Source organism: Beta vulgaris, chromosome 5 (genome assembly GCF_026745355.1).
Source record: "Beta vulgaris subsp. vulgaris cultivar EL10 chromosome 5, EL10.2, whole genome shotgun sequence".
Lineage (NCBI taxonomy): Eukaryota > Viridiplantae > Streptophyta > Magnoliopsida > Caryophyllales > Amaranthaceae > Beta > Beta vulgaris.
The window spans coordinates 65,290,340-65,362,428 of NC_079206.1; the positions used below are offsets into that span (position 1 = coordinate 65,290,340).

Genomic DNA, 72,089 nt, shown 5'->3' on the forward strand with positions numbered 1-72,089 from the left:
ATTTTGTACCAAGCATATCTCGACCTAGTGGTTGAGATTGAGCTGCTATAGTGTTATAAACGATAAGTCACATATTCGAATCTCCCTCCCCTTCTTTGTATCTGGTCTAATACGGTTATTTTCGTAACAATAAGAAAGAGACGTGCATGATAATTCCAAAAGAAGAAGAAAAATGATTTTGCTTTAATGGTTGAATAAGTGAAAGGGTGTGTGTGTGTGAGGGGAATGGGGGAGAAGGTGTTCCATACTTGTGAATTGAGGTTTTCAAGGCCTTTCCTCTTTAGAAAAACCTGCCAAAAGACACGAGAATTTCATCATCCTACCTTGGCTGTTGGCTCCTTGGGCAGTTGAACATGCACTATTTTTGGGTCCAAACTTTTCATGCATTTTTTGGACCACCTCTCTTAATCTACTATTACTCTTAGTCCTATTATGGTCCATGACGACATAATATGTTAAGGTACGTCGACACTAATTCTGTGTGCACGCACGTGCGTGCGAAAACAAATAAAATGTCAATTGTGTTGTAATATACTAGAATTTTTTGCACGCGATGCGTGTTTGAATTTTTTTTCAAAACAGAAACTCGATTTTCTTCGACAAAAGAGTCTAAATTTGAACATTAGACATCTGAAGTATAATTGATTTTAGTTGCAAAATTTGATTGGTTTAGTTTCTGTCACTTAAGTCTCTCACCATTCTTTTTGTTTTTTTTTACTTTTCAAAGTTAAATTCTATGAACAAAATAGAAATTTTATTGAATTTATTTATGATTTCTAATATTATAGTTTTTTAGTTGATTTTTGAATTAAGTACAGTATTTCATAAATAATTGTAAAGAAAGTGGACACTTTGATTTTAAGTCAATTTTTTCAAAGGTTGTAGTTTGTAAGTGAATTTTTAAGTTTTTATAAAGTTTCCTCATTTTAGTGATTTGCATAACGTAAATTATGTAATTTTATGATTTTAGTTGACTTGTGAATGACTGTTCTAATTATATTTTTGATATCCCCTTTAATTTATAAGTGAATTTCTAATTTAAAATGGGAATGAGGGCAAAATAGACATTTCAAAAGAGGACACCATTGCTCCCCCTTCCCTTATACTCCCTCCGTCTTTTATTAGTTTACCCCTTTTGACTTTTGACACTATTCACATACATGACTTTGACTATCTTTTGTAATTTGTATTTAAGGAAAAATATAGTCATGTGAGATCTTGTTGGATTCGACTCAATGTGTATTATCCAAATATCAACTTTTTATAATTTTTGCTTATCGAAAATTAGAGATATTAAGGTTCAAATTAGTATCTCGGCAAATGTGCTCCAAAGAGAGGGGTAAACTAATAAAAAACGGAGGGAGTATAATAGAGATAGAGATACAATAGTAAATCAAATTTTAATTACCTTGCCTTATCTTGTTTCTTATTCACTGTTAGGTGGAGTAACATTATTTTGAACTTTGTGTGCATGCATGGAATTTTGTTCTAATTGTGGCATTTTCTTTCAACTGTTTTAGATGACTTTTTGTGTTTGATTTATGTAAGAGATTCAACTTACAAAAGTTTTATAATAAAATAATTTACAGAGAAAGATGGGGAAGTCCGAAAATTTGACTTGGGTAAATTCTCCAAGGCTATACATATATATCCATATATAATATATAAGGGGTTTAATGTTGAGAAGAAATTAGAGACTAGAGTTATAGCACTTCTGACTTAAAAGTGGCACCACAAAAATATATAAATAATTCTTTTGGTTTAAAAAGTTAGAGTCACATTATTTGTTAAATCTATTTTTAGTTCTCACATAAACTTTGTTTATGTAAGATCAAATGTGTAGGTTATTTAATTGAGAAAGGCGGACTTATGTGTGATTTTAGTTTGATAACTGATAAGACACTTCTTTCAATTGAATATAATTATAGAGGAGGGTTGGGGTTTGTTGGGCTTCTGGTTAAATGACCTTGTGCGTGGACCCAAAAAAAAAATGAATTTTTGTCCTACCATAACTCGTTCTTAACACAACGAGAATAGAGTTTACCAAACAATTTTTTTACAAATTTCATAATTACTGTCATGGTATCGAAGAAACAATCATATACAGTCATTTGATATGATTAATTATTATTTTCTTGGTTAGAAGACAGGGATACTAATAAATGTGTTTTTTTTAAAAAATATATATAGTATTAGTTTCTTTTAGGAGCTAAAGTATAATTCTAATGTTATATACTTTACAAGTACTTTGTTTTCCTCTCCATTTTTTTTTCTGTGGCTTGGGATATGCAGCTATGATAAATATCTAATTTTTTTTTTTGCATTTTTTTTTAAATATATAAAAATACCAATTGGTTTCATAAACACAATTTGTTAGTTGTATAAACACTACTTACAAGTTACATAACATGAACACTATTTTTAGTTGCATGAACACTATTTGTTGACATCACTTTTTTCGAGGTCAACCTTTTTGTTAGACTAACGTTATTTGTAAAAAATATTTATATTTCATGAACACAATTTGTTACTTACATAAACACTATTTGTAATTATACAAACACTAAATACTTATTTATTAGCATCACATTTTTCGAGATCATTTTTTCATTTGACTGACAACTTCATCTTTCTTATCTCGTGTAAATTGATAATTTTACCCCTGCTAAACGTTAATAAACATCTAGCAATTACTTATTATAGCTCTGGGATATGTACCAAACAAGAGTGCGAATGCATAATGCATTCACGTGCAACTATATCCGTTTCCCATGAAGGTGTACATAATATTCGTCAAGAGTATAACAAACTCCAACTAAAGTGAATTATTATATCGACCAATATATAAACTATAAAGAGTATTGAAATAAAGTGATAGAAGGTGCACTAAAAAAAGAATTTTATTATTGGTCGTATGTCACATTTTTGGCATGGGATATCTCATATCTTGCGAGTAAAATAAAAGGCATGGTGCTGTAGTTTTTTTAAAAAAAAGAAGTAAAAAAAAAAAACTGACAGAATAATGTTAAAGTTGCAAGGCATAGACATTGATCACTCAATTCTAAAACCATTGCCTAACAAAAGTCATGCCCCGAATAAAGATCTCCTTCTTCTAATGTCAAAATTTCAGGGTAGATATATTCATGCTTTTACCAAATTCCTGTTGAAGTAATATTTGTTTCATACTACTCCCTCTGTTCTTTTTTAATAGTTATGTCGATATATTATTTTTTATATTTCTAATTTTGTATTTGTAAAAATATAGAAAGTTGATATTTTAAAAGTACGACGAATCAACAAAAACTCACATGACTATACTTTTTCTTAACCATAAATAACAAATGATAGTCAAAGGAAAATTAGTGAATCTCTATTATATAAGCCAAGGGAGGAGGTGTGGTGTCTTCTTTTGAAGTGACTAAAATACCCTTAATGATCTAATTAATGGAATGAAAAAAATTACAAAAGCAAATTATTTAAAAATTCTCATTCCAACTTGCCATTTAAGACACGTTTAAAATGGTATATGCATCAAATACTTCAATCAAAAATTAAATGGACAAAATATATATACCTTATAAAAAAAGATGGCATACATAACGTGCACATGAAAAGTCTGAACATTCACTACCTTTGATACTCTTTAATTCAGTTAAACCAACTCATTATTTTTGTTCTTTCTGTTCAATATTCATTCACAAAAAATTAATGTTAACAATCACTCACAACCTTTTTTTTTATTTTTTTACATTAGCGAATTAATATATCTAAATTCACCTAATTGTTGAATTTTTCACATTTAAGTTTAATCATAAATAAAGTACGAATGGAGTATCTAATAGAATAACCAACTTTTGAAATTAACGCACGCAGCGCGTGCATATGAAGGCTAGTAGTATTAAAAGTGAAAGTGTAACTATTAAAAAGAAACGGAGGTAGTACTACTTATTAGTTTACACGTTCAAGGTGACACTTAACTCCAGTACTCCACTATGAGCAACCATGCAATAACTTATATTAATTACTGATATATATATACTCTTTGTTTTTCCGACCTCTTTTTAAACATATTCTCTTACTTTTAAAATTTTTAATTGGTTGCAATAAATTTAATTTCACACCTGTCAATGTATGATTTTAAAAGTTTGATCGATAATATCTTCAATTTAGCTATACATTAAGATACATTCAACAAGAACATATATTGATCTTATATTAGTAAATGAAATCGGTAAAGTTACTCCATCACAAATGCAAAAGTCGAAACATTACAACTTACATCTAACAAGGAACGGATTGGTAAAAATGTTGAAATCTAAGGTATGCCTCACTCTTATATACAGTTTCACCTTTTTCAGTTTTCATTCAAGTAACCTAAAGTGACTCATATCTTTTATTTTTAAGTTTTATCCAAGTAACTTCGGGTGACTCCTACATGCTCTATTTGGTTGGATGTAAAATATTTCCAATGTAAAATATTTTTTTATGTAAAATATTTTACAAATGGAAATTTCAATTGCAAAGCTAGCTTTGTTTGGTTCAATGTAAAAAAAAAACTATGAAAAAAACAAAAATGAAAATCGAAGAGAGAAAGTGGACAAGAGGAGAGTAAAAGGTTGCTAAAGAGGAGGTAGAAAAATGTGTGTGTTCCTTCCTTTTTAAAGAAAAATGATTTTGACCTATACATACAAGAGCTATTTTACTTTGATGCTAAACTTGTTTTACACCCCTTACCAAACCAAATAATGGAAAATAAGAGAAGAAAAAAAAAACTCATTATCATCATAAACATTTTTATCTTATTATTTAGGGTGATAATTTGGCTGTTATTCAATATACAAAAAAAATATTTGGAAGATTCCTTGGTCTATTAACACTTTCATTCTAGAAATCTAGATGCAGGTGAAGATTTGAAGTTGTTTGAAAATGTTCAGATTCGTCATGTTTTCGGGAGGCTAATGCTACTGCGGATTGGATGGTTCATCGCGATCACACGACGACTAATCTTACTTATTGGTTTGATGTTCTTGATTTCCCTTTCGCTGTAATCATCCGTAAGAATGTTTTAGGATGGTCCAATTCTTAAAATCCACCTTAATTGTTTCTTTCCTTTAAAAAAATAATAAACATTTTTACACCATACCAAACAGAAATATAATGCAACAACTTTCGTTCAAGGGAATGCAACAAAATTATATGTAATTTTTCTTGACATTGTTGTATAGTTCATTTTTCAGAATTTCAAGAGGGATCAAATTTTCCTCGTCGGTAATAGATAACTGTGCCAAAAAAAAGGAAAAAAGTCAGTGCAAGGCTGCAAGCCCATAATGTTTTCACTAATTTGGATCCTTTCTTGGGCCCATTTTTATTCTAAACACGCCACAAAGTCCAAATTACAGTCAGTACAATGTTCAAGAACGCAATCAAGGAGCACGCAGCCCAATTACATTTGATTCTCAAAGTTGTCTTTTCTTTGAGGCCAAATTATATGTATAATAACGTTTGGTAATGAATATCTAAAATCAGTAACAAAAATTATTAAAATAGACGGTCTAATTTGAATATGAAAGTAGACATAGTCACTAAATGGATTAAACTAGTCACCAAAAGAAACTAACCTAGTCACTATTGGGCTTATTCTCTTTTTATTATTTAGCTCACCATGCCTAATTTTAATTTAAAAGTAGGCGGTCTCTTACAAGACAAACTCTTTCCTCCTTAATTCTCTATGTACTATTCACTCTTAGTAATGGGGTTAGCCCTTGGGCTAACTTAATTTCCCGATCAAAAAAAAAAAAAATTCACTCTTAGTAATACTAATCAATTTTTTTAAATAGTTAGTTGGTGCACTCGCATATCGTGATTAGTTGGTATAATCTTGCCTGAAATGATATCCAAACTTTAGGATAAAATCTAGTCTATATCAATACGTTTAATCGCCTATTAAAAAAAAACAGATTCAACGTTTAAAAATGATTATTAGTTATGTTTATCTCTATTATATAAGGGAATGGGGGAGCAATGGTGTCCTCTTTTAAAATGCCTATTTTGTCCCCCCCTCCTTCCCTTTCTAAATTACAAAAAGAATATCAAAATCAAAATCGACACTCAAAGAAAACTACCGAAAATTAATTTACAACACTCACTCACAAATCACTTAAAAGAAAAAAAACTTTACAAATAACTCATACAATTGAGAAAATCACATTATAAAATCACGCAAATCACTCAAATAATCGGGAAACTTTATTAAAACTTAAAATTAACATACAAACTAAAACTAATAACCTAGAACGTCAATACATACAAAAACATTTACAAAAATTTACTTACAAATCACTATTCTCAAGAACCATTCACAATTAATGGTGGGTCATGATAAAAATAGAAGTGTATTTGTAGTGAAATCAGAATTTAGAAGTTAGACAAGGAAAAAAAATTAATTATTTTTATATAGTGTTTAGAATTTAAAAGTTAGTTACTGTACGTAATTCAAAAATAAACTAAAAAATTATAATATTAGAAATCATAAATAAATTCAATAAAATTTCTATTTTGTTCATAGAATTTAACTTTGAAAAGTAAAAAAAAAGACAAAAATAATGGTGAGAGACTTAAGTGACATAAACTAAACCAATCAAATTTTGCAACTAAAAACAATTATACTTCATATGTCTAGTGTTCAAATTTTGACTCTAATGGCGAAGAAAATCGAGTTTCTGTTTCGAAAAAATTCAAGCACGCATCGCGTGCAAAAAATTCTAGTATATATTGTGGCATGATGGACACCTTATCAATATCACAACTAGTTATTAGGCCCGGGCTATGCCCCGGGTAAGAAAAATGTTCATTTATTAATATTGTACTTTGATATGATAACACTAAATAAAACTTGGTCTAGTGGTTAAAACTTTAGTACATGAACTTGAGGTCATAGGATCAAAACTTATCCTATGCAATTTCTAATTTTTTTTATTAGTATAGATATAGATATGAGTATTCAAGGTTTAAATGCCTATTGCATAGCACTGAGTGACATATTCTTATCATATTTTATCTGATCGACTTGCACTCATGCACCCTTAAAGTTTACTCCTGCTTCTTCATGCTACAAGGGTCTGACCAAAATGTACCTTTTGCTTCCTCTTCTCCACCCTCCTCTATAGTTGAGTTTCCGCTTATATTACTCGAACTCTTTTTAATTTTTATTTTACCTTAAACAAGACTGTTTTGAAGATTTTGGTGCCCCTGAAAATTAGGCCCCTAACTTATAAAAAAATAAAGGTGGTAGGTCTGAATATTAAGATAGAAAGTTGATTATTCAAAGATTAATTACTAAAAAAAATTATTAAGGATGAAAAACTACGGTGATTTCCTCAAATACGAAGTACATTTTTTTTTAGAATAATACATCTTAGGCCCTTATATTTTTGAGGCCATGTACTGTTGGGCTCCTTGCACACCCTCCTCTATCCTGACCTCAAGTACCCTACCTGACGACTTTCGAGGCCTTTTCAAACACTGTCATGTAGTGGTGGATTAAAGATAGACAACAACCAAACTCTCCCTCACGAGACACCGCAGCACCACCCCTTGCCTCCCGACTGCCTCCACCTACCTCCCTATCTCGCCGCACTGCTGTCGCCGCACCCCAAAGTCTGGTGATCTGGTCATATGATTATGTTAGCTGAGCAAAGGAGTAGCTTATTTCTTCTTAAACTAACCAACGTAACGTTTCATAAGCCCACCTAAGTAAGTCCTATTATCATTAAGTTTCATGTTTATTTTCTAAGCCCATGTTATTCAAGTCATTGTGGCTAAACTATAAACATTATTTGGATTTATGGTAAAGTATTACCTTATTATAGATTTATCAAGTGGATTATATCTTTAAATCATAATTTGTATACTTCAAGGTTGTAGGGTGGATTATATAATTTTCAAACTTATAAAATATTTTCTCAAATAATCTTCTAATTAAAAGAGTAGTTTAAAGGCACTTAGAACTATGCAACTTTCATAAAAAAAGTATAGTTTTTAAATAACAATTTCTTATACTTCCTCCGTTTCGTTTTAAATGCAACAAAGAAATATTTTATATCTTACAAAAAATACCCCTTTGTTACATTCAAAACGAAACGGAGCAAGTATAAGCTTTATGACGTTTGAACAGTAATCAAGCATATTTAATTTAAAGTATATATTGTTATTTCGAAAGTGTAGGAGATACTCATTTTCAATAATTACTAATTTAATGTGCTTGTGTTAAGATTATAATAACTTGTTCCTCGGAGCTTAGGGAGTACGATTCTCAAGAGTAAGGAAATAAGGTTATTATACGACAAATTGAGATAACAACTACTGTTGGTACCCGCAATTTCCTTCAAATATATTTATGAAATATGAGTACACAATGAGTTAGTAAATATTTACCAAGATGATTATTCTCGAGTTGAAGGATCGTTATTCTGATTTATTAATTCATAAATATTTTTTATTAGTTTTATGAACTGCATGAACTGTCATGAGCTATTGTTTATGAAAAGATGATATATTATGAAATGATTCTACTACCTTATTTATTGAGGTAGAGCTGAGATGAATGAATGATGATTATCACATATGAATATTAAAAGTAATAAATCATGATAAAATAAAGTTTAAGAGCTGGTCTGGCGAGCTGATTGGCAGTCTTGCATGTACCGAGCTGTTTATCGGGGCATTGGCCTGATACTGTTTACTGGAGCACTAGCCGTTATTGGTGTAGGATAATGCCCGGAACACAGGTCCTTGCACAATAGTGCATACACATGACTGGGAGACGTCCTAGAGCTGATTGATTTGGCAGCAACTAGAGTAAAAATGGATAAAAGGATGAAAGGTTTATAAAGGAATGTTGTTTTATAAATGTTTGAATTATTCTTTCCCCCAATTTAAATTATTCAAAGAAAACAGTAAAATAAAATTAAAAGATGTAATATATTGATATTGATTGAGACCATATGATATCAATCACAACAACTATTCATTAAAGTGAAAGTATTGGGTCAGACCGTCTGACCAATACTTACTGTCAGACGGGCTGAGCCCAAAACTCAAACTCCAACTCAAACTCCGTACGCACCACTTTCTCTCTTCTCTTCTTCCTCTCCCCACTCTGTACTATTGTTGCCATTACCACTACAAGACCCTCTCGATTTCTTCTTCTCCTTCAATGGCTGCCACAACAATGAGGATGATCACATTGAAATCCTCCGACGGAGAGAAGTTCGAAGTCGAAGAATCCGTTGCTCTTGAATGTGAAACCATCAAACTGATGATCGAAGATGATTGCGCCGACACCGTGATTCCTCTCCCCTGCAAAGATCCTCTCGATATGGGTAACTTTTACTCCGCGGGACGGGACCCGATCTTCTATTCCCACCATGCTAATGTGGATAGAACATGGTCCATATGGAAGAGCTTGTCCATTAATAATAAGGATTTCACGGATAAAGATTTCTTGAACACCTATTTCTACTTCTATGATGAAAATGCTCAGCCTGTAAAAATCTATGTTAGAGATGTCTTGGATACCAAGAAAATGGGGTACGACTACCAGCCTCCCTCCCTTGGTTGAAGTCAAAGCCAACTCCTAAGCGTAAGCGTAAGCCAACTCCTAAGATAGTTGTTCTTCTACTGCTAACAGTTCTACTAATGAAGAACTCAAAAAATGGGATAGTGAGTTTTAATCAAAGGTTAGTGTTTTATTTTCTTTTCAGTTTGACTTTGTTTTCTTTCAGTTGGACTTTGTTTTCTTTCAGTTGGACTTTGTTTTCTTTCAGTTGGACTTTTTTTTTTTTCAGTTGGACCTTTGTTTTCTTTCAGTTGGACTTTCTTTTCTTTCAGTTAGACTTTCTTTTCTTTCAGTTGGACCAACTGAAAGAAATAATGGGCCAACTGAAAGAAATAATGGACTAACTGAAACAAAATAAAGACTACCTGAAGAAAAATGTAGACTACCTGAAAAAGAATAAAGACCAACTGAAACCCAAGTAAGTCTAACTGAAGCACAAAAACCCACTGAAAAACAAAGAAGACTAACTGAAAACAAAATGAAGACTACCTGAAAAAAAATTGGAACCACCTGAAAAAAAATGAAGACTACCTGAAAAAAAATTGGAACCACCTGAAAGTCGTCCGACCAAGATTATGGTCGGACGAGTCCGATACAATACGTTCTCAATCTAAAAAGTGGCATCAATGGAAAATTGACTCAACTACATACAACCAATATTGTATTAAAAATTTGTAAGCTTAGCAACCAATGTGAACGAGTTAATAAATATCGAGTTCTACTACTTTTTTTTTATTTTTTTATTTTTCCTTTTCATGATAAGACGTTCTACTTCTTATTTGCATCTCAAAATGGAGTTTGTGACTTTGACTATTCGAAAAAAGTTGGGATTTGTTTACACCGGAAGACTTTAGTTTCACTTGCGTTTACCAAAAGAATTATCAAGTTCACGAATTACTCATTCAGAGTTTCAAACGCATTAGTATCATATTATGTATTGGCGGCTTAAACATTCGTCATATTATGACTAATTAGTGTGAGGGTGACAACTAATTAGTTGAGGCTATACCAAAAATTCCGTAGATTTTTATGTACTTTTCGCGCACACCGTCACAATTCACACGGATAATAGTGATAGTGTGAACTGTGAGTGAGGCCCTGTTTTTTTTTAACTTATTTTGACTAAACTGAACTTATTTGATAGAACTGAATTGAATTTATTTTGGCTTAATTGAACTGAATTGTGTTGGACTGAACTGAACTTATTTCGACTGAACTGAATTGTATTACTCCCTCTGTCCCATAATATAGTGTTTACTTCTCATTTTTCACGGGGATTAAGGAAAATGGAAAGTGTGGTAGGATTTCCAAAAAATATATTTAATAAAGTGCTTTTTTGATACTTTTGTATTGGAACTAGTTATTTATTTTCCTTTTCCTTTAAATAAAATCAAAAGGCAATAAATGTTCCTTGGGATGGTGTAAAGCAATAAATGGGGTCACATGTTTTGAGAGAAAAGTAGGGGTATTTTGGAAAGTTTGTGTAGAAATTAAGGATAATTTAGTCCAAATAAATTGACAAAAAAGAAAATAGGCACAACATTTTGGGACACCAAAAAAGGAATGTAAGCACTATATTATGGGACGGAGGAAGTACCATAATATTGTCAATACTTACTATTATAATAATCGATAATAATCAACAAATATTAATATAATATTATCAATTCTTATTATTTTTATTTTCTTATTTTAATATCTTTTTTTTCCAATCAAAACAACTAATCAGAGTTTAATCTCCCCTAAAAAAAAACAAAGTTCAATCTCAAAACACAGTGCTTTGTCTCCTATAAGCCCGAGCCCAAAGTATCAAAAGCCAGATAGGAAACACCTTAAATCGTTGAATGTGGGAACACCAATTGGACCAAGACTGCAATACCAAATATGATAAAGGTCCAAAATAACAACTTGGGCTTTGAACCCACCAAACGTATGTAAGAATTTGGAAAGATCAGTCAGCTAAAATGTTAAGACAAAATCCTCATGCGATAAGTAACTAACTACTAAGCGGTTCCGACAGTCGTAAAACCAAAGTTTTCTTTTACGAACCTTTAAAGTTTAAAAGAGACCGTTTTCGGTTTTCATAATATTTTGTACTTTTTTTTTAAAAAAAAAAACTTAAATAGACATTATGTATATTAAATTTAGTATAGATCTAATACTAGCACGTGTAATAATAGATGTGAAGTGATAATTATGTAAAAAAAAAAAAAAAAACGAGTTCACACGGTTTTTTGCTCGTGATAATATGTAAGGTTGTAAGAATACATTGAATTAGTGGATAAATTATTGCAATATCTCGTGTGTTAGAGATTCGTGAAGACAATATCCAAAATCCAATTTAGGTTGGTAATTGAACATTAATTAGGCCAAATCACATGAGCTTAAGGCATCCTATGTGTGTCCACACATACTGGACACCAACACACGGTGAATACGTCTTAGCATGTAGCAAATAGCTCCCTACAGTTGTATTATCATGGACACTTATAATTTCAATTACCTACAAGCTTATTTTATAAACAGAGAACTTACATGAAATGAACACTTAATAAAAAAAAAATACAAATTACGAAGAAACAAAAAAATTACAAGCATTGTTTCATCCTTCAAACACAACAACTAATTAAAAAAAATCAGATTACAATAAACAATGTACACTATTTTTTCCTAGTCAAATAATTTCCAAAAATTACAATTTTCTTCAATATTCAAAATTTTCATAGTGGCGTTTTTCTTAACCCCCATCGTCTCCATACCCGATCCATATCCCTTCTCTATAATCTATACAACCTAAATTATACATATAAAATTATATGTAAAAATTTGTCCAACAAAAAAAAATAAAGTTGAATGATATAGAATATAGACACACACCTCTTCCATTATCTATCCACATTACATAATCTATCACATCATTCTATCTCATCCCCTCCAACACCACCCAAAAAAAAAAAAACACCAAAACTTCAAAAGAAAATTCTCCCTCCACCAAAATCCCCAAACTACCCTCAACCCTAAACCCACCCACCTCAAAATCCCAACCCCATTTTCGTCATTTCACCCCTCAAAAAACACTCCAAAACTTTTTAAAAAAACCTTCAAAAACAATGGCGCGCCAAATCTCTCTTTTTCCCTCCCGCGCCTCATTTCCCCCCTCTATTAAACACCACCTCCAAACAAACCCTTCTCTCTCTCTCTCCTCCCGCCACCACACTTCAACACTTTCTCTCTCTTAATCCCCGCCAATCAAAATGCGCCACCACATCGCCGCCGCATCATCAACCCCAACAACCCCAGCAACACCCTACTTAGATCCCTTCAAACGCGGCAAAAAACGCGGGAGTTACAACTGTGGTCGATGTGGCCTTCCCAAAAAAGGCCACGTATGCGACGGTTCAACCACCACCACCACAACCACCACCACAACCACCACTGATAGTACTAATACAACAACACCATGTACTCCTCGGCCACCCCCGCCTCGGCCGCAACGAGCTTTATCTTTCGACGATTTAGACGTCGGAGACTCGTCCGATGTAGAGACGGGGGATCAAGAAAGAGGGATGATGTCTGGTCAATTTGATTATTTTATGAATGGTGATGAGATTGTTTCGGGTGGATTACCAACTAATTGTATGTGGGAAGTGATTAAAAGGTTACCTCCTACATCACTTATGTTGGCTTCTGGTGTTTGTAAAGGGTGGAGAGATGTTGCTGTTCGGGTTTGGAAAGCTACTGAAGAGTTGCGGGTTCGGGTTCCTGTTAATGGATCGGTTGCATTTGTTGGGTCGATTTTGAAGAAATGTAGTGATTCTCTTGTTAGGATCTCTCTTCGGATGGAGAGGTTTGGTTCTGGATTTTTTTTTTAAGTTTTGATTTGTTTGATTTTGTTGGGTTAGGTTGGATTGGATCCAGGGTTTTGTGAATTTGATCTTGATTAAATTGAGTGGAAGTTTAAGATGATGATGATGATGATGATGTTTAAATCGGTGTTAGTTTGTGGTAGATGGGATATTGCCATGGTAAATGGTTGTGATTATTGGTTTGACTTTTGCTGATTTGTTAGGGTTTATGAAATTAAGTGTAAGAAGTTAATTTGATGCATCAGGGTGTTACAATGAGTGTGAATCAAGGTTTTTATGGGTGATGAGGTTATAGGATGTGATTGGATTTTGTGGGTAATGATTTTATTGAAGGATCTGTTTGTTTGGGTGATGATTTCTCAGATGGATTCTGATTTTGGTTTTCGATTGTTGTTGAAGTATTGTGGTGTAAGGTTTAGGGTTTTGAGGGATCTGATTTGGGTTTATTTGAGTGAAGATATAAGATCATGAATTTGGAGGTGTAAATGAGGGAAATTGGTTGTGATTTAGTAGAGGATGTTCTAAAAGAGTTGCAAGTTTATGACATAAAAGTATAATTTGATATTTAAGTGAAAAGAAGGGTAAGGGGAAAACTGAGCTAAAATGGTGGCTTTAGTTAGCAAGAAAACCCTAGACTTTCTTAGATTCGATAAAGTTTGGGTTCTTTGTTGATTTTTCTACAAGATTTGTCATTGTTAGAGAAAGAATTGTTATATGGTGATTAGATATAGGGTTTGGGGATCTCACATAATTAACAAAAAACAGGTGTTGATGAAATACTGAACATCATTGCATAGCTGAGCTAATTTGTTACAGCCTTACAGGATGTACACAATTTGCCATTGTGACAATGAAGATGTTAATGTAAATTGATCTTTGATCCGATACGTAATGATGGTTTGTTACCCCAAAATAGATATGATAGGTGGATTAATGGGACATAATACATTAGTTGATTGTGATTTAAAAGTTGAATAGTGAAATTTTCACTGACTTAAATTGGATAAGTATAAGTTGATTGGAATGAATAAAGAGTGCTTTGATCTTGCTAAAAATTCAGAATATATGAGATTTATATATGTAGTATGACATAGAACCTAGAGATCCCATTGATTCAAGTGTAATTTTAGGTACTAGGAGCCAGGAGGTGTTTTGCTAGTGCTGTGCCGATGCTGAGTACAATTTGGTGTATACTTGATTGAGCAGAACATGTAAAGCTATCTTTAATATCCCTAAAAGCTTAAATCAGCTCAAGTTTGTGCTAAATATTATTTAAAAGAGGAGTTAGAAGCAGCATTGTTGTGGTTGTAAATTATGGATTAATAGGAAATACTGGTTCTAAATTGTGTTATTCAGAACTTAATATTGTCTTACTGGCATTTATAGAGATGATTATATTAATTATTTTTTGTGATCTATTGCAGTGATGTAGACGCAACATTGCTGGCTTGCATTGCGTTCTCTTGCCCAAATCTGGAATCGATGGAGATCACTACCTTAGGCTCGTCAATTAACCGGATAACTGGGTATATATAGAATAAGTCCCTTTGATCTTTTCTCGTACTTTCTATTGGAAATCTGCTCCTTCTAGGGTTACACCTACTGTCATATATGCAATCATATTCCATTTAAACACATATGCGACTCAGACATGACTTGCTTATTTGATGGGCTTCTGATCTTGCTCTTGGTACCTTTGTGGCTATGGATGCTTGGATATGAACACTTAACCCTTAATTTAAGGACTTCGTGCAACATGTTTAATAGGATAAGGAACTCTAGATTAATTGAAGTGCTTGCTATTACACAAGAAGATCATGTAGTGCAGGGAACAATCTGTGTCACTCATTATAGCAAAGGACTTGTGCTTGATTGATTACTGTCTGTAGTGGTCTGAGCACCGCAAATGATAGTTGATAGCGTGGCTCTGGTGGAGGGATAGCTGTTAGTTGTTTATATACATTATTTCTTAATCTATTTATGTGATGATCAATATTTCATTTGCCAATTGGAATGATGTCTAGTAAACTCGGAGAAAAAGGGTGGGGGGGGGGGGGGGGAGAAGGGGGTTGTGTGCACTTTCTTATGTGATCACTATTGTATGTCTTGAATTGTTGTATGCGCCTTTTCTTAGCTCCATTTACACTGCGAGATGTAATCATGACCCAACTGACGCTGTTGTACTTGTACTATAGAGATGAGCTGGGTCGTTTTGTTGCTGATAGACGGTCTCTTACAAGTCTTAAGATGGAAGGGTGCTCTAATCTAGGATCAGTTGTTATGACTTCAAGTAGTCTCTCTACACTCTGGCTTTCTGATCTTCATTCGCTTTCTAAGACGGTGATTACTCTCTCCCTTCTGTTTCAGTTTGAGATGTCTGAGTTTCCTCCGCTTAAAATCTTCTTTTCTGGACCTCTTTGTGCTTATTTGTGTCCAAATTTTGTAGATTCTCAACTGCCCTAATTTGAAGGAGGTTTCTTTGAACTTTTCTCATCAAGAAAATGATATTACCGATGTCACAACCATGATGGATAACTTGGGAAAATATTGCCCAAAGTTGCAGAACATTCATGTTGCATCACCTAGATTGTCTCATGCTACTGTTCTTGCTCTGACAGCCGCAAATTTGAGGTTAGTACTACTCTCCAGTTCTTCTATTCTCATTATGAAAAATGGAAGCACTGTTGCACCTTTTGTTCCAACATACAATGAAAAATGTGATGAGGTTTGATGAGTTTTATGGGCTAATCACTAATGTTTCCTAATATTCAGGGGATTGAGAATGCTCTCACTAGTGTTGGGTTCTGGCATCACCGACGCTTCTGTTGCTGCCATTGCTTACAGTTTTTCAAAGTTAGAACTCCTTGACTTGAGTGGGTAATGGTTCAGCCCTTTGTTTTATTTTGTAGTTGCGGAGCCTATCGAAGTTGTCATTCACTAACAGCATTAGGTTTTTCTTTCTAGTTTGCTTGGTTTATTTGCATGAATCTTAGATCGTTTGTTGCTGATTCAGGTCTAGCATCACTGATAGTGGCATTGGAATAATATGTAACGTGTTCTCCCGAAGTCTATCAAGATTATTGTTAGCTCTTTGCCCTAATATTACTTCAAGTAATTTTCTATTCCCTGCTCGATTTTCAGTATATTACTATGAACATTTTGCTAGTTTTAGTTGTATCATATTAAAATCTGTTGAGTTTAAAAGGTATCTTATATTTCTTCTATGATCAGGTGGTATTCAATTTGCCACAGCGCAATTGCCTAGTCTTGAGCTAATGGACTGTGGTATGTCGATCTGTGATCCTAACATGGATGATGTTTCTGTGGATGAAAGCAATGATAATGAACCACAGAAAAGTAGCAAGCTGCATCATATATACCAGAAGCTTATAGTCAAGCATAGTCGACTGAAGAAACTTAGCTTGTGGGGTTGTTCTGGCTTAGATGTGAGTTCCTGGCCATGTAAAGATATATAGAGTAGGACTATTTGGAAGATTGGTTTCTACCGAGCATGTGAGGAAGGGTAATTTTGGTACATCCACTTGGTAGGAGTCTTGTACCAATTCCTCCTCTCAGCTCGATGGATAACAAGCTCTCCATTTAGCCTTTTTGTTTCATATATCGCCTTGTTTCTAATTTAGGCATTATAATGAAATGCAGGCTCTATACTTAAATTGTCCAGAGCTCAGTGACCTTAACCTTACCTCCTGTAGAAATTTGCATCCAGGTTTGTATTTTGGAATGCTTGATCAACAATGGTTGTGCTTTTGGTTCAGACCACAAGTTTTAAGGTTTCTAATGATGTTCCTTGCTTTATTCAGAGAGATTACTTCTTCAGTGTCCCAATTTGGAAAGTGTTCATGCTGCTGGCTGTGTAAATTCGCTGCATGAAGTTATTGAAACTCAGGTATATCATTGGTTCCCTTAGAAAATGTTTAATGATGAACATTTCCCTAAAAATGCTTATCTCAGTGCAATTCACTTTTCTGATTATGAAATTGAGCATGAAAGGTGTTCTTTGAAAAGGGTTCCTCTGAAATTATAAGTTTAGATAAATCAAATTTAGTTTCATATTATCCTAAGTTGTTGGTATATAGTTTTCACCTTTTGATGATTCTATAATGTTTTAATGTAATGACGCTGGTAGTATCTTTCCAAACAATAATAGTTAGCTAAGTTCATGCCATTCATAACAAGTTCGCTGTCTTTCAACCTCAAGGTCTTACTTCAATATGATATGAAACTTTGAAAGAAATGAATCTCATTTGGCATGTTGTTACCCAAATCAAGAAGTCGACACTGTTTGACATCTATGCTGAAATACTTGCAGATTGAAAATGCTCCACTAGAAAGCCAGTTACTAAGCAAGCGCATGGCTGATAGTTCCAAGAGAGTTAGAGTACCTCACATCCTCAGCCAACAGGTAATATCACACTTAAAACATTCTATGACCTATATGTCTCTGTGTTTCTATCTTCCAAATGACTGGTGCAAGTCCTTTTCTGTTCAATATTGCATTACTTGGCTCACTAATTTTTCGTGCAAAAGTTAACAAATTAGTCTTGTTTCTTTTCTGGGAGCAAAACCAGCAACAAATTAGTCTGCTCTTTGAGAGCAATCCTGAATTTAAATCAAGCTGTCTTGTAGACTCTTCAAGCTGATATGGGTTTTTGATTCCTGATTCCTGATTCCTGATTCCTGAATGCCAAATGATCTGGTAGTTACGGCTGTATGACTCCTACTCATGGTTCTGATCCTTGCTTTGTGCTTGGAGTAGACATGATTGATGAGAAGGGTTGTCTGATAGGCGAGATGACTTTTATTCGATAGCGCCTTTTGGTAACAAGACCTTCATTGGACAAGATTGATAAAATTATTTTGTATAAAGGAAAACATATGGTAAAATATCACATATGATTTTGGCTATGTTCTTTTCTATTTATTTCATGAATGTATTAAGTATTTTTGTTAAAATCATATTAGACCAGACTAAATCAACACACACCATAAAGTATTCGACTATATGAGACTGAACATAAAGATTGAAATCAGACGAGATAAATTTAGACCATATCAGACCAGAGAAAGATACTAGTATAATATAAACTGCAGCACCTTATCATAAAGAATTCAGATGAGAACACCATATAAGATGACCCGACTCGACCTACTATCGACCCTCTACCCAATTACCAGCGGAGCAAGTGAGCAACATACACCAGATGAGAACACCAGGTCTAGGTCTAGTTTTGAGTAAGCTAGTGTATGCTGCTCACTTGCTCCCCTGCTGTGAGCTACCTTTGTGTGATAAACTAGTTTTCTGTCACTATTTCTTTTTAGTGTGTGTGAATGTTGAGCTAAGCAAGTTTATATGATGGATTTATGCAGTCTTCTGATGATATTAAGGAATGCCAAGTTCGGAAGCGAAGATGTCTTGTATTTATGGAATGAATCCTCAAATTGTGATTTATGTACATCATTGAAAGCTCCTCCTTGTAATTCATCATGGGGTTACATTCACAAAACTGTCCTTTGTTCTAATTAGTAAATCCAGCATAGGAAGACATATAAATGAACATTGAACAATGTTGTTGAAAGTTACTCTGTAATTCATTCAAAATAAAAACAAAACTGTATTTTATACACTGTTTAGAATTAGTTTTTCTAGTTTGTCCTTCCACAATCTCTCTGATTTAATAGCTGAAAATCCAACGGCGTAAACACATGTTGTATCAATTGATTACTCCAATCAGGAGTTTTATTAGTATCTTAACACTGTCTATAATCTCATATTAATAGAGTGAAATGTACTTTATGCTTCATTTTAAGTATACACTATGCTTATGTGTTGATTCTTGTAACATTTTTTTCAGTTTTATAGACATTTATATTGAAAAAATTCGATATATGCACAACTTGAGTCTAATTTGGTCAAGCTAAACTTAAACCAAAATTATAAATGGCTTGAGCTGACATAATAGACACATTGTCTAAGATGACTCTATTTAAAATGCCTTGACTTAAACTCGATTAACACATTTACATTAACATCTCTATCTTCCATACTTGCAAGTTACAATGTAGTATGATACATTGATACCTTACATTGTATCTTGTGCTTTCTAGTATCATTTTTAGTTTGCTTTTCACCAACATTATGGCTAATGAATAAGCTATTACAAGAATTTTTCTACTAAGTGTTCATTTAGTTAACATGAATTTATTTGGGAAGCTATTTGGCTGACATGAAGTTGAGAAATGGGTGCAATGGGAATTCTTTGGGAAATTGAAATTCCCATTAAATGTGGGAATTTAATTATCCCCTCTCCTTGGTCAATCATAATTCATGGGAATTGCAAATTTCTTGATGTCAACCAAACAAATTTAGGCCATTTTCTAAGAATTACATAAGTGATAGCACCTAATTAGCTTGTCTCACCCTAACTATATATGTTTCTCAATTTAAGCTTACTAATATCACATAACTAGTCTCGCTCATTATTATACTACTTTCATCTGGAATTATTTTGGATGGAAATCACTCGATAATTTAATAAAACCTTCTCAACTCTAAATCATTTGGATTCAAGTCAAGAAGATCTAATCGGGAGTAAAGTTATCCAACAAGTGTTACTATGACCCTATTTTTTTGGACTTATTTTCAGTTAATTTCAGTTTAGTTCAATTAATTTAATTCTTGTTTAGTTAATTTAATTTTAGTTCAATTAATTTAATTTCAATTAGGTTAATTTAATTTCAATTAGGTTAATTTAATTTAAGTTCAATTAAGTTTAATTTAATAATAATAATAATACTAATAAATTTAATTTCAGTTAAGTTAATTTAGTTTCAGTTCTATTAATTTAATTTCAGTTCAGTTAATCTCATTGCAGTTAATTTAATTTCAGTTCAGTTAATATAATTTAATTTCAATTCAGCCAAACTAAATTCAAAAATATAGGACATATATTATTCTGAGTATCAACTCGAAACCTGATATGGCTATTGGAACGACCTCCTACCAGCTAGTACAAACACTTGTTAGCCAACTCTAATTATTGCATTGTCACAAATTTGATTCAAATCATACTATAACAAAATACATCAAGGATATATAAATAGCAACATGTTAACAAAATACATTAAGGATAGATGGATAGAATATTAATATACTTACGCCCTATTTTTACCTACTAATGCCCAATTATAGGAATAAGATATTAATAGAATGGTGACAAATGGTGTAGAAAAGAAAACCAAATACTTCGGTTTTGTAGCATACTATGATATTAGTACCATGCGTGTGATATCTCCAGAAGACAAGAAAAACAGTTAGTTTCAACGAAGAAGATACAATCATACAATGGAGATCTCATCATTCTCGCCCACATCACGCACTCACACCATCTTCCCTTCTTCACGAGGTTTTTTCTCTCTCTTTTAATCACCTCTTTTTTTCCTCGTTTTGCATGAATTTCATTCTTAGGAAACTTTCTACTTTTCTGCAAACATGTAGTGAATTAAAGTTTCTGTAATTTTAATGAGTAATTTATCTAATTGTTGATTATACATCTTGTTCTTCCACTTGGTTTTCAATTTGACATGAAACTTTTTTTTGTTGCGTTTTAATTTGTCATTGGTTGTTGTCTTGTTGAACTAAGATCAAAAAGGGAGGTGGGTTTCATTTGTATGAAATTTTTGAGCTTTCCTTGTAATTTTTTGGAATTAATGAGTTTAAGTAATGGAGCCTTTGGAAAATTAATGGGTTTGAACTTCTTTTAGTTTTGCTAGATTGTGTTTATTAGGTGTTTTCTTAGTGTGAATGTAATTAGCTTAAGATAATACCAATGTCTAAGTACCTATTTGGTAGCCGGTTTATAATCAATGGTAGAGTTTGTCTTGTAAGAGACTGCCTACTTTTAAATTAAAATTAGGCAATGGTATTTATAATTTTTGTTAATGGTATTAGTAATTTTGTTAGAAAAGTCGAATCATGAATGTCAAGTCTGGTAAATTAGTAATGCTTGTTCATCCCCAAAGACCTCTTTTTCTTCATAATTTAAATTACCATCCACTGATGGAAATTTATGGGAAAGAACAAATGTATTCAAGATAGAGTTCCATTACCATTGTATTGGCATGAAACTTTCTTCACATATCTACTTATGATTTTAGGGAGAAGCTAAATGCAGCCCTAAGGGTTCCATATAAGAAGCTAAAAATGGAAAAAATAAGCATTAACGGATCGTTTATTACATAGATTAATGCAAATTTTTGTCATAACTTAACAACTAATTTCCATTTAAAGCAATGTATTTATGTCTTATTATCATTACCATCGTTTATTACCGGCTACCAAATGCAATGTGGTGCTTGTGGTGATTGATGATAATGGAAATGCAATAATAATTCGACAAAGGTCGAGAGTTGTCTCATAGTGGAAAGCGGTGTGAGAGTAAGACTATTTGCATATAATCCCCTTTGTGGTCTCAAGGGTCTGTTTTTTTCAACTTATTTTTCCTTATCTTTTGTGGACTTTGCTGAACTTTTTTCAACTTATTTTTCCTTTACTTATCTTTTTAGAACTTTGCTGAACTTTTTAAATTTTTCAAAAGCTTATGAACTTTTCTTATTTCTTCTGAACTTTTCCTATTTTTTCTGTACTACTCTCTACTTCTTGTTAACTTTTACTTATTTTTCCTGAACTTTTCTTATTATTTTTGAACTTTTCAGAATTTTCATAACTTTTATTATCTTTGCTGAACTTCTCTAGAAAGTAAGTAAACATAAGTTGAAGAGAACAACGACCATTTGCATCATTTGTAGTCTGGGCCTTTGAGGCGCTGGGGTGATGATGTACATGTGTTCATCATATTAAAGTTGTTTATCGAGCTAGGTTTAGACTGCCGTGATACAGCCATACAGGTCGGTTTACCCTATTGATGAGAGTGTCGCTATATTGATTCTAAGAGGAAACCATTAATTCCCACAATTAGTATTTGGTAATCGTGTTTAGTTGAAAACCGTTTGAGTGAATTTATTGGCGTTGGGGTATGACTGAATGCATTACAAGTCAGGCTAGAGGTATGCATGCGTTTGTTGCTTGATTGTCGTCCTACAATTCTCACTGACCAGCGAGTCAAATTCTTTGCAGATGTCTTAAATATGTGACATGGTATTATAACTTATAAGTGGCAAGTGGCCTTGTTGCTGCCACGATCAGAGTGGCCTTGCTTTGAACCTATCACTATCCATTGAGATTTAACCCTATGTTGCTTGATTAGTCCTTCCCCTTAACCTCTAAAATTACCTATATAATGCTCATAAAGGCTTATGAGGAATCTGAAATGATTTTTGGGATAAGTATGGAAAGGCCAAGACTTTCATGGAAGATAGTATAAAGTAAGGTAGAGACTTTCATTGGAAGATAGTCTAGGCCTCTATGGCAAGCACATGGGACAAAGGCCAAAGCTCAAGCTATGAAAGCCAATATGAAGCTATGAATGGTAAAAGCTAGAGAAGGTATTCTAAGACAATGTAAAGGCTCCTGTCCACTTGGAATTCTTCCTGAGGTATCCTAAAACTGTTAGGAAGGTCCCTTAATAAAAATGTCGCCAGGTCCGAAAAAGTCTCCAAATAGCTGCATTTGAAGGCTATAATACATGTTTCTGGGACATTTTCATGACCGGAGAAAAACATTCTATGGATGCTTCACGAGGTCATAAATTATCTTGTTGAAGCATATTCATGACTAAGAACGGGTATATGGCGGTGTCGGAAGACCTTTGAAGCCAACTAGTTAAGGACGATATTGAGTGATTGATGCATTTTGTTGTGAAAATCAAGATATGATAGGAGGATGAAGACCCTGTTTGGCACTAGCGTTTGAGGTAGTAGGTAGAGGTTTAACAGGGTCAAAACGCTACTTAGGGCAAAAATAAGTGTTTGGTAAAGTAGCGGTTGTAGTAGAGGGTAGAGGTTTAGGTAGAGTTTGAGTAGCGGTAGATAAACGCTTCATATATTAATGTTCAGATGTTGTGCAGTAGCGGTGCAATGCCAAGAATGGGATATTGGCAAATGGCAATAACTTATCCGTTTTATTGCAGAATTGTGCACTATCTTATGGAAAATAACAGTGGAGCCTTTTTATTTTCTATTTTTTATAATGGACTCATCTTGAGTTCGGATGATTATAGCAATATATTTTGGAAGTAATACTATAAATATTTATATCTATAATATGACAAGGACTTTGAAGGTGAATAGTCTAGCTCCTAATATGAGACTAATGGCCTAAATCTTGTGTTAGTTGTCAAAACACAATTCTAACTGTTAATATTATACATTAATCATTGATCATTTGGAACTACATTTAGACAAATCCAATAATATTTTATATATGAACCATTCTTTTATAGTAAAACAATACGGTTAAAGTATAGTATGTGAATAGTGAAATAGTTGAACTATTGTGACACAAATTGTGACAAAGGGATCAAATTGTTGTAGTTAATTTTATTACTATATACATACATATATGTATGTATATATTCACTTTTACCAAAAAAAATCACTTTTACAAGTTCAACACTACTTATACCAAACACTCTTACTTCAAAAATCTAAACCTCTAACAGCTACTCCAACAACTAATAGCTACTGGAACTGATAACAGATACCTCAACAGCTAGTTCTGCCAAACATGCTCGAAGTGATGAGAGCCAAACTATGAGTGAAGCCCCAAACTATGAAATTAATATTATGAAAGCAAAGTTATAAAGGTCAATATGAAGCTTGAATGGTAAAAATTGTAAAAGGCATGTATAGGCTCCAAAGTATTTTGATACTGGTAGAAAGATCACACATTGAAAATGTCGCTGAATTTCGAAAAAGAAAGCCATGAAATAGCCAAATTCATAGGCTATATAAACATGCTTTTATGATGTTCCTAAAGCCCGAGAATAAAACCTCAAGGGATGCATCTTAGGGGACATAAAGAACCATAAAGCATATCCATGACCAAGAGCAGTCATAGGGTTATGTGATGCAGAATGTGTTCTTGTGAAAGACACGATATCAAATAAAAAGACCAAGATCTTAAAGATAATCTTAATGTATGAAGTCCAAGTCATGAAAGCCAAGGTTTAGAATAATAGAAGTGCAATGAAGGCCAAATAATGAAACAAATGCTTTAAAAGTACAAGTCCGAAAAGATATGAAACAAGTTGTAGGGCATTATGAGGCGATGTAGAGGTTTTCACCACCTGAGAATCATCTCATGGTATCCGGATGAAGTTGCACCGGAAAGAAACAAACATCATGGCGTGCACACTAAGGTCGTAAGAGACCATTTTAAAATCTTAATGAATGATCTTAGTCATGAATGGTGTCAATACTCAATAGGCTTTCATAGCTGATTCGGGTTGTATTATAGGGATCAATAATTGACGCATAATGCATTCCTATGAAAGCCAAGCTATATTGAGCAAAGGCTCCAATTGAATCTATGAAAGGCAATGCCAAAATTTGAGGGGATGAGCTAAAAAGGCCAAGCAGTTACGCAATGTTTTGAATGCAAAGCTATAAAGGAGGGTAAGTCATAAGTGCAAGCTTCAAAAGATAATAAGCCATAAAAGGAAAATTATGAAATGTAAAGGTTCCCAACCACTTGAGAAGCATTCCAAGGTATTCGAATGTCCTTGGGAAGGTCTTTCGGGTCTCAAACTCACCAAATTTGAAGTCCTTATATAGTAGATGGTTTTGGGGCCTCCCTGAGAAGATAACCTTAAAAGATGCATCCTGTGGTCATCAAAGACCATTTAGAAGCTCATCCCAAGAGAAGGCTTATGGTGGTGAATGGGGGCTTATGGAGCTATGACATATGACCTTATTTGGCATTCAACAAATAACAAGCAAGTTGTTTTTGATACCATTAGCATATTTGAGCATATATTTCCATCAAAGTGTAGTTGGTTTCGATGAGGTGTTAACAATTATTGGCATTTAGAAGGCTTATCCCAAGAGAAGGCTTATGGTGGTGAATGGGGGCTTATGGAGCTATGACATATGACCTTATTTGGCATTCAACAAATAACAAGCAAGTTGTTTTTGATACCATTAGCATATTTGAGCATATATTACCATCAAAGAGTAGTTGGTTTCGATGAGGTGTTAGCAATTACTATAATTGCATAAGATGAGTAAATGACGTGTCAAGGAGATATTGTACTTTTACTTTCACAGCAAATCTTGAAAAACCTTGTTTTGTAATATAGTATTAACAGTTTAATACTTTGTAGATTGTATTAGCTGGTCTGATTTATAGTTGGTATTGTATGGTAAACTATTAGCTCATAGCTCCCAAAATGTTAGTATGTGTTGGTCCAAAATATAATTTTTGCTAAAATGCTAATCCAAATTGTGACTCATGACATTTTGCAAATTAGCATTCTGGGCCTCAATGCTTTTCATCAAACATGCTAGTAGCATGTTGACTTGGTCATAGTGCTAACATCTTCCATCATGCTAAATTTTAGGCAAAATGTTGTAAATTGACTGGTTAAATCTCATATAGTCATATTTGGCCTGAGAACATGTAAACTTTTCAATATATCATTGCCATCCCTCTTCCATAACGGGTTGGTGTTTAGTTATGCTTAATATGTAGCCAACAGAGAATTTCCTGTGGTAACTTTCATAATTCATACTCGCTATGTGCGTATTTGCTGGCATCATCCAACTTTGTCATAACAATATCTTTTTGCTTGTATATTCAGATTTTCATAAAGGAGTAGGACTCCCTTCATGGCATCATGCTTCTATATCTGTAGCGTTGACTGCCAAAAGAGTGCAGCCTTTACTCTATGTTGTCAGGCCTAACTCTGAAAATAAAGGCACTCTAAAGGTTAAATTCTTGAAGTGGTCATGTTTTACTTGTTTTTAGGAGTACGTAAGGAAGCAGAAAAAAACTAATCTTTTAAAATTCTATTTCCTACCCGTTTCAGGTGTCATGTAGCCGCAAGAGTGATGCTTCTCTACTAGAAGCCAGGTATGACCAAGTCTTATATATAGTACGAAGTACGAACTATTAGGTTATAATAGAAAAATGTCCCTGATTGCATGTCAATGAGAAGCACATAAAGCAGACTAGAACATTTATATTGTGGTAGATTGAGTTTGTTGTATGAAAATTATTGTATAACCTGGATTTGTTGTTAAATTCCCTTTAATGGTTAGTGTTGTGAGAGTGAAATTTAAAACTAAAGAAACTCTGTTGCATCATGATTTTATTTGTACGCAAGTTCATTGGTCATGATTCTAAACACTTCATATTAAGAAGTAAAGAGATGATATATACCATCGTGGAATCTATAAGTTTTGCAACTAAGTATTGGTCTTTTGATTATAAACGGCTGCTGGTCAAGATAGTGAGCTTCCAAGCTCATTCCTGATATGTGTATTCGATAGAGAGCAATCTAATCATGAGCTCTAACGCAGCCCTGCTAGCTATAATGTGCTATTTTACTTCTTCAGTAAGTGTCAAGAAAAATGGTGAAGGATGTCTAAATCTCAAAGCAAATAAGAGATCTTCAAACCTGAGCTTTCATCTAATTTTTGATATATTGTTTTTTGAGTAGATGAAAAACAAGGTTCTTAAAATAGAGGCTCCTGTCTAACTATAAGTAAAAAAGATGCGACAGTTTAGTCCAAACTCGTTTGAAGCTCCTGATTTGCTTTGTGCTTAATTACGCTAGGTGTTAGAAATTGTGATGAGCATGCAGAGTTTGTAGACATGGAAAATGAGTTTGGTGAGGACTGCATCCATGCATGAAAACCAGTCTCTTTATCCAGAAAGGTGTAGGGAAAAAATTTCCTTTCACCATTAGGATTCCAATTAAAGCCAGGGCCCAGGGGTTGTAATGATTTGTAATGTTTGGGGACTAACATGCATTGTTTGGGGACTTGCTTTTTTTAAGATATGTAATAGTTGTCTTATATACTTTACTGGGACATTCTAGGGTGTTGGATTATTCTTGATCCAATGGCTTTCTTGTCCCTATTATCTACTGAAATCTTACCTAGGTTGGGTGAGGGATCTTTAGAATCCAATAAATTGCTAGAATTGAGTAAAAAATGAACCACTAGTTTACTGTGCTGAGACCACTTCTATTTGGAGTTACCAAAACGCTAATAACTTACATTAACCTCTTTGTATCAGATATTGGCAACTGTCCATCTTTATTGAGGTTCAAAAGGTCTTTCTAGAATGATATGTTGAATCAAATGTCTTACTTACTGTTTATTAATTCTGTGAGAAAGTAGGTTGAGTTTTGATCAAGAATCTATTAGGCCTTGTTGTCATATATCTTACAGATTCCATTGAATATCCTTGGGGTATTACCTTGATTTCTAGTGAGTTTTGTGACAAATTTCTGGAGGATGGACTTAAGGTGTGAGCTATAGCCTATTAAATTAGAATCTTCGGTCTATATCTTGTCAGTTATTACATATGATGCTCTTAGCCATAACGTAATCCAAGGTACTCAGGAAGACTGTATGGGGGTTTTGGAATCCTTTTGCATGCCTCTTATTCGGAAAGGGTCTTCTAGACATGGTTTTAGCTTTGTCATGACTTGAAGCCTTTGTTACCAACATTTGATTATGGGTCTTATCCCTCCCAGCTTCTGATGAGTGTTATTATTTATTACGATTTACGACCTCGAATAAGGTTTCCAAGGTGTGAATAAATAGCCTATATTATGAGCTTCCTGTGGAATTTTTAGGTTATGATGTTATGCTGCTTCAGAGAAAGTTGTCAGGATCACGGCCCTCCTTCAGATTAGGGATTCTTGCCTCGTCAAATAGATTTGAGTTGGGGTGTCATGTAGGAAAACAATTAACAATTATCGGGCATGAGTCATGGGCTTCAAATTGGCTTATAGTTTACATTTTCTTTTTATAGGAGGCCATTATAGGCCCCGGCGGGACTTGGTAAGACTGCTTGGGAGATGGGGATGCTTCTGGCCAATGTGCCCTCACAAGGTCACCTTTGCTGAATTTTAGATCTTGTTTCCAATGTCATATACTTCGGGAGTCATTGTGAAACTCAAAAGGTTTCCTTTGTGTTTCTGCTGAGTTTTGCTATGTGCCTCAGATGATCTCTTTGGTGTGAATTGCAGCTTTTTTTTTTTTTTGAAGGGATGTGAATTGCAGCTTTTAAAACTAATTTTCTATTGGTGATCCTAAGTCCTGTGTTATGTATCATTTGGACGAGTATAATGCATGGAGGGACCCCCTTCCTCCTAAGGTTTTTCTTCTTATTTTGTGTCAGGTGTGAAGGAATCTTTACGACATGCCTTTATGCCTTTGCGAGCAATCGTTAGGAAAACTGCCTTATTTCTGCGGATTTTTGTGGCGGTCTTCTAAGAAGAAAATTTGGGAGTAAGTTAAAGGCACTAAACTAATGTCATATTTTACCATGATGGCTGCATGTGCCTGGTGAATTTCAGGAGGTCATTCATGCACTACCGATCCTCCCAAGTCTTTTGAGAACCCTCCTTTTGTTGTACCCTTGTGGTCTCTTTACGACATGCCTTTATGCCTTTGCGAGCAATCGTTAGGAAAACTGCCTTATTTCTGCGGATTTTTGTGGCAGTCTTCTAAGAAGAAAATTTGGGAGTAAGTTAAAGGCACTAAAGCTAATGTCATATTTTACCATGATGGCTGCATGTGCCTGGTGAATTTCAGGAGGTCATTCATGCACTACCGATCCTCCCAAGTCTTTTGAGAACCCTCCTTTTGTTGTACCCTTGTGGTCTCTTGGGCATATTTTATAAGGTGTTTATTGGTGCTAAAAGTGTTGGCTTTAGTGTTTTCTATGCTTAGGAAATCGAAAACTCAGAAAGGTTTACTTCTGGTTGAGACTTTCCACCGGCCTTGGAAGGATCCTAAGCATGAATCATACCTTGTGCCAAGAGGGCAGGAAGTCAGGAACTTTTCCAGGGACAATGCTGTAAAATCAAGATAGCTATTATCAACTCTGGGGAATAGGAGGTTTCTGTCAACCTGGGCACCTTCAAGAACTTTTAGGACTTTTCATCATGTACCTCGTTTCTCGCTCCCAGGGATCACTTGAGCATGAGTTTAGGCCTTTCTAGTTAGTGCCAACTAGTGAAGGATCTAGTGTTATATATGTTTCCAGTGGACATCATACCACTTCATGAAGCTTAACATTGGCCATTCTATAGGTTTGTTGCTTAGGTATGAGCAATAGCCTTCAAAACTTCCTTTCCACAGATCTGATATACTGTTATATATTCCATGGGGGACACACAAGAAGCTTCTATGGAGCCAAAACTCGTTTAGGGCAACTTTTTAGCACATTTCAGCATGTTCTTGGAAGGTATTTCCCTCATCAACCAGTGTTATATCAGTGTAATACATTTCATTTCAGGCTACAGATCAACCTTAAGATGCCTCCCTCTTATTTCTATTGACGTTTAGTATTGGTTGTTCAGATGAGTTCTCCAAGCATGAGATTAACTTTAAAAACTTGGTTCCCTAACACCTTTTGTGTTTAGTAGTAGCCTTTACCGTCTTATGGGACCTTGAGTTGCTGCTTGGTAGTTGGGGGATTTTTGCATGTGCCACGAAGTAGTCTCTCGAGTAAGACTTTAGGCTTCTGTTGGAATCAATTTCTGACAGATATGACTTATATGATGCCAAAGGCTATTGAGCAATCGTGAGCTATTCCAATTTTTATATAGTATTTGTTCATGATGGCCACTTTAGAAGCCTAAAACCATGAGGCATTCCTTGGGAGCCAAGGATTCTTCAAGCTTTTGGGGGATTTGTCTCGTGTACCAAATAGGATGCTAAGGCATATCCTGTACACATTGTTTGCATAGCCATGGAGGGATTTGTCGGAGAGGGAAGGAGAGGGAAGGGGGAGGAAATAAAGGGGAGAGAAGAGTGAGGTTCCATTTTCCTTCTAAATCTTTCCATCACTAATAGGATTTGGTTTATTAGGAGAGAAGTAGAATGAAACCGTCCAATTCTCTTCACGTCCCTTTCACCATGTTGTCTCCAAACAATAGAAATTGTGCATATTCTCCTATCCGGACAAACTATGAGTGTTGTCAGCATCATCCAGTGTTGGTACTAGTGTCATGGAGGCTTCCAGAAGCAGTTTAGTTCCACTATACTTGACGTTCATCACTAGTTTAAGAAGTGTCCTTCGGGCATGAGTTGTATCTTCTGCCAGGGGGACATTTTGGGTCTGGTATCGGATGTGATTATGACAACTAACACTGACCTTGGGAATCCTTAGAGGTTGTTTCAGCAATGGACCTTCTTTTTCAAGATCTCCCACTTAGAGAATTGTTGGGTCTTATGGATATGATTTGTGGCCAAGAAAATGTGTTTTCTTTAGTATATACAAGTCTTCCATATATTGATGGTTACTTAGGGCACTATCGTTCTTTCTTTCCGTGATGTGAATGGGCACCCCTAAAGGGTCTTGCATGCCGTTTACCCATCAAATCTCTGAAATATGTTTTGTATATGTCTCGGTTTCATATTTATCTTATCCACCATATATCTGCTAAATATTAGATGGGCATACATGATCCTTAATGCCTTATGATTTATCCTATCAATGTTGATTGGTTTTTAATGATAAACTGCATTTTTTAGGTCTATGGATGAGGTGTATGATTCTCTGGCACAACGTCTTATTCCTACTGCAGCTGTGACATCAAACCCTAACTTAAAGTAAGCTCCAATCGAATGTAGCCTTTTCTCTTATCTTTTGTTTTCCCCCCTTTTCCTGGCGGTTTAGTTATTGCTATCATTTCGCAAGTCTTCTGTTACCACAAGCAGATCATGGAAGATATCCTGTTAGTTTAGGTTATACCAATTACTTATGGGGTAATGTTTGTTCCCAGCATGTGCAGTCCACAGATAGGAGGATCTGTGGTTTGAGGCTTGCGGTTCCTGCTTGCAGATGGTCCCTCTTTTTAAGCATAAATTTTTTTTTTTTTTTTTTTGTCTATACTAGTTCCTCCACTTTAAAAATCAGAATAATAGAACTTTTGAGGATATGTTTTACTGACTTGGACCATTGTTATCTTCCACTAATGTCATATTAGTAAAGTTACATATTGATTCCCCCTTGGTTTTGAAATTAATCTTACACTACCATTTTGGGATGTTTCAAAATGGATGTTACATACCTTTTTAGGCGCATGGGTCTTAGATATACCTCTCCTCGTTCAAAAAGCAAAGATTTCCCTTTTGCTTATTTCTCTCTTATTTAGTAAACACACCCTAGTTGCATATGAAAATTAATTTGCAATGGAGGGAGTTATATTATGCAAGTACTTTTAAGATGAATCAAGCAATGATATTTTAGTGTTTATTATGAAATGTTAAGTAATAGTATATGCATGTACAATGCAGATATATTGTCGGCTTGGCTGGTCCTCCTGGTGCTGGGAAAAGTACGGTGGCCCATGAAGTGGTTCAGCGGATAAACAAACTGTGGCCTCAAAAATCACCTTCCATGGACGAACAAGTAGGATCACCAGATGTTGCTATTGTTCTCCCCATGGATGGATTTCATCTTTATCGTAGTCAATTAGATGCAATGGAGGTTTGTCTATTTCTGAGTCATACTGTTTCATTTTCTGCACTTAATATCTTGAGTTACTATAGAAACAGTCTGATAATTCCTTGTTATTTCCAATATGGTTAGACTATGGTGAGCCTTCTAATTATTAATGGATACTTTTTTGGTATTATATGATTGCCAAGTAAAACCAACATGTAGTGTTAACTGTGTCTCAGATACTGCTTTAAAAGTCGATATGCTAGTGATAGAAATGACATTGGTAGCACATATAAAGTTCAACTTGTGATGACTTTTGTGCGCTTAATACTATGTTGATTTTGAATTTTATTAGCAAACTCTTGTATGTGGTTACTTGAACGTTTTAAACATTGATTCTTTTTTCTTTAACTTTCTTCCTTCTGTTGTCCTCCTTAGGATCCAAAAGAGGCTCATGCAAGAAGAGGAGGTAAATTTCTTTCTGCTTGGTGCCGCTTATTGTGATCTTTCAAATGTTGACAGAGTTTCTCCTCTTTTTTAACATCAGCTCCATGGACATTTGACCCGGCAAGGTTACTTAAATGTCTCCAGACTTTGAGGAGTCAGGTAGCTTCTGCTTTTGATAGTGAAAGATGATATAATTGTATCTAGTTCTTAACACATGATGCTAAACATACTACTACTGGTAAAAGTTGATGCTAAAGGACATAATTAACATGGTATCTGTATTTACCGTGTTTGCCTAATTTTCTGATACGCGATCAATCTACCAGGGATCGGTTTGTGTACCATCATTTGATCATGGAGTAGGAGATCCTATCGAGGATGACATCTTTGTCTCCCTCCAGTGAGTAAATTATTCTTTTAGTAGTTTATTTATGTCCCTTGTCAATTATCGTTGGCGTTCTTCTGTTTTTTGGACCATCACCATTTAGCTCAAGATATTAATGTAACTGGTTATGCATATCATATAGCGAATGGCTACCATTAACATAGGGAATGGTGGTGCATTTTCATAATATGTTTTAAGTTAATAAACATTAAAGATACCCGAATTAGCTCCTCTTTGGTATTTTTGACCATCACTATTTAGCTCAAGATATGCATGTAACTGATTGTGCACATGGGTACGTATTGAGTGTCTGAATTGGCTATTTTGTGATAAATTGTCATGATTTTGGACCAAAATGAAGTGTCAAAGTGTCCATATCTATATCAGATTGTCAAGGATCCGACAAGAGTACTTCTTTTGTCTTCAGTCTTTGGCCACTGAATAATTCGGGTGACAAACTTAGATGGCCTTGTGGCATTTTTTTGTCCTTGTCCTACACAGATAGGTCTTTGAGATCAGATAAATGTTAATACCGTGCTTACAGCAGCTGTCATAAGCAATTTCTTGCAGCTCACTGTTTGATCAGTTTAAATCTTGACTAGCTATCTATTCATGACATTTTTTTTTGCGCTGCATATGCGAATTAGAAACCTTTTGGTAGGTAATATAACTACTTAATATCGAGAGAATATTTTAGTAGGTAATATAACTAGTTAAAATCCAGGGAATATCAAAATTTATGTCAACTTGTCAAATAGCACGCACACACGCGTGCGTGCGGCATGCGTGCTTTGTGTGTGTGTGTGTGGGCGTAGTGTGCGTGTGCATGTGTGTTTTATGCAACCTCACCTATCCCCATTAGCACATGCCCCCGTGATGGATGAATCTGGATCTCTCAAATCACTGTGTGACATCTCGTGTGTTTGTGTTTTATACAACCTTACCTATCCCCGTTAGCACGTGACAGAGTGATGGAAGTATCTGAATCTCTCAAATTCGACCGCATGATATTTCTTTCCAGCTCAACTATTTTAATGTGTTGGTGTAACTCTGTTTTCTTTCTGATTAGGATATCATTTGTACGAAGGGGAAAATTTGACGAAGTGTTTTGTGTGAATTATTTTACTGCAGGCACAAAGTTGTGATCCTAGAAGGAAATTACTTGCTCCTAGATGAAGGGGTTTGGAACGATATATCTACTATGTTTGACGAAAAATGGTACATCTGTTTGTTGTTTTATGATGCTTCTGTTGTAGTCATCGTATTGAAGCTAGAGAAAATAAAATTTGATTTTGAGAGAAGTTAAAAGTTCAGTGAAATACGTAAATGACCAAATTCAGACCGCCTAACAAACTGTTCAGTTAAAAGTTATTATCTTGCATCTCAACCCAGATGGGTTGACAAAGTAAGTTATTTGTTGAGTCAGAAGAAGCATAATAATCATTCAATATAGGGCTTTACATATCTGATTTTTATATTTAACTGTACCAAAACTTTGACAAGAAAATTATATTGTTTAATGATATATTATGATTGTGAAATGTTACGTTCACTATTATTCAATCTGGTTTCAACAATTTCAAGTGATATTATTGATGTTGCGAATGTGAAGGTTCATTGATGTCGACCTCGATACAGCCATGCAACGGGTTCTGAAGCGGCATGTTTCTAAGTGTATGTATAATTTTTAAATTACAAATGGTTTTAATATGGACTATCAGTCATCTTCTCTAATATTGCCATTTGCTGCATGGTTTCTCACAGCTAAGAAGCCTCTTGATGAAGCGAAATGGCGGGTAAGTCTTGTGATCACGATGCTGCTTCGTTTTCCCACTTTTCTTGACTGCTCGTCTCCTATCTGACACGACGCATTGCATGCTTAAGTGATAGTGTAACGTTATGGGTTGGTTTCCTTCACCTATAAAGACAAACTTGCAGGAAACAAATTAGTTCTTATATTTTCTAGTAAGTTTTGATCCGGCAAGTACTGCAAGTTCAGTCAACAAATTTAGGTGAAGCAAACGCATCCTACGACTAACCCCATATGTGCATTATATAAAACCCCATTTGTTCTACTCCCTAAATCCATGTAATCTTAGTATCGCTTATAAGCTCCCTCATATATGCATTATTAGTAATTGAAATTCGAATTGCAGATAGAGTACAACGACCGTCCAAACGCGGAAATGATCATGAAGTCGAAGAAAAATGCAAACTTGATTATAAGGTCAATTGAAATCTCATAAATCTCATTAACTATTAATCTCTTTGACTACACTTAGAAAAATTGGTGTAAATAAAACCACAGAGACAGGAAATAGTCAGTAAAATGACTCAAAATGTGTTCCTTCTTGCTACAGTTTCTTCTAAATGTAAACACTAATTTTGACTTTTAACTTAGAAGTTGCTCCTATATCCTTGGATCTCTCCAAGAACCTTCATTTTCATATTTTATGGAAAAATTGTTGAATTTTTATTTTGTTATTACAATGTTTATTATAATATTATGTCCATAAAGGGTAATGTGGGAACTTGAGCTATGCGTGATCCAAGATGGATGGGTCAACAGAACTTTTTGAGTGATTCACTGAGCGCAGTTCCCTGAAAAGAGGCAAAAGTTAATAGATCAACCGTACATACATTTATTCACTAATTTGCTCCTTGTTAATGGTGATTATGCATGCTAATCTATGGCCTTGCTTGCCCTTATCCATCATAAACACAGAGAAAGGGGGTCGAAAAATTCGTCTTAAAAGGCGCTCATGAGATCTTCTGGAAATTGTTTCCGAGTCTCATTATTTGTTTAAGAGGTCTAGAGCTGATCATGGATGAGACGACGACGACTTGTTAAGTTTGTCCTGCTTAAGGAATGGGATTGGACATTATTCAATTGATATGTGTGATTATAAAGTGTTTATAAACCTTCATGTTAATCTGCTAGCAACTTCAATTATAACCTATCCTCATCACAAAATCAAACAAACCCTAAGTTTTCTCAATCATCATTTATTACTTCCTAATCCTCAAACATCCTTGCTCATCTATCAAACACAAGTTTCAAGTATTTCCATAACTAAATAATCTCTCAAATAAATTCTTATTCCTTTGGTCCCCCTCTCTTTACTAGCCCAAAAAAATGGGTATAATTCTCTAACAATTTATGAAAGTTTTCTTCATATAGTATCACTCTCTCCGTCCTATAATATAGTGCTCACAGTGAGTGTCTCAAAATGTTGTGCTTGTTTTCTTTTTTATTAAATTGCTTGGACTAGATTATCCTCAATTTCTACACAAACTTTCCAAAATACCCTTATTTTTCTAAAGAGCTAATTCCAAGACAAAAGTATCAAATAAACACTATACTTAATATAAGTTCTTGACAAATCCTACTACTCCATCTATTTTCCTTAATTTTCGTGAAAAATGAGAAGTGAGCACTATATCATGTCAGACGGAATATTAATTTTCATTTATGAGACAAAGATTTATATATAGAGAGATAGGAAAAAAAAGAAGAGAAAGATTATCACACAATAGTAAAATTAGCATTAAGATTGAAAGCAGCAATCTCCATCATAATTGAAGAATATAGTCTGGCCTAAACAGATAGGCAAAGAAATATAAATGCCAACCCCCCATCAGGCCATCAACATCCACATGATCTTGCTCCCTGAGTCAGCCAACCCATGGAACATGCACATTATTTCAGTCCCCACATATAAATTAATTTATTGAAACAGACAACTAATTAATAAAAGACCATATAATAGAGGGATTGTTTGGTTCAAAGAATCCAATGAAAGAGAAAATAAATAAATAGATTAATAACAATAAACAATATTAATTAGCTACATAAAAAAAAACTACTTCCTCCGTTCATAATACTCGCTACACTTTTCATTGTGAGAGGTTTCACATTACTTGCTACACTTTCTTTTGGGGCAATAAACTCTATCTCTCTCCTTTCTCACATGAGTTCCTTCTCTTTTTACTCTCTACCTCTCTCTTTTCCAAAAATTGCCTAGGAGTCCGTGAATTAAAAAGTGTAGCGAGTAATATGAAACAAAGGAAGTATAATATAAATAAAAATTTCATACTATTATATGATCAAAAAGAACAAAAGGAATATTTTTTATCAACCCCATTGATTGCTATCACAAGCAGCATGACTTAAACTATAATTATAGTTTTTTCTTAAAGGCAAATTAAACCATAGTAATTAATACATGAAAACATAACACAAACATATTGGGGCCAGCCAAACATGGTCTTAATTGTGGACACAAATTTAGTTACTGTTTCTATGTTCTAGTCATAAATTTCAGCACCATACAACTCACAGACTTTAATAGTAGTAATATGATAAATCTATATCAAATCATAGTACAAGAAAATGCAAAAAAAGTTTTAAAAATAAAAAAATAATAAGAAAAAAAAGGAACAAGTACACATGAAATTACAAATTCACCCTGCTCAATCCATCTGTTAGACATGCATTCTCATTCAATTTTTTTTCTCTTTAAACTGATTTTTGATGTGTGTCCTTAAGATCAAAGGAGCAGGATTGTTCCATTTCTTTGCTTAGCTCCTGTTCTTGCACTTCTCCATGGCTCTTGGAGCTGAAAAACATGCATAAAAATCAAGAAATTAGCAAATAATTAGGTACTTGTGGTGGTTCTGATGGGATCCGGTATATTAGTGCTGGTATGATCGCACCCAATTTGTGGTGGTATATATGCGTTAGGGTGAATTAGTACAATTATTGTTTGTTATGAATTATGTTGAAATAAATCATAACGACCCTTCTTGGTTTATATAATAGAGATAAAATTTGAGACTTGTCTTGATGTATTGTATTGGTAATAATGGTATGTAATTACAAATGATATAGTTATCTTTGTAATATAATACAGCTCAATTATACATATGTAAGATGATCATAATTACTTCAAAAAAAGAAGTGATTTTTTGCTATTATACAATGATAAAAATAGACATTATAATTATGAATCTTGTCCCCCACCTTCTAGGAAAGGTTTAGAAGAATATGTTAGATCTACGTAGTTATGATTCTTTTCAGTATATATGAGAATGATAATGAACTAGCTTGATTGCAAACTAAGCAAAATTAAAGCCTTAAATCTTAGTTTGTGCATATATATATATATGTGAATGAAATTTCAATCAATGGTTGATAATTGAAGATGGAAGAAATATTATTAAGAGGATTAGTTACTAACCAAGACCAGCAGCCTCCTTTCCTTTCATAATGCGAAGTCGTTTGCATGACTCCACAAACATCCTAAATAAAAACAATTATAAAAAAGGTTACAAATTTAATCAATACTAAGTAGTAAGTAATCAAATTAATGAAGTGATCATCTCTGGTTCTCACACTAAGAGGGTTATTCAAACGAGTAGCATGAAACGTTAATAGCTAAATCCCTACGAGTTTTAATTTATCATAAACCTGGGTGTACTGTGAGCATAATACATAAGGTTATTTTTTGCTCTTTGCTCGTATAAAACCTCTAAATAAGCAAAACCCGCATAATAATGAGAGCTCTAAATGAGGCAAAAAGGTCATAGGGTATGATGTACCATGCATATACGGTATATTCGGGTGTTTGATGAATGCTTTCCTAAATCAGGACAGAGGGAATAAACATAGAGATGATTAGTATCATAAGGAACTTACTCCCATGGAACATCACCAACAAGCATCCAATCTCCATCCTTGTCTTCATATGTTGGTACATAATCAGAATCATTGAGGAGATCCATCAGCTTGCTCTCATTCATGAAATCAATCATCCCTTGAGCTCCATAGTTGCCTAAATAAGTAAATCCAGCCATCAAAGTTCAAAAATTAGACATGTCAAAGGAAACTTGTCTTAACATACATGATACTTCAAAAAGTATACACGGAAATAACAAAGGAATTATTCGGAAATAACTCATCTTAGCACACTTCAAGTATACGCACAAATAACAAAGGAATTATTCGGAAATAACTCATCTTTGAGAATCGATGATATATTATATAATTGAAATTATACTGTTAGAGATAAGAGACATAATCAGTATCGGAAAACTGATTATATCTCTTATCTATAACGTATACTAACGTGATTTTCTTTAAAGAAATTATATTAGGGTAAAGATGGTTGATTAATTACTTAATTTGCATTATTAAGGAGTAGGTATTAGTTGATTACCTAGGGTGAAAGAACTAAACATCTTGCCCAAAGCATCAGAAAGGTCTTGGTAACTCTTGTACATTTTCAAGTCCACCTTACGTAGGTATGGTGCACCATCCATGCTAACCTTCACCAGGGCCCCGCCGCCGTTCATTGGCTTCTCAGTCTCGGAATCTGGTCCGCCGGTGGTCTTCTGGACTGCCAGCATGTTCTTTCTGTATGATCGCACTGGTGGCCAACCCACAACTTGTGCCCTACATTATTAACGTTTCAATGTTAAATATAATAGATATATGTAGTATATATATGATTGATTTATTATATGTTAGATTTACTTGTTTTTTTTCCTTTTTATAAGGATAGGAAACTAGATAAGTCCTAGGAAAGGACTAACGAAACTCATCCTTGCAGATCATCAAAGAAAAAACGTTAATTACTACAAGAAAGTATATATCTTATGTGTATGCGTGAGTATCTATATATATTATTGCGCGATTAAGTTTTTAGATAGACAATAGAGTATATCGTATATAACATAATAGTCATTTGGAGCCATAGAATATGGATAAATGAGTAGTTTATATTTTATAATGATGCATATGATATTGATTTTTTTTGTTTAAACTTTATTAAACAAATCTAGCTTTTTTCAAAAAAAAAAAACTTTCCTCCACCAAAAAATTGATGCATATACTTGAAAAGGCTTAGTATAACTCTTTACTCTTTAAATCATTTGTATGTGTTATGTGTACATCAACTTTGGTCATCATCTTAGATGTTACCTAGCTAAAAATATTTTATATGGATTGATTTAATATATAGTTTGTAGCACTAAAGAACCCTTTTGGTGGGGGAAGATGAGGGAAAGTTTGCTTCTTCCCTAGACCCCCAATTTGTGCCACTATTTCCTTACTTTAATCATTATTATTTTTTTCATGATGATTATGATTTCTCAATTTAAAATTGATTTCTTAACATACATGTTTCCAAAAATCTCAAGAAATTTAAAAATGCATGCAAACCAGTAGAGATATTTATACATTACATTCCAATTCATATATCACCAATATAAATCATCAAAATATTATATATTATTCATAACCGGGATTTAAAATATATTACTATTACGCAGTTATTGTTGTTATAATCATTGTAATATCGTACAAATTACAATCAATTTTTTTAAAAAAATACAAGCCAACAATATTAATTTTTTCGACACCAAATTAATTATTAATGCTAAGCTAAAAAAAAGGTAGTAATTATATTCTAAAAACCCACCCAAAAAGGAAAGTAACACAAAAAAATTACTCAAAATGTAAAAGAAAAAATAAAACTTGATCATATTTACTTCATATATATTTCGATGAAAAAAGTTAGACCGAGATATTATTGCAGATCATATATTTATATACTTACTTGGCAGGAGGCTTAACAGAATCAGCATTAACCTTTGAGGAAATCTCCTTATCAGCAGAAACATCAGCTTTATTATCATTTTTCATCAGATCCAAAGGAGCTGAAGTAGCAGTTTGCTCTTTCCCAGAATTAATAATATTATTATTATTATGATCATTCTTATTGTTGTTTGTAGTAGTACTAAAATTCAGCTTCAAGTCTACAGTTTCAGAAAAACCTCTTTTATTTCCAACACCACTACCACTCTTAATCACAACCATCTCAGCTGGTTTCTCTACACCGCAACCGTTCCCGCCACCGCCACCGGGGAGTCCAAGCCCGAGCCCGAGCCCAAGATTGAGCTCTGTATCCTCCATCTTCATCAACCCAACTTCCATTTTTTTCTCTCTTGTTTTTATTTTTTGGTTCTTAAGATGTTTATCTTTTCTTACTCTTTAATTCTCAACTCTCTCTCTATATATATATGATTGGTAGTGTATAATAATACTCTCTCTCTTTCTTTTTCTCTCTCCTCTATAGTTGGGTTGTATATGCTCTTTCGTGGTTGGTTCTTTTTTTGAGATAAAAATGAAAATATATATAATTAATATACTTAGTATATATCATAATAGATTGTGGGGAACGTATAATAATGTTACTACAATTATTATAGTAGCAGTGTTATAGGAGATTTATTATTATTATTGTTGTTGTTATTATTATTACAATTATAGAAAAGAAGTGTATAATGTTACTTATTACAGTTAAATGTCACCGAAATAATTTATTTGAAAATGTAACAAGAAGCTTGGGGAAAAAAGAGGAGGGGTTTGGGCCATGTGGGCAATAAATATGCTGATTGGTGCATTGTCTGCTGCTAGAAAAATTCTATATTATTTTAATGTAAATATATTCCAAATCAGAATAATTATTTATATAATTTCTTCTAGTCAAAGGAAAATATAAAATTGATCCAAAAAAATTAGAATGTGAAATCCCATTTTGATGTAGTGGCCACAAATTTTTTTAATTATTATTATATTTTATCTACCGTTTACATTTATATGTGACTCCTACTACCTCCGTTTCTTTTTAATTGTTACACTTTGACATTTTACACTATTCACAAATTGCACTTTGACCCTCGTTTGTGATTTATACGTGAATAAAAATATAGTCATGTGGGATCTTGTTAGATTCGTATTAGTATGTATTTTATTAATATGTAGTTTTTATATTTTTTACAAATACAACATTAGAGATATAAAGGCTCAAAGTAGTGCATCGACATGCGTGAAAAGTGTAAGTGTAACAATTAAAAAGAAATGGAGGTAGTATTTGATAGAACTCATGTCGAATCGCGAGCAGATGCTTTCTCGACTTGATGCAAAAACTAATTAATTTACTTTGCTTAACTTGTGTTTGATACACTTTATTTGAGCTTGATATACCATTGCTTGACTCTAGCTTGTTGAGCTCTACAAGTAGCTTCACTTCAGCTCATGTTCGAGCTCAGATTGCTTGACACAAACTCGGCTTGAGCTTGATTTTTTCTATACATATATATGGTTCGTTTCTTTTTTTGCCAATTGAAGTGATTTACAATAATGTCACTTACTTACCAACTTAATTTATATATAACAAAAGCTATTCGATTTGTTTCTCGAAAGAAATTTGTAATAAAAATTATAATGAAAAAATTATCGAGCTGCTCACAAGTTTATCAAGGTCGAATTGGGTTTTGTTCAACTCGACCCATTAAGATCCGAAGTTAAGTTCGAGTTTGAGTCACCTTAATTAGAGTGGAATTATGGCCGAGTCAAGTACAAATTGCTCGCAAGAAATATAACTCGACTAGCACCAGTCATATATAGTCATGGATCACATCACAAATGTAGTTAAAAACATACAGTTAGGAATATTAGCGAAAATTATTAATTGAAAGTCCGAGAAAAGAATGGATTGCTAGAATATTAATATTTTAAGTAGGAAGTTGGCATAGAAATGGAAGTAATTATAATTAAGATCTTATATCAAATTATGATTTTCCTCATAAAATAACGTAAAAACATGGTCAAAAAGTTTAAGGAGATAACAAGATCAAACCATCTCTAATAAACTCAAATGAAAGCACCAAGACAACAAAACTTTATTATATATATGCACCGAGTGCATCCACAACAAATTTATTGTTAGACCATTTCATTTGAACCAAAATGGCTCAATGTATCAGTTAAAGAGGTTACATTTAAACAAATGGTAAATTTTTATCTTAAGAGAGGTTCTATATAAGTGATCTATTTAAGCCAAAATGATATCCACATGTGACAACAACTTATTATTGTACACCTAACCCCCTTCTCATTCAAGAATATGTGTACAATATATGATTACTAAAACTTGCACAACGTCGTACTCAGTTTTGCCGTAAATAAAAGTGGGAAAGAGCAAAGGGGGTGGTAATATATATATATATATATATATATATATATATATATATATATATATATATATATATATATATATGTTCAGTGGGGTAGATGAAGCTGTGCAAGGAGCCCAACAATATAGGGCTCCTAAAATTTTGAAAATTTTACTTTATATTTGAAGAAATCACTCTTGTTTCCCATCCTTAATAAATTTGTTAATGATTTATCTTTAGATTTTCAACTTTCCATCTTTAGACTCTAACCTTCCATCTTTATTTTCTATAAATTTAGGGGCTCAATTTTTATATTAGAACCGGCAATCGAGGTCCCAAAATCTTCAAAAAGACGGTCCTGTTTCTGCTTATATATAATACTTCGTTCGTTTTAAAATATAGTTATTGTTTTTATTTTAGGAGTTAAAATTTAAAATTTTTGATCAAATATTTTCATTAATGTATATAAAAAAAACATATTAATGAAAGGTCTTATTAGATTCGTCTCAACGTGTACATTCATAATACTTCCCTCGTCTCATATTACTCGCTACACTTTTCATTGTGGGAAGTTTCACATTATTTGCTACACTTTCTTTTTGGGCAATAAACTCTTTCTATCTCTCTCCTCTCACATGGGTCCCTTTTCTTTTTACTCTCTACCTCTTTCTTATCCAAAAATTGCCTAGGATCGGAGTCCGTGAATTGAGAAGTGTAGCAAGTAATATGAAACGGAGGAAGTATCAATTATTTATATTTTTTACGAATATGAAATAGAAAATATAATAGATCAAAAATACGTTTTGAAAACTGTACAAAAATTATATAAACTATATTTTAAGACGGAGGAGGTATGGTATATATTCAAATTTATATATGGACACGACATCCGATCCAGTTGGCTTTTGCTTGCCAATTTAGGACCCTAGCTACTATTTTGGAGCCTGCATGCATAGTTGGACTTTGGTACATGGAACCCTTTTTTATTACTCCTAGAGTCCTAGTATTATAAAGTTGTCATTCACGGGATTCACAATTTTGCCTTGGGATAAAATGTTCATTCTTTACGTAAGTAGTAATTTTTTTTCAACCCTTTTTATGCATTATTTGCTTTCATTTCAATATCCGAGTACATCGATTAGCTAATTGATGGGTAGTATTCTCACTTTTTAGTTTCATGGGATTTGAGATTGAGTGCTCCTAAACATTACAATTCCTGTGTTCTAGAAAAATCCATTGCATTTTTTAGAGCTTACCTACGTCCCTCCATGCATGATGCATGCATTGAATTACATCACACTTCTTTATTTGACCATGCATCACACTTAGGTTATATTCACTTAACTTAAATTTTTCTGAAAATTTAGAATTATTTATGTCAAGTAAATAAAAATTATTATAAAAATTTAAATCGATATTTGTTTCAAAAAATTCTTATCAAATGTAAAATTTCCAACAATTTTTCTTTAAGGTTTTTTTTAATTGTGTCTTAAAATCTAATATGTTTTTCCTTAGTTTAAATAGTCTAACATCATTATTTTAGATTAATATATTAAATTTTAATAATCTAATGTTGTTGATTCGAATGAAAAAATCAAAATGATGATGTAAAAAAGCTCTAAAAAATTTCAGACATTTCATAAAACATGAAGTGAGATAGATCACAGAAGTCTGAGAATACTATTTGATCATATATATGGTGTAATGATATAAGACGATCCTCGTGTCTCTTTCTTATTAACTTTCTTTTTTACGATAGTTTCTATAAAATTAATTATATTGATCATATCTTTCTTTTGTAATACAAAATTGGTATAATTTAGGAAAGGCGTATATGCAAGTACTATTAAAGTCAATCTTTATACAAATAACTCTCGAGTTTGTCTATTGTAAGAGACGCATACTATTAAATTAAAATTAGGCAATGGTAAACCCAATATTAAAAAGAGAATTAGCCCGATAGTGACTACTTTAATTTCTTTCAGTAACTAGTTTAATTCATTTAGTAACTAGGTCTACTTTTATATTAAAATTAGACCGTCTCTTTTAATAATTTTTGATAATTCTCACAATGTACTAGAAATTCAAAAAATAGATTTTCTCATTTTCCAATGCATCATATATCATTCACAAAAAGGGCCAAAATTCTTATTTTGAATAGTGGAGATAATAAATTTCTTATAAATTATTACAAGTTTAAGACAAAAATTGTACACACACACACACATAAGCTTTAATCATAAAAAGGAAGTAATATTACTATTATTTTGAAGAGATTGATGGTACTGTATACTGTGATGGGAATGGAATACATAAAGCCTTGGACGTGCTACACCACGGCATAAACCAACATGAATAATACTTCTATCAGCATCACATCATCATATATGTGGCACGCGTAGAAAGAAAATTTCTCCTAAGGGCACTTACCAACTTACCATGCTACCTCATTTTATGTACTCGCTAAATCATGCTTACTTTGGTCGTTACTCGTTCATTGACCAAGTATCTATTAAAAATAATAGAAAACGAAACATTCTTAACGGGAAATGGGATGGGTAAGGGTGCGTTCTCTTCAGTTCATTTTTCCGGAACTAACTGAATTATAATTATCAGAATTTATTGATACTTATCTAGACATATTGGAATTTATACACAAGGTGTAAGTTAGAATTTACGAAAACTTATTAGAACAGTTTGAGCTTATATAAACTATTTTAAATTTATCTGACCTAAAACCTATTTCTTAACAAAATAAAAAGAATGCACCCTATTGATCGTTTTCATCTATTCAACTAGCACAAATGGATATAGGTTCATAGGATGGTGGCTAATGATATTTGTAGACAAGCATCGGGGATAAAATGTTGACTCATTAAAAGTTGTCTTCATCCCTTATAAATTATGCTTTTACACTAGTGTTGTTGTACTTAAATTTTAAATTAAAACTTTTTAAAATATTGCGAATATGTAATCAAAGATGAAAGACAATCGTTGATCTAATTATTTTCTTTCCCGGATTGTAAGCTATTAAAAATTGATCATACGCCAACCTAATTTTCGTGCACTCGCATTTGGTACATTTTCTAACAGATATTGGTCATGTTGCGTAAACAAAGTTCATAATCATAAGAAGAACATGCAAAACATGAACATCGATTTCAAGTTATTGCTATTGATTAAGTCATCAAAGATTGGCCTTTTGTTATCAAGAAGGCAAAAAACGAAAATACAAAGACAATGTCAGCTAATTTGCTTCACATAAAATTGCCCATGACATGGGCAAAAGTAAAAGATAGCCAGATAAGGTAGAGAATAATAATAGTAGACTTAGAATACCAAACTTTGGTCTAGCTTTTATTGTGTAAATTAACAAATAAGTGGAAACTTCATTTCGTGCATTTACCTCTATTTCCCAAGCTACACAAACATCGAAAGACATATCACAAGTTTGGTGTCTTGCACTTATAAAAGTTTAGTTGCTAAATTAAATGCAATAGAAGTATAATCTATAATCTATATCTACCCACTCAACCTTTCACTATCACTTTAATTGGTGGGTCTCCTCTCAAGTGAACAATATATGATTTTATGGACTAGATTTTGAGAGGAGTAGAATGTAAGCTTAATTTATTCATGAAATAGAGTGAGGGACTCTTTTGGTTGATATTTATTTTTGAATCATATAAGTAATTTTCTATCTTTGTCAATATATTTTGATTAATTGCTATTTTTCGGGGATTTTTGCAAGGAAACTAATTTGTATCTGTCTCTATATATATATGTAATTCTACTTTTAATTTTTGTAATGACCAAGGCCGGAAACAATGAAGGGTAGGGGTAAGGGTAGGGTCCATTTAACTTTAGAACTTTTATAATACGACTTTGTTAATAAACATGTTCCAATTGAAAATTGTGTCAATGATTGTATGTGTTTTAACATTCCAAAAAAATGGTCTTAGTAATTTTTAAACATATTATGTAATCATTATTCTTGACAAATTTCAAAGGAGTATTGTGCGTGTAGGCGTTGTTAATAAGTAGTAAGATTCAAAAGTAACTAAGTAATTTTACATTCAATTTATTAAATGAACCCAAACCATATAGAATATGGTAAAGTAATATATTCGTTTTAAATAATTGAAGATTGCCATCTAGGTTCTTTTTTCTCAAGAAAAATGACGACTTTCTTTAACTCTTTGTTAGGATAAAAAAAACTAGTAGCAATTGCACTCTTCTTTTTTTAAAAAGAAGTTCACCAAAAGTGAAACATATATTTTTGTCAATATGACAAATAGTTAGATATTACAATCTCCATTTAGATACTAAGGATTTTTTTTACCTAGTGGTTAAGATTGAGGTGCTGTGAACGATAAGTCACATGTTCGAATCCCCCTCCCTTATTTTATACCACCTTCGTAACTTATATAAATAAATAAAAACAATCCCCATTTAGATTTTTATTTCCAACATAAGACTTTTGAATTTATCGTTTTGATGGAATTAAGTGAAAGAAAATGAACTAAGAAGGGCGCTTATGCTTTAAAATTTTCACCGCAAGTAGGAAACTAACAGTTGAATTCCCGTAAACGCTCATGTATAAAAGGAGGCAAGAGGCACGGGAGAGTAAAAACATGGGAAATTTCACATGTTGGTGTTATGTTACTTTGTCCCTACATAGTTTGATAGTGTTTTTTAATTAGGAATAATAATAGATCCGAAAACCATTTCAATTAGGCTATATAATGTGCAGGGTACACCAGCTCAGAGGCTGGGTACAAGGTTAAACAATCCAGAAGTAAATGCTCCAATAATATATTGTTGAAAAGATAATTCGAACTCAGGATAATGTCTTGTAATTCGGGGTGGTACTCCAGTGAGGTACCCTAGACAATTTCACATGTTGGTGTTATGTATGTCCCTACATAGTTTGATAGCTTTTACATGTTAATTCGTTTTAGTAATAATAATAATGGTAGTAATAATAAAATAATATAATAATAATACTAATAACGTTGTTATTATTATTACGGTTTTTCTAACCTATGCACCTAGTGCATACGGTTAGTTATTTATTTTTAGTTGTATTTAACAAAATTGATAAATATGACGTAGTTAATTAAATATATTATTATTATTTTCATGAAAAATTATTATTATTATTATTATTATTATTATTATTATTATTATTATTATTATTATTATTATTATTATTATTATTATTATTATATGTTTCTCCAAAATACTCCAAAAAGAAAAAAGTTATATGGACACTCAGTACTAAGTACTAACACACATTATGCCAATGCTTCAAGAGGAGGAGCACCAAGCTGTTTTGTAATTAAGGAGTTTCACATGCTTTATTATGTACTTGGTGGACAAGGTTTATTACTCTATTATGCATCTGCAAACTCGGTTCCTTGACTTCTTCTGTTTATTCCAAAACAATGTCTAATAAGTAATCTCCCATAGAAATTTGAACAATTCTACGGAAGAAAGAAAGATTCCTTCACCTCCAAGTTATTCTAATGATTTACTATTATTCCGCATATCTCATATACATACAGTTGCATGCATGAACATTAGTCTTGACTCATGAGTCTTGGGGGGTGGTTTTACTTCTCTTTACTCTAAAATTATACTTCTATGTAGTTAAGGCTAATCCTTTAATATCATTTACTTTATTTTAGGCTCTGTTCGGTAGAGCATAAACTGTTCTCCTGGAAAACTGTTTTCTTCTATTTTCAGTTTTACATTGTTTGGTTGGTAAAAGAGTGTAAAATCATTTTCCCTTAGGATAAAATTACTCTCACAATGATAGAAAACCATTTTCCTTTCAAAATGAAGAAAAGATGGTTTTTCTTATCTCTCTTGTACACTCATCTCACTAGTCACTACCTCCGTACTTTCCCTTTCATTTTCCTTTCCTTTTATTTCATCATTTTTCTTACATGAAACCAAACAATGATGAAAAACTAATTTTGGGTTGTTTTTTCCATTGTATATTATTTTTCATGAAAATTATTTTATACTAAAAATGTTTTACGTCCTACCAAACGGAGCCTTAATGCATTACAATTTTTTTTAACAAGGGAATAATCTTATTAGACGGACATATATGACATATTACAAATTCACAACCTCACAATTCAACCAAATTAAATCTAACTAGACAGGCCCCGGCCCTTCAATGTGAGTGCAAAGTGATTAGGAAATTCCAACCTCCAAGGAGCTGATAGTGGAGTTAAACCCATGACTTAAGATTATAAAGATCATTCCTTTATCACTAGTCACTAGACCAAATACTACTTGGTGTAATTTAACTTAGTATATGTAACATTTGAACTAAGATTAAAATACTCGTAAGCGACTAATGTTCATGTTTTTGGTATACCACAAAGTTTTGGGTGTAACTGTTACACCATGTAACAATCCAAAAACTACCGTCTTTTTTATATAAAAAAAAACTCAAATGACATGAAATAAATGGCAAAATGACATCATATTTTATTTGTATCATTATTTATATAGTCGTGTCATTTTTGTTGGAATCTATTCATTATGTACGTGTGAAGATTTGCTACACAATAAGTTATGTTGTAACATGTTACACACAAGACGTAAGTGCACCTTGAATGTAACACGTTACACCATAAATTATAATTGTGTAACGAGACCTAACACGTATGTAGTGAGTAGTGACATACAACAAGAATGACATGACCATACAAATAATGACATGAATCTTATGTCATCTTGTCATTTATTTCATATCGTTTGAGTTTTTTTATGTTGATGATTTTCGGATTGTTACATAGTGTAACAGTTACACCCAAGAATTTATCTTGATTATAGTGTAGATTGTAATCGATTGTTTATAAAATAATCAAAACTACATGACCAAGGGCGATTTTAGAATCTTGAATTTGGGGATCCTAACTAAACAGAGCAAATAGACAATGATCATAATAACATATGCGAAGATAATTTCTTAGGAGTGTGTCACCTTACTTTGCATGAGGCCGGTATGTAGAACTTGGACGAGTTAGCTGTCTTAGTACGTTACGCGGTTCTTTCTCCGAGTATGCAAGAGATAGTGGAGTGATGGAATTTAGTAATTTTGAGCTAAAGTGGGTTTGTTGTCCCATTCATTGCATTAAATTCACCATTGGAGAAAATTTAAGGAGATAGGGGTTGAAATTACAAGTACATTGGGGCCAATCTTGGGTTGGGTGTGTTGAATCCCATCAAAAGAACAATAAGTCACAGACCATTTAAAGTGATACTCCAAATAAACCAATTTACCAGTACATGATGAAAGTAGGCTATCAGTATTGGGATTTATAAATATGCAGAAATCAAATAATTGAACCTGAAATAGTTAGAAAAATGAACTGTGTCATGGTAAGAGAGTCATTGCCTTATAAACGAATTTCGCTACTTTTGGTATGGATTCTTGATAACATTCGTCACCAAAGGTTAACTAAACGATTCATGGGCCTGACTCCATGCATCTGGATCAAGGATTGAAATTTCTCAAAAATTGATCAATTCTCATATGAATAGGTTAGGCTATGTGTTTTAGGTTAATATTTTGTGAATAGAAAAGAATAAATGGCCAAAAAGGTATTTAGAGAAATAGAAGCGAAATAAATCTGAAAATAAAGAAATATTAGGTTTTCCAAAACTCACCGACAACCGTGGGCAGTGGATAAGGCGAGTTGTGGATTGTTGTCGGCAACCCACCACTAGTCGTGGCTAATATATGTGTAATAGCCCTGTTTTTAAGAACGTTTATTTAAAAGGTAATTATAATTATCAAGTTAATTATGTTCCGAAAATCTTATTTTATTTGAGCTGGAGTTGAATTATATTGTCGTGTTCGTAATATATTTATATGTTTAATTTTATAAGGTTATTATTAATAATATTATTTTATATTTTCGCAAATTGGAAAATCAAGGTTGGTTCCCTTCTCGAACCACCCAGCCCTTTTGTTATGTTTATCCGTTAATGAAACCAAAACAACCTCTCCTCCCTGTTATTTTGTCGGTTTAGTGAAACCAAACCCAAACTCTAAGAAAACCAATCTTATTTCATTTCCCCTTCCCCGTGAAAACCCATTCCATCCAACACCTCAAACCCGTGAAACCCTTATTGCCCTGCATCTCTCTAACCCCGTGATTTCTTCTTCTCTCCTCTCGCCGGATGTCGTCGTAGTTTTCCGATCTTGCCGGCGTGTTCCCTATTAACGGAGTTTCGCTCTTCATCCTATGTTTTCGCTATTCAGTGTTGCCAGGTCTTCGAGGCTCGACGAACGCCACTCGCGACGCACCGATTACTTGTTGTCGCTTTATTGGTTATGCCTCTCGTCGGAATTCTCTCTCTCCCCTGTTGTCTTGTCGGTGCTGCTACTGTAAGCATTTCTAAGTCTCTCCTTTCGTTACTGCTGTTGTTATGTTGTTGGGGTAGTTGTTGTTGTTGTTGCTTTGTTGTATGTTGTTGTTATTGGGCTGTTGTTCGTTATTGTTGTATTGTTGTTGCGGTGCTGTTGTTATTGTTGTTGTAGTTGTGGAGTTGTTGTGGTGTTAGTGTGGTAGTTTATTTATAAAATGGTAAACTGAATTGTTGTAGTTACTTGTTGTGGTGGTTGTTGTAGTGGTGTGCTTGGGTAGCGGTTGTTTGTTGTTGTGAGCCAAGTTTAGCTAGTGTTGTTAAATTATAGTTGAATCATGTATTTGAGGTTGGTTTATGGAATTGGCTAGTTAGTTAGGTTCTATTGGAATGTTTCAATTAGTGAAAGGATTTATATTAGAGAAGATTTAGTCCAATGAGTCTTTTAGTTTGAAAGTTATTTGGATAGTTCCTTTATCCGAAACATAGTGAGATTGGAAAGCAATTGATTATTGTTATTATTTTGAGGTCAATTTTGGAGGATTGTTAAGGAATATAAGAGAGTTGATGGAGTTGTGAAGTTCTCAAAGTTCTTATTGTCGGAGCTAAGGAATTGGATTGCGTTCAGGTAACTTTTATGTTCAGTAAAATTATTTACTCATGCCCTTCTGTGTGTAAATCTCTTTATCCTGTCTTTGATAAATAAGTTCGTACTATGGCCATAGATATGAATGTGATGATGAAATGTTATTGATTGATTATGAATACGCAACTGTTTTGCTGGCTTAGTTGATGAATTGAAAATAGAAAGTGGGCAAGGTATGGGTGGAGGATGGTTACTTTTTGACCTGATACGGTCGGCTACGCTCCATAACGAACCTTGGGGGTAGTATTGCTGGGCTCCATAACGAACCTTGGAGGCAGCGTTTGTCTTTTGTCCAAAGCCTGTACTTGCCACTGATTGTTTAAGAGAGTGAGCTATGCCAGCGTTGTAATGAAAAAAGAAATGATTCGAAAATAAAACGTTTATAACGGGCTGAAGTAAAGGTTACGAGTTTTCCACTCATTTTGGAATTTTGTTTGTTTTGTATTTCTCCTCTTAATTTGCAGGTTTGATATTCAGAGCTCGGAATTCGAAGTGGAGCAAGATCAAGGTGTCATAGTGGCTTAAGGATTAAGCTTGTATTTTAGATATTTGGTTTGAGAATAGTTATTTATATTCCATTGTGTATGCAATTTGGGAATATTATTGGAGATGTTGGTGTATTTCAGGATTGTTTTCCGCTGCGATTTTATTAATTAAAATTTGATTCTAGTTTATGGTTGTCGAGTGTGTTTTATTAGTAGCTCGGAAGAGCGGGCTATTACAGATGGTATCAGAGCAACCTTGCAACCGTATGCCTAGTTGGCTACCTAGCGAGGGTAAAAGGTCTTTGGGATAGTTCGAAATCGATTTGGGATTTAGTGGTTGAGAATTGATGATCGAAAATTAGGAATGTTGAAGCTTGAGAGTTTAAGTGTTTGTGCTTTGGCGTGTGCTATATGAATCTATTTATGTAAAGGTATAGTGTCTTGTGTTGTTAATGCTGTTATGTGTTTTGAGAAAAATGTATGATTTGATCAAGTAAACGAATTTCAAAACGAAATCTTTATGAATGAGAAGTCTGGAATCCTATGCTGAAATTTTGCCCCTTTTGTTTTCTTTGCTCCTCGATTTTGATATTGAGTTGAAGTGGAGATACAGAAGCTGATGGTAGAATTGAGGTTTGATATCTGATATCTTATGAGTTTGAGATTTTGGTTTTATTTTCAAGTTTCGAGGACAAAACTTTAAATAAGGGTGGTAGTATGTAATAGCCCTGTTTTTAAGAACGTTTATTTCAAAGGTAATTATAATTATCAAGTTAATTATGTTCCGAAAATCTTATTTTATTTGAGCTGGAGTTGAATTATATTGTCGTGTTCGTAATATATTTATATGTTTAATTTTATAAGGTTATTATTAATAATATTATTTTATATTTTCGCAAATTGGAAAATCAAGGTTGGTTCCCTTCTCGAACCACCCAGCCCTTTTGTTATGTTTATCCGTTAATGAAACCAAAACAACCCCTCCTCCCTGTTATTTTGTCGGTTTAGTGAAACCAAACCTAAACTCTAAGAAAACCAATCTTATTTCATTTCCCCTTCCCCGTGAAAACCCATTCCATCCAACACCCCAAACCCGTGAAACCCTTATTGCCCTGCATCTCTCTAACCCCGTGATTTCTTCTTCTCTCCTCTCGCCGGATGTCGTCGTAGTTTTCCGATCTTGCCGGCGTGTTCCCTATTAACGGAGTTTCGCTCGTCATCCTATGTTTTCGCTATTCAGTGTTGCCAGGTCTTCGAGGCTTGACGAACGCCACTCGCGACGCACCGATTACTTGTTGTCGCTTTATTGGTTCTGCCTCTCGTCGGAATTCTCTCTCTCCCCTGTTGTCTTGTCGATGCTGCTATTGTAAGCATTTCTAAGTCTCTCCTTTCGTTACTGCTGTTGTTATGTTGTTGGGGTAGTTGTTGTTGTTGTTGCTTTGTTGTATGTTGTTGTTATTGGGCTGTTGTTCGTTATTGTTGTATTGTTGTTGCGGTGTTGTTGTTATTGTTGTTGTAGTTGTGGAGTTGCTGTGGTGTTAGTGTGGTAGTTTATTTATAAAATGGTAAACTGAATTGTTGTAGTTACTTGTGGTGGTGGTTGTTGTAGTGGTGTGCTTGGGTAGCGGTTGTTTGTTGTTGTGAGCCAAGTTTAGCTAGTGTTTTAAATTATAGTTGAATCATGTATTTGAGGTTGGTTTATGGAATTGGCTAGTTAGTTAGGTTCTATTGGAATGTTTCAATTAGTGAAAGGATTTATATTAGAGAAGATTTAGTCCAATGAGTCTTTTAGTTTGAAAGTTATTTGGATTAGTTCCTTTATCCGAAACATAGTGAGATTGGAAAGCAATTGATTATTGTTATTATTTTGAGGTCAATTTTGGAGGATTGTTAAGGAATATAAGAGAGTTGATGGAGTTGTGAAGTTCTCAAAGTTCTTATTGTCGGAGCTAAGGAATTGGATTGCGTTCAGGTAACTTTTATGTTCAGTAAAATTATTTACTCATGCCCTTCTGTGTGTGGATCTCTTTATCCTGTCTTTGATAAATAAGTTCGTACTATGGCCATAGATATGAATGTAATGATGAAACGTTATTGATTGATTATGAATACACAACTGTTTTGCTGGCTTAGTTTATGAACTGAAAATAGAAAGTGGGCAAGGTATGGGTGGAGGATGGTTACTTTTTGACCTGATACGGTCGGCTACGCTCCATAACGAACCTTGGGGGTAGTATTGCTGGGCTCCATAACGAACCTTGGAGGCAGCGTTTGTCTTTTGTCCAAAGCCTGTACTTGCCACTGATTGTTTAAGAGAGTGAGCTATGCCAGCGTTGTAATGAAAAAAAGAAATGATTCGAAAATAAAACGTTTATAACGGGCTGAAGTAAAGGTTACGAGTTTTCCACTCATTTTGAAATTTTGTTTGTTTTGTATTTCTCCTCTTAATTTGCAGGTTTGATATTCAGAGCTCGGAATTCGAAGTGGAGCAAGATCAAGGTGTCATAGTGGCTTAAGGATTAAGCTTGTATTTTAGATATTTGGTTTGAGAATAGTTATTTATATTTCATTGTGTATGCAATTTGGGAATATTATTGGAGATGTTGGTGTATTTCAGGATTGTTTTCCGCTGCGATTTTATTAATTAAAATTTGATTCTAGTTTATGGTTGTCGAGTGTGTTTTATTAGCAGCTCGGAAGAGCGGGCTGTTACAATATAAAAGTGAGTTTATATGAGAATACATACTTACATGAGAAATAAGAATGAATTTTACGCGCTATATATAACTCTTATGAATAAATGATGTAACTCCAAAAGAAAGAATATTAGAAAAAAAATTCAAAATTTTTTTTTGGACTCAAAATTTTTTAGGAGGGTATAACGAACTCTAATGAACAAGTGTTGTAATTTTAATCAAATCGTGTAGTTGAGATTCTTTCTCATTTCTCAAGATCACAGGAGAATGCTCCTTACATGAGAAATGAGAATAAATCTCAACCACACAATTGGATTAGAGTTATAACACTTGTTCATTAGAGTTATACCCCCCTAAAAAATTTTGAGCTCAAAAATATATATTTTTTTGAATATTTCTTATATTCTTTTTTTTAGAGTTACATCACTTTTTCATTAGAGTTACATTATTTATTCATAAGAGTTATATCTCGTAAAATTCATTCTCATTTCTCATGTAAGTATGCATTCTGTTAGAGGATATTGGACCGTAGGTAGAGAGAAGAGATGTTGTATTATTGTGTCTTCATTAACTACAATTACATTACTTATATATAGAACATAACATAAACTTAACCTAATAAATTTAACCTAATGGGCCTTTCCCGTAGATATAGACCTACGGTCCAATATCCTCTAACACGTGTGTGTGTGTGTGTGTGTGTGTGTGGTGTGTGTGTGTGTGTGTGTGTGTGTGTGTGTGTGTGTGTGTGTGTGTGTGTGTGTGTGTGTGTGTGTGTGTGTGTGTGTTAGGAGTATTGGCCCATAGCCCATTAGGTTAAGTTGTGTTAGGTTAAATTTATGTTATGTTTCTCTATATAAAGGGTTGTAATCTTTATTATATGAAACTAGCAATAATAATATCATATTATTCTCTCTCTTCTCTCTCTAATTTATCATGGTATCGGAGCCTAAGATCTAGGGTTCTCAAATTTTTTCTTCTTCTTTCTCCCGTCGATGGATGGTGGCTGATTAATTAATCCCACCGGCAGGCTAAACTCCATTGTGCTATTTTTTTTTTGGTGCTTCTGTCCTCGAACCAAGGTTTGTACGTAAAATTGAGGCGGTTTCGATGGTGTTGGTACGTTGAGGATGCTACATTCTGGTGGAGTGACAGGAATGGATGATTTCTTAGAAAAATTCTTCCCAAAAGTGTTTGAAAGAAAGCAACATGCTCACGAAAATAACTACTGCAAATTTGATAACCAAAATCTTCAGCTTTTTACATCATCGTTGTATTTGTCAGCACTTGTTTCAAGTGTTAAGATGAAAGGTTTATAGTATAATACATCGCTTTGATTTTGATTTTTTTTTTGACGGGGATTAGGAGTTTAGAAAGGGTGTGTTCTTCTTACTTCATTTTATTCATCTCTTCCAAATGAATCTGAAAAAAAAGCACCACTTTGGTGGTATTGTTTCATTTAATTTTCATTTCAAATCTGTTTCAAAACAAATCGGTTTCTTTTTAAAAATATCGATGACGTTCATTCCATCGAAAAATTTGTTCTTTTGTCTCTGTGATGATGAGCATTCCATCACAACTTTCACAAAAATTGGTTCTTTGGTCTCAATTTCAGATTTGTTTCAAAACAAATTGTGAGACATGTTTTGGCTCTCCGTGCGTCGTGAGACACGGTTTATGGGTTCTCCTTGTACCTTGAGACAAGGTTTTTACATTGAAGATTTGAAGAATTGAAGAATTTGAGTTTTTTTTCCTAATAATTGTGATTGTCCAATCGTAACATTCGTGTTACTGCCGTGACGATTGCGGGAGGGTGTTAGGAGTATTGGGCCATAGCCCATTAGATTAAGTTGTGTTAGGTTAAATTTATGTTATGTTTCTCTATATAAAGGGTTGTAATCTTTATGATATGAAACAAGCAATAATAATATCATATTATTCTCTCTCTTCTCTCTCTAATTTATCAATATATATATATATATATATATATATATATAAATTAATATATATTATATAATATATAATATATATATATATATATATTATAAATTTGATCCCTAATAAAAACAAATATTGCAACTAATAAAACCTCGATAATGTTAATGATATGTATATAATGTACATATATACCTCAAAAATGAGTGGGGTAGAAGGATAGGAAGAGGCATGTGCATGGAGAGATGATTCAATGATAAGAGAAAAGGTGCAGGAGCATGCATGTGATGGCCGATGAGAACCCAGTTTTGAAATATGGAGGGCGTCAAATAATGTCAACCCCTTGCAAAACTCTCCTTGTCCATGTGCACAGTTATCATCCTTGGACGTTTCAATATAGTGCAATGGTTATAGTCTAGGACTTCCAATTTAAATGTTCAACAAAAATAATCACAATACCATATTATAATTCTGAAGTTATTCTTCAAATTAATGATGCCATTATAAGAATTTTGCATATATCATATCTATCAAAGACACCAACCAAAGTGACTCCATGTGTGGCATTATTTTCATTATATGACCTAAGATAAATATAGAGATGGCCAACAGTGTGGGCCAATCCAGCCCATCCAACCCAGTCCACCTCGTGGGCCGTGTGGGTCGGGCTCGCAAAAAGTCCGGTCCAGCCCAACTCGAACCGTGAAATTGGTGGGTGGGCCGTGGGCCAGATTTCTTGAGCCCAGCCCACCAAAGCCCGCTACTAAAACCGCTCAGCCCGGACCACGAAACCGATCCAGCCCAACCCATGAACTAGACCAGCCCACTCCAAGTTATTATTGAACCAAATTGTGTATATTTTAATCAAAATATATATATTTTAATCAAATTGCATATATTATAATTCAGTCAAATTCTAAAATAATGAAATTATTCATTAATTTTAATAATTGTATATATTTTTATTCATTTTAAAGATTTTATATAACAATAATGAATAATTTCAATGATTAAATAATTTTGAAAAAAATATTTCATGTCGGCCCGCCAGCCCGGTCCAGCCCACTAGGCCCACGAACCGCCAGAACCGCTTCTCGAACCGTGAAAATCGGTAACAGACCGGTGTGGGCCAAGACTTTTCAGCCCGCGGACCAGCCCACCCAACCCATGAATTTCACGGTCCGGTCCTGGGCCGTGAAATCTCAGCCCAGCCCGCTCCGGCCCACGGTCCGGCCTGCCCAGCCCGCACCAGTGGCCATCACTAGATAAATATAGCAATTTTTTTTTAAAAAAGTTGGTAAAATGATCGAACCCTACTGAGTTGATACCTCGCACAGGTATAACCAGCTAGGTTTAATTTGCAGGTCAGACTCCTTGGAGGGAGGAAGATGGTAAGGGAAACCTCACCCCCAAGGAATCCCTAGTGTGATTTGATCCCATGAACTTAAAGTTATGAGACCAAATCTTTACCATTAGGTTAAGCCTTGCTTGGTATAGAGCTAAATTAAGTATGATAAGGCTTGACTCTAGGGGCTTCTTAGCAAGAAATGGTGTTTAGTTATTTACAATATAGTGGTATAGCTCTATAGATTATGCATAAATAATGAAACTTAACATTAAGGCACAATCTATCTATCTATTATCATCTATATAAATATATTAAAAAAAAGTTCCTATCAAAGAAACGGTATCACTTGACATTCTTCAATAATGTATGTATATGTGACACTCTTTTCAAGCTTCTAATACACATGCTTATAATCTCATTTGAATTTATTGACAATGTGTGGCTACTAGAAATCAAACACATGATTATTGAAATGAAATGTGAGAGTTCAACCACCAATCCACCAATACACGTGACACTCTTTTCAAGATTATAATACACATAACCTATATTATATACACGTGACACTCTTTTTAAGATCTCAGTTAATCCTCTTATTACCAATTTACGTAGCTTTAGATTTCAGAATGAAATCTCATTTAAACTTATAAATAGTCTAAACTCTAAACTATTTTTTAGTAATAGGTGGTACTCAAATTGACGATTAATGAAATTTAACCATCAAAAATATGCATAGATACTATACTATAATATTATAAGGGTGTAGTATTTAATATCTTATATAGAGACACCTATGTAGGTGGATCCACCATCATTTGACAATTTAGCAAGTTTTGGCTCATTATCGGCCGACATCAAGGCAGTACGTACATCTAATTGAGTTGTGAATTGGGAAGTCTTTCATACTTGACAACTTGTTTAGCTTTCCGATGATGATGATTGGACATCGAATTGGAACTTAGGAAAAGGAAAAAAAAGAAGAAGGGAGAGAATTGAAAGCAAGAAACTATTGTTTTTTCTTTTGGAAAATTTGGATTACTCGATTTTGTACATATTTTTTAAGATTATCCAAATTTATGATAATTCAAAATAATCCCAATCCTTTAAAGATCTTCTCATATTATTGATTTCAGGTGATATGTTAGTGATTATTTGTTTAACAAGCTTAATTTTTTTTAGTTCCAAAATATTAACTTCTCTCTTCTCCTTTCCGCATGTTGAACTATTATGAAGAATTAGAACATGTCACATTAATTTGTTAAATCAATCGACCTTGAAATATCACTGAAATTAAAATTATTTATGAATAAATTATGTTTGAGATTAATAATAAATGACACCTCAAACTTGTGGTTTTGTGGTGTTAATTTCATGCCTATATTTTGATAAACTCATGTCATTTGATTGAATACAATTTTCACCATATATACATTTGAAATGCCTTAATTTAATTAGCTTTTCACTAATATATGAATAGATTCTTCCTCCAACTTCTAGGAAAGTTTTGGAAAAACTACGACCTAATTTCTCATTTTTTAAATACATGCAATATTTACTGTCTATGTGTTACTTAATGTACTATTTTGTTCTTGAATATATTTTCATTATATAATTAAGTAAAATTTATATGAAGTTGATATTATGAAAGTATGTATTAAGACAATCAAATAAGACTATACTTGACCATGTATTTTCGTATGCATTTAGTAGAAAATATGGGTAAGGTTAATATCATAACAAGCAATGAATAGCGTGGTTATTGTAAAAATATTTGCATGTTTTGTTTAAAAATAGTGAAAGTATATCATTTGCATGTCATATTTAAATTTAGTGGAAGTATATCATTTAAAAATAGGTCAATTCAATCAAGTCCCATGCTAATATTTGCTTTGGTCTCATGACTTAATTATTTTCTCATTTTAATTCTTTTTTAAGATAAATTTAATATAATCCTCTGAAATCCAAGAGATTATAAGAGCGGTAATAAGTTAAATTAAGGATAAGTACCGATTATTAAGCAGGTAAGATAAGGGTCTATTAAGAGCTAAAGAAACGGGACAAATAACTTCCAATAAAGTTCTATAAGTTTCAATTAATTCAGATAGGTTAACTTTAGGCAGAAAAACACATTTTGATCAATCACATTCTTCATTATACATGTTTATCCAAAAATATTTTTTATTTTTAAAAGTATTTCACTATTATTAGTAACAAGATTCAACTGATTATTTGCAAGGCATCCAGCAATTATTATTTTTATTTTTTCTTTATGTGGGGGTAGGCAAAGGTAATGATAGTGTAGAGTTTAGATGTATGAACACATGAAACAGGAACAGCCTAGCTTAAATAATACAGTAAAATAAAGAAAAAAAAACGCAGTGAGAGATTCCATTATAGCACAAACATATGCTGTTGGTTGACGGTGCAATATATAGTTGGTAGTTGGTTCGTTAATGATTCTTGTCTTTATATTAAAATTGTTATTGGCCAAAAGGATCACTATGTAGTATAAAAGTAGAAACTATTCTAACTTCTTTATTTCCCATAATCCCATTTATATGTTATCCTTTTCTGCTTTCTTCTTTGAAGTGAGTAATCCACTGATTCGATTGTTGTATAGAATTAAGGAAAAATGGCTCACTCAACTCTTATGTATAAATAGATCAATCAAGTTTGACTTCGATTCATTTGGTGGAGATTCCACCTCATGATTTTAAGATTAACGAATAATCCCATCGAGTGAAGAGTATTTAGAGGAAGATTCGTCTTACAACCCCTTTTTTCAAGTGCTTGAGCATCTGGTTTAGGCTCCTGTATAAGGACAACACATATGTTATTCATCTCACCATTTTTTTTAAAAAAAAAAGACCATAGTGACCTATATATAGTTACGAAATTTTATTCAATTAGAAATTGATCCTATAATACATTTTAACTATATATTAGAAAGCGTTTGGTCGTTATCTTGTAGGGGAAAAAAGAAAAAGAAAACGTTTGGTTCAAATTTTTGGAATGACATGATATGAGAACGTAATAGATGTGGCGTGGAAATCCACTGCGACTAGCAAAGCAACTAAAATCGCCAACCCACTACAACATTAACTATCAAACCACCTTAACTACCAATTAATACCATCCTTCCCTCCACCTTCATGCAATACCTCCCATTACTCAAGTAATTTTGATTACATTATCTATACCAATAAGGTGTAATAACTTTCTTTTAACTAGGAAGTTTATATATATGCTATGTTACACGACATTCTAGCTAGTGGTGTGCTTGATTGGAAGTAATCTTCGAAATGTGAGTTTTTAGAACGTTTTCTAGAATATGTATGAGTCGACAAAAATGTATTAGAAGAACACATGTTGGATTGTAAAGCTAATTGTCAATCCTAGATGCACATTCGAATATTTGATAACGACTTGCAATTCATGAAGCTAAGGCCGGGGTGTTACACTTCCTCCTCCCTATCTCACTCTATGTTTTCAACTACAACCATGTTTACACCACCATACATAACATGAAACTTGTTAATGGACTGCTAGCTAATTAATAATTTAAGGAATACAAGTAAATAATAAAATCACCATAATTTATGCACGTGAATAAAATGATAGTTCACTATAATCCTATTGCCACCGAAATGAAGAACAAGAACTTACCAACTATTGTTTCATAGGGAGGCAAGACATTAAATTATGCCTATCAAAGCCCCGAAATCGAGCAATTACTATCAAGTCATTTCCCAATCAACATTAATTTTAAAATGCAGATGTTCGACAAAACCGAAGAAATTACCATGATTTCACGGTACACAATAGTCTTGTATATCTTTATAGGCTAAGCTAAGATGAGTGATCTAGAAACGTGCATGAATATGTTTTTTTATCCAAAAACGTGCATGAATATGTTTTTTATCCATATGAGCCAAGAATAAAGTATGAAGTACAAAGAAGGAGATGGGGAATTCGAATTTGTGACATATCGTTCACAACACCTCAATCTTAATTACTAGGCGAAGACTCCTTGGTAACGTGTATGGATATGTGATTTGAGACATATGATTATATCCAGTTGAGTCATGAAAAGATATATTGTACAACACCAACCATGCTCCATTATCAGTTAAATCAATAGATAATTTTCGATGTATATAAGGAAAAACTCCTTGCAAGAAGTTATTAGCAATTGGTGTTTGTAGCTTTGATTTTGTGCAAAGGTGAAATGTGTAGATGATGAGGTCCATTTATAGTCTCAATTCTTTGCTGAAATGCTTGCACCTTATTCATGAGAAAGTAATTCTAATCTCAAGCAATCAAAAGTAAGTAACTGTTGTTTTGAATTATATACTTCAATTCATGTGTTTTTTAATAGTTTATCCGTTGCTTAAGGCTTAGAGTTTTAAGAGAAATATGTATATAAGTCATAAAAGAAAAAGTATTAATTTATTATATATTATATTGAAGTTAATATTGCGGGCCAAAAAAAATACAGTTAGAGAAAACTTGACTGTAAAGATAATATATAAAGTTGGTAGGATCATTCCAAAACTAAGAAAAAAAAGTAGGTAAACTAATAAATGACAAATCAAAAAGGAAAGATCCCGTAGGTAAAGTAAGTAAACATAAAATTGCCTCGAAATGAACGTAAAGACATCCACATATTCGTTCCAAGCCACATGACTCCTTTTCAATTAATGACCTACCATGTCCTTAGGAGGCATCCCGTAACGTTTGGAGCTCGGGCCTGAGGAAAGTCCGAAAGCGTGTATTATAACCTTTAATTTTTGTTGTTTTTGGGACATTTTTGGACTTCTCTAGGCCTGGTTATATTTTCTCCCGAAACGTTACTAGGAAGGCCGACATGACTTGTAACGTTGCGCGGGTGCTTGGCACCATTTGTGGTATCTCGAAAAGCCTTTGAACACCCCATTTGTTCATTACTCTTGAAACCTAAAATTGTCTCGAAATGAAAGTAAAAGCATCCATATATTCGTTTCAAGCCACATGACTCCTTTCTAATGACCTCCCATGTCCCTAGGAGTTATCCCATGGCGTTCAGAGCTGGGACTCGGAAAAGTCCGAAAGCGTGTATTAGAACCTTCAATTTCGGCTGTTTTTCAGACATTTTTGGACTTCTCCAAAGTCTAGTCATATTTTCTCCCGAAACGTTCCTAGGAAGGCCGACATAACTTGTAACGTTGCGCGGGTGCTTGGCACCATTTGTGTTGCCTCGAAAAGCCTCTAAACACTTCATTTGTTTATTTCTCGTTAAACATAAAATTGTCTCGAAATGAATGTAAAGACATCACATATTCGTTCCAAGCCACATGACTTCTTTTCAATGACCTACCATGTCCTTAGGAGGCATCCCGTATCGTTGGGAGCTCGAGCCCCGGGAAAGTACGAAAGCGTGTATTATAACCCTTCAATTTTGGCTTTTTTTAGGACATTTTTCGACTTTCATGAGAAGTGAGAATGAATTTTACGCGCTATAATATAACTCTTATGAATATACATATGGTGCACATTGAATTTCAAAGTTGGTTTAATGGTTGCGATACCCTCTTTCCATCATGTGACAAAGATTCGATTCTAGCCGCCTTATAAGAAGAATTTCCGATTCCATCTTTAATTAATTTACTCCAATTTTGACATCATATAGCTATAGCACATATTCATCATCTCATCTTATATAGACAAAAGATTAATCAAATCCAACTCAAGAAAATTTAGAATTACTCTCTCAATTTCAAAAGTATACTAATAATATATAGTTTGCTTTGAGATGGTTCAAATTTGTCTTGATACATTAACTAGTGGATTGTCCTTTCAAAACTGTATTATTTATCATTCGTTATCCTCAAGAAAGTGCATTTCTTATAGAGTTTCATTCTAGAAAATGTACTATAAAGTTATTCAGCCATGCGAAGTAAAACTTTCCCCAAGAAGTTTCACTTAATTTCAGGTACATCTTAATGCAATCTTCTTTTTAGATTTTTCTCAATCAAACACACTACTTCAAGGAAGTCTAAATCTTTTGTCTCACTTTTTGTATCATTATATGTCATTTAAAAAAATAAATTATGTCATTCAATATTATTGGACCACATCGTTAGATTAAAATAAATTTCTTATTTGTAAAGAATTGAAAAAGGTAAAGAATAATAATGACATCAACAATTATAAAATTGAGTAGCATATATAATAATGCAAATAAATGATCGAGACAAAATATATTTTGTTTCGCTTTGAGGTAGTAGTCAACTTTCTTCATTTTGCAAAAAGTAAATAATTTTAGTGCAATCTTCTTTGTAGATTTTTCTCAATCAAACCTACTTCCCCGAAGAGCTCTACAACCAATTACAAATTAAATTAAGTATACTAAGGATGTCTTGACATAGTGGTTAAATTTGAGGTGTTATGAACAATAGGTCATAAATTCGAATCTCCCTCCCCTTCTTTGTACTTTGTATTGCCTTCGTGGTTCATATAGATAAAAAAAATTAAATTAAGTATTATCCAACTTATTAATACCATCGTAATTGAGTTTTAAATTAACCTGTATTATCCCGTCCTTCATAGGTTTGTTTTGGTGCAAAACACCCTTTTTTTCACAACCATCCCATGCATTAATAAAATTCTGGCACCAATCTGTTTTCAGTTCCTTTGTCCCATAACAACATGTAAGTTGTGTATTATCTAGGAGCATGTAAAAATTGCATTGCCCCACTAGTGATTAATTTTCCTGTTAAGCTAGCATTAACATTCAACGAAAGGAAACAAAACCCCCACACACATGTGTCATTATGTTAATTGTGTTATTATTTGTTTGGGAGCAAATCATAGCCCTTCAATCAATGATGGGTGAGCAGGGTACCACTTCTTATGATAAAACTGCCATTAAAATCTATAAACGTTTACAACTATTGTGTAGTTACCTGTTAACCTAATATATATATCTTCCCCTCTATTAACCAGATACTCAAATAATGAATAACGATGATCTTTTTGAAAACAATATTTGCTATTACTCATATAATCTTAGCTGAGATTATATTAATTTACTAAACTTGTATTGGCTATTGACAACGATATTATGTTATTGTCTTTCAGAAGTCGTTACTATTTCTTTTTATATTATGAGTACAAGAAAAGAAAATTAGGTTAATATTCAGAGAAACAACAATTGAACTCATCTTTTTGCATAATGGAGAGGAGCACATCATTATAAAATCAATTAACAAATTAACTTGTGATAATTCTCCATATATCATTTTTTCACATGAAAATATATTCAAGAATATCTATTGGATCTTGACCAAATAAAAGTACTTTCTTTGTTGAATTTACTACTTATTACAAAAGCTTAATTTAGCATAAGAAAAGTAATACTAGAAGTGTACAACTATCTAAGATTGAACATTTCAATGGCTTTACAGACCAATCATAGTCCACAACACGTGGTGGTTGGCCATGCACAAGGAAAATAGAATAGGATACATGAATGGCAATGGCCAATGGCCAACCACTATGTACCTATATAAGGCCATACATGCCATCATACATGTATTACATAGATCGATGAAGTTAGGAACAAAACAAAAACAAAAATTATAGGAACATTGTTAGGGCCTTCGCATATGGGCTGTGGGCCTAAGACCCATATTCTTCAAAGGATCCAAAACTACTTGGGCCCCACCATCCCACGTGTGGAAAGTACCCACATCTCACTTTCATCATTTATTACTTCACACGTACGTGGGGTGGTGTTTGCAACAACATTGACATTGATGGGTACATTAACATATCTATACAAATATATTAAAAGGCGTGCATAAATAAGAAACTGTATCACGTGGCGCTCTCCCTATTAGGGAGTTTTAGTTCATGTAATTCATGTCAATAAGAAAATTTAGAAATTACGTAGTGTAGGATTTGATCCTGAGACCTCAAGTACATATACTAAAGTCTTAAATACTAGGCTAAGTTGTATTTAGTGTTATTATCATAAAGTATTATACTAATAAATGAATTTTTTTCTTACTCGGGGCGTAGTCGAGGCCTAATAACTAGTTTATATTACTAAATAGATGTGCATGAATCAACGATGTCTTGGTCTAGTGGTTAAAATTAAGGTGATGTGAACGATAAAATACAGTTTCGAATCTCGAATCTCCCCACTCCTTCTTTTTACATTATACTGTCTTCGTAGCTTATATAGATTAAAAAATAAAATACGTAGATGAGCATGAACATATTCACTTTACTTTAGGTTATATATTTATATATTCATGTGAATAAAAAGAAATTAAAAAAGGAGTTGTACATAATAATATAGTGGTATTTATAGATGTGTTATTTTCCAAAAAAGCTAGCTTCCAGTATAGTGCCTTTTCTTTTGCTTTTATATTTCTGAACATGGTTTGTCTCAACTTTTTAGCTCCATTCAACTTTGATTGAGCATAAAATACAGACAAGCTTTGGCTTTTGCTACCAATAAGAAAAGCAACACTTTTAACCTTTTTTTTAACCAAGTGGATTTCAATTTTCAAGTGTCTCTGATCTAGTCGTTCTCACTCTCATCTTTCTACTGAATTTCAAACACTATTGTCTTTACATGTCTATTACTTCATGTATTATCCTTTGATGTTATAAAAGTTATAAAGGATGTAGATAATTCAATCCCAATTCTTTATATCAGTTTTAACATTTTAACAATATATTGAAATTTAATGACATCAATATTGTTCCGCTATTCTTTAATTTCTACTATATCCTTAATCCTTTCATTCCATGTGCCTCTGTCTTTTACGAAACTGTAGATATAACATATATATGTCGATCCTATTATGTGGCGAATTTGATATGGTATTAGGACATTTATTTGTCAGCAAAATATAAAGGTGGACTGACTTTGTATTTTGTGCAGGACTCTCACTTCCTTGAAATATCATCCTCAAGTGGTGGTTTCACTTGGTTCAGAGGCAACTCAAGAAGCATTCTAGATAGAATCTTTGTACATCCAGAATGGCTATCAAAGATACCATCATTAAAAGTTGACCTACTGCAACGAGGCTTGTCTGACCATTGCCCCCTTCTTATGCACACCAGGGATCAAAAATGTGGACCGAAACCGTTTCGGTTTCAAAATTGTTGGCTTACTGATCCAGAATGTATGAAGATTGTAAAGAAAGTGTGGCTTGAGTCAACTCCAATGAACACAAGAGAAAAGTTGAAAGAAGTTAAGAAGCGCCTCAAGGACTGGAATCAAAACGAGTTCGGCAATATTGACTCAAAGATAAAAATGCTTGAAAACGAAATTCAGAAACTGGATGAAATCAATAATACTCGAGACCTTGAAGATTATGAAATTGACAATCGCAAGAAGGCCCAAGCAGAATTATGGGTATGGATAAAAAGAAAAGAAATGTACTGGGCCCAGAATTCAAGGATAACATGGCTCAAAGAAGGAGATCGCAATACGAAGTTTTTCCATGCTATAGCCTCCAACAAAAGGAGGAAAAACTCCATCTCTAGCATTGAAATAGAAGGGCAGGCAGTTGAGGATCCATACCTCATAAAGAAAGAAGCCACGGTTTTTTTCAAAGGAATTTTCAAGGAGGAACACAACAACAGACCAACATTCGAGAATTTGAATTTCACACAGGTTACGCAGGAGCAGGCCTCGCAACTAATTCTCCCATTCTCATGCGAGGAGATAGACAGTGCCGTTGCTTCATGCGACTCAGATAAGGCCCCGGGCCCGGACGGATTTAATTTTAAATTCATCAAAAGTGCTTGGGACATAGTAAAGCACGACATCTACGAGATAATTCACAACTTCTGGGATTCATCACAGCTTCCCCAAGGGTGTAATGTTGCATACATTGCACTCATTCCGAAAATAGAAAATCCTACTCATTTCAAGGATTTCAGACCAATAAGCATGGTCGGATGCATATACAAGATAATTGCAAAGCTGATGGCCAAGAGGCTACAACGAATAATGGGCTCGCTCATAGGGCCTCTTCAATCTTCATACATCGAGGGCCGTCAAATTCTTGATGGGGCATTAGTGGCAGGAGAATTGATTGATACATACAAGAAAAACGGCATGGAAGCTATTCTTTTCAAGCTTGATTTTCATAAGGCATATGACAGCGTATCATGGGGTTTTCTCAAATGGGTCTTAGACCAAATGCAATTCCCTCCTAAATGGACCGAATGGATTATGTCATGCGTCACTTCGGCATCAGCGTCAATCTTAGTCAATGGATCTCCTAGTGCTCCTTTCAAGTTACAAAGAGGCTTGAGACAGGGTGATCCATTATCCCCCTTTCTGTTCATGTTGGTTGGTGAAGTTCTAAACAAGGTCATTTTGAAAGCAACAAATACGGGGCTGTGGAGTGGGCTAGAAATTCGAAAAAATGGTCTCAAAATCACGCATCTGCAATATGCGGACGATACATTGATCTTCAGCGAGGCAAAAATGGAGTCACTAAGAAACATCAAAAAGGCACTTATACTCTTTAATCTCGCTTCAGGGCTCCAAGTAAACTTTCATAAGAGCTCGATTATAGGGATAAACACATCAAAGACTTGGCTTCAAAAAGCAGCAGATTCGTTATTATGCAAGGTTGGTGACATCCCTTTCACCTATTTGGGTTTGCCTATAGGGGGTAATATGTCTCGGATTCACGCTTGGGATCCAATTGTAAGCAAAGTGGAGAAAAAACTTGCAACATGGAAGGGGAGAATGCTCTCAATAGGTGGAAGATTAACTTTGATCAAAGCTTCGTTGTCCAATCTTCCAATATACTACATGTCGATTTTTCCGATTCCAATGGGGGTGGCAAAAAAGATCAACTCAATTACCAGACAATTCTTATGGTCTGGAAACATGGAAAAAAAGTCTCTCTCACTCGTCCCTTGGGAAATAGTGCAGTTACCGAAAGCAATGGGCGGCTTAAGCATTGGAAACATTCTCCATAAAAACATTGCGATGTTATCCAAATGGCTGTGGCGCCTCTTTCATGATACAACTCCTTTGTGGAGACAAGTAATACGTGACAAATATAAATACTCATCATCATTGTCAATTGTAGAACTTGATATTCCAAAATCAGGTGGACCATGGCGAAAAATATGTGCTGCTATATTGCAGCAAGCAGATGTCAAAGAAATAATCAGCAAAGGAATCCGAAAAATTATTGGGGATGGTTCCCAAACAAGGTTCTGGCATGAACCGTGGCTTGTGTCAACTTCTCTAAAAAAAGAATTTCCGAGACTTTTTTCAATCTCAATAGATCCAAACGCGTCAGTGGCAGCGCTCGGATTTTGGGAAGGCATGAACTGGGTCTGGACGTTCTCTTGGAAAAGATCTTTGAGGCCTCAGGATTGGGTCGAGAAGGCGAGGTTGGAAGAATTACTGAAGCAGGTATGTCCATCTCTGCAGACCCAGGACCGAACGATTTGGGCTTACAACAGATCAGGTGTTTTTTCCGCAAAGTCAGTCACTATGGAACTAAATAAAATTAGGGCTGCAGCGCATCATGATGCAATCAGAGGAATATGGAGGGGGCTCGTACCTCATCGGATCGAAGTTTTTGTGTGGCTCGCATTATTGGGGAAAATAAACACCCGTGGCAAGTTAGCATCTATTGGAATCATACCAATCGAAAATAACACATGTCCCCTATGCCTTCATGAAGAAGAAACAAGTGATCATTTACTTCTTCACTGCAGCTTCTCATCTCAATTATGGTTATGGTGGTGTAATTTGTGGCAAATCAGTTGGTGCTTCCCGCGAACTCTCCGTGAAGCCTTCAATCAGTGGCAATGGCCGAAAAATACAACATTCTTCAAAAAGGTATGGATGGCGGTTTTTTTCATCATATCATGGTCCTTGTGGAAAGAAAGAAATCATAGAGTATTCACAGAGAACTCATCAACAATCAAAGACTTAAAAGACCTAGTCTTGCTCAGATTAGGATGGTGGATTTCGGGTTGGAAAGACGAGTTCCCATACTCCCCCACCGACATTGTCCGCAACCCAGCCTGCCTGTTATGGTCCAGCAAGCCGAAACTGAATGGGGCTGTTTCCATCTCAAAAAGCGTGGAATTATGGAGCCCTCCACCTCCCGACGTAATCAAATGGAATGTAGATGCTTCTTTTGACGAGAAGTTGGACCATGCTGCTGTTGGTGGAGTGCTTAGAAGCGACAAGGGGCTCTTCATGGCTCTCTTCTCAAGTCCTATCCCAAAGATGGAAATAAATTCGGCCGAAGTCTTCGCCATCATGCGTGCCATCATGATCTCCTTAAGTTGTGATAAAACGAAGAACCAAAGGATAATCATCGAATCGGATTCGATGAATGCAGTAAAGTGGTGTCTCGAGGAGGAAGGCGGCCCATGGAACATCTCCTTCCAACTCAACTTCATTCGTAACGCTCGAAGGAAATGGCTTAATCTCAGCATCATTCATAGAGGCAGAGAATCCAACAATGTAGCCGATTGCATGGCAAAGCAAGGTCTTAGAAGAGATGCGGAATTCTTGGCTTGGTTCTAAGCTCCTCCATCCCAGCATAGTGATTTATCTTTTCAGTTTCATCCTCTCTATCCATTTTGTGTATGTATGAGAAATGTAATTTATGCTTCAAAATTCCGAGACATTTGAGACTAGTTTGTAGCCTTTGTATGGTGGTGGACTCCTCCTTGTAGGGTGTGCGTATGCACTATAAAAACTTCGCCCACCTAGTGGGGGAATACCTCACTTGGAGTTTAGAGGACATCATCATCAGATTGATATCAATAAAAGGTCTCGCAATTATCAAAAAAAAAAAAAAGGTGGACTGACTATATATATGGAGAGTTATTCTCTACAAAAAGAAAATATATGAAGAGTTTATTGCACAATACACAATTAAATAGAAATGAAAAGTTTCTATTATATGTACAAGTACACCTTTCTTTTGGGAAATAAAACATGATGGATGATTCTCAAAGAAAGCTAAAAGAAGCTACCCATAAGGTTCTTATTATACATATAGAATTTTCTTATCCAATTCTGATGATATTAATAGGGTATAATTCTATGAAGTTTTCTTTTCATCATCTTTTACAGGATAGAATGCATAGAGCTACAAGCTTTTGTTTAATAATATTTTCGTTTCAAAATAGATGACATAATTTGACTTTTGCTCTATTCATACTCTTTTTTTTTTTACCATATTTTGTAATTTTTATGTACGGTAAATATTTCATATGAGATCTTGTTAGATTCATGTCGGTTTATACTTTTACAATATCAATTTTTTTTATAGTTAAAAGTTATACGTTAACAAACGTGTCCGGAGAATTGTGTCAAGTATTTTGAAACAGAAGAAGTATTTAATATTAATTGACTATTATTTGCATCTGGATAGACGAAAAAATGACAATCTTACTAACTTTAGATTTGTTCCTGAGCTGCCTTTTTTTCCCCTCAAAAAAATATAATTAATTGGCTTTGAAAGTCCTCATTACATCGTATTTCTAGAGAGGTACAGAGTAGATAATAAATAACTTGCACTAGTTGGGAAAAACAAAGGCGAAATCCCATCATGACTCCCTCTAAATCCAGGCAAGGGACTGGGAGCT

At 33.8% G+C, this 72,089-nt stretch overlaps 3 protein-coding genes across 8 annotated transcripts; 2 read left to right on the forward strand and 1 right to left on the reverse strand.

Moving 5' to 3' along the window:
* The first annotated feature begins 12,449 nt into the window (after window positions 1-12,449).
* Window positions 12,450-19,313, forward strand: LOC104894594 (F-box/LRR-repeat protein 17). Its single transcript, XM_010680866.3, has 11 exons — window positions 12,450-13,463; window positions 14,907-15,008; window positions 15,678-15,822; window positions 15,929-16,113; window positions 16,255-16,359; window positions 16,496-16,593; window positions 16,714-16,928; window positions 17,143-17,209; window positions 17,304-17,389; window positions 17,813-17,905; window positions 18,871-19,313. Exons 1-11 carry the CDS (start codon window positions 12,871-12,873, stop codon window positions 18,931-18,933), a joined length of 1,752 nt encoding a protein of 583 aa, XP_010679168.2. The 5' UTR covers window positions 12,450-12,870; the 3' UTR covers window positions 18,934-19,313.
* A 1,404-nt stretch (window positions 19,314-20,717) lies between these two features.
* On the forward strand, window positions 20,718-35,405 carry LOC104894593 (ATP-dependent kinase-like protein notR'). Of its 6 annotated transcripts, none has more exons than XM_010680864.3 (12): window positions 20,718-20,906; window positions 26,259-26,386; window positions 26,487-26,530; window positions 31,177-31,254; window positions 31,942-32,134; window positions 32,528-32,558; window positions 32,637-32,695; window positions 32,863-32,936; window positions 34,053-34,139; window positions 34,534-34,595; window positions 34,686-34,717; window positions 35,078-35,405. In XM_010680864.3, exons 1-12 carry the CDS (start codon window positions 20,846-20,848, stop codon window positions 35,165-35,167), a joined length of 939 nt encoding a protein of 312 aa, XP_010679166.2. In that variant the 5' UTR covers window positions 20,718-20,845; the 3' UTR covers window positions 35,168-35,405. The 6 variants fall into 6 exon arrangements, with proteins under 6 accessions (XP_010679166.2, XP_048499916.1, XP_048499914.1 ...); XM_048643959.2 differs by lacking the exon at window positions 20,718-20,906 and adding an exon at window positions 28,814-28,923 and having other exon boundaries at window positions 26,294-26,386; XM_048643957.2 differs by lacking the exons at window positions 20,718-20,906; window positions 26,259-26,386; window positions 26,487-26,530 and adding exons at window positions 28,842-28,923; window positions 29,730-29,884.
* Window positions 35,406-37,169: 1,764 nt separating this feature from the next.
* On the reverse strand, window positions 37,170-41,086 carry LOC104894592 (auxin-responsive protein IAA14). The gene is made up of 5 exons (XM_010680863.4): window positions 40,541-41,086; window positions 39,140-39,375; window positions 38,620-38,755; window positions 38,162-38,223; window positions 37,170-37,540 (listed from the first exon to the last, which is right to left on the reverse strand). Exons 1-5 carry the CDS (start codon window positions 40,915-40,917, stop codon window positions 37,503-37,505), a joined length of 849 nt encoding a protein of 282 aa, XP_010679165.2. The 5' UTR covers window positions 40,918-41,086; the 3' UTR covers window positions 37,170-37,502.
* Between the last annotated feature and the right edge of the window lie 31,003 nt (window positions 41,087-72,089).

Bases quoted from the DNA above. Each gene is read 5' to 3' on its own strand.
- LOC104894594 (XM_010680866.3), top strand. From the start codon at position 12,871: ATGCGCCACCACATCGCCGCCGCATCATCAACCCCAACAACCCCAGCA. The intron at 16,114-16,254 runs GTTAGTACTACT...CCTAATATTCAG, and splicing joins CTGACAGCCGCAAATTTGAG to GGGATTGAGAATGCTCTCAC. The intron at 17,906-18,870 runs GTAATATCACAC...GGATTTATGCAG, and splicing joins CTCACATCCTCAGCCAACAG to TCTTCTGATGATATTAAGGA.
- LOC104894593 (XM_010680864.3), top strand. From the start codon at position 20,846: ATGGAGATCTCATCATTCTCGCCCACATCACGCACTCACACCATCTTC. The intron at 26,387-26,486 runs GTTAAATTCTTG...TACCCGTTTCAG, and splicing joins AAAATAAAGGCACTCTAAAG to GTGTCATGTAGCCGCAAGAG. The intron at 32,559-32,636 runs GTAAATTTCTTT...TTTTAACATCAG, and splicing joins GGCTCATGCAAGAAGAGGAG to CTCCATGGACATTTGACCCG.
- LOC104894592 (XM_010680863.4), bottom strand. From the start codon at position 40,917: ATGGAAGTTGGGTTGATGAAGATGGAGGATACAGAGCTCAATCTTGGG. The intron at 38,756-39,139 runs GTAATCAACTAA...TTACTTATTTAG, and splicing joins GTTTAGTTCTTTCACCCTAG to GCAACTATGGAGCTCAAGGG. The intron at 37,541-38,161 runs GTTAGTAACTAA...CATGTTTTTCAG, and splicing joins AAAGGAGGCTGCTGGTCTTG to CTCCAAGAGCCATGGAGAAG.